General features: G+C 40.3%; 4 protein-coding genes across 5 annotated transcripts; 2 read left to right on the forward strand and 2 right to left on the reverse strand.

Moving 5' to 3' along the window:
• Positions 1 to 19448: 19448 nt before the first annotated feature.
• Positions 19449 to 30454, reverse strand: wdr43 (WD repeat domain 43). The gene is made up of 18 exons (XM_028396305.1): positions 30214 to 30454; positions 29338 to 29472; positions 29063 to 29184; positions 25916 to 26036; positions 25671 to 25789; positions 25473 to 25575; positions 25129 to 25193; positions 24795 to 24954; positions 24487 to 24573; positions 24275 to 24400; positions 24047 to 24196; positions 23871 to 23957; positions 23669 to 23700; positions 23440 to 23503; positions 23002 to 23115; positions 22108 to 22177; positions 20472 to 20530; positions 19449 to 20256 (listed from the first exon to the last, which is right to left on the reverse strand). The coding sequence occupies exons 1-18, from the start codon at positions 30418 to 30420 to the stop codon at positions 20113 to 20115; spliced, it is 1965 nt and encodes a 654-aa protein (XP_028252106.1). The 5' UTR covers positions 30421 to 30454; the 3' UTR covers positions 19449 to 20112.
• A 2428-nt stretch (positions 30455 to 32882) lies between these two features.
• Positions 32883 to 35470, forward strand: trmt61b (tRNA methyltransferase 61B). 2 transcript variants are annotated; one of them, XM_028395635.1, is made up of 8 exons: positions 32883 to 32994; positions 33078 to 33885; positions 34014 to 34116; positions 34340 to 34530; positions 34669 to 34760; positions 34911 to 35110; positions 35206 to 35295; positions 35369 to 35470. In XM_028395635.1, the coding sequence occupies exons 2-8, from the start codon at positions 33130 to 33132 to the stop codon at positions 35401 to 35403; spliced, it is 1467 nt and encodes a 488-aa protein (XP_028251436.1). In that variant the 5' UTR covers positions 32883 to 32994; positions 33078 to 33129; the 3' UTR covers positions 35404 to 35470. The 2 variants fall into 2 exon arrangements, with proteins under 2 accessions (XP_028251436.1, XP_028251437.1); XM_028395636.1 differs by having other exon boundaries at positions 35209 to 35295.
• A 437-nt stretch (positions 35471 to 35907) lies between these two features.
• On the reverse strand, positions 35908 to 38108 carry spdya (speedy/RINGO cell cycle regulator family member A). The gene is made up of 7 exons (XM_028395963.1): positions 38040 to 38108; positions 37265 to 37514; positions 37118 to 37176; positions 36965 to 37050; positions 36714 to 36885; positions 36189 to 36546; positions 35908 to 36056 (listed from the first exon to the last, which is right to left on the reverse strand). Exons 2-7 carry the CDS (start codon positions 37467 to 37469, stop codon positions 35995 to 35997), a joined length of 942 nt encoding a protein of 313 aa, XP_028251764.1. The 5' UTR covers positions 37470 to 37514; positions 38040 to 38108; the 3' UTR covers positions 35908 to 35994.
• Positions 38109 to 39420: 1312 nt separating this feature from the next.
• pcare1 (photoreceptor cilium actin regulator 1) lies at positions 39421 to 43257 on the forward strand. Its single transcript, XM_028396293.1, has 2 exons — positions 39421 to 42755; positions 43134 to 43257. Exons 1-2 carry the CDS (start codon positions 39421 to 39423, stop codon positions 43255 to 43257), a joined length of 3459 nt encoding a protein of 1152 aa, XP_028252094.1.
• The last annotated feature ends 28832 nt before the right edge of the window (positions 43258 to 72089 follow it).

Below are 72089 nucleotides of genomic sequence, written 5' to 3' on the forward strand. Positions count from 1 at the left end.
GTAGAAGCTTTGATATTCTACAACTATAACTGTCTCCATTTAAGCCTGTTTTAGTGACAAACAATCCTCCTTTTTATTCCATTTGATGAAATGTTCATAAATTACAAAAAACTGAGCTAATGGATTTTGGCCCAGAATCAGAAGGTGCCATCTGCCCTAGAGCCTTGTGTCAGCAGTTTAGCCATATCACACTATCTACTGCATCTCTGTGATCAAAACATGGCTGCAGCTCAAACGTTCTCCCAGAATGATGGCTGGGGACAGAAACAGTGGGTGGAGAGAGATGCAATCGCAGCTTAGTGAACGCTTTGATGTGAGCCAAGGCGTCCTTCGATTACTGCAGCTCCCGTCCTTTGTGGTCAGAACTGTTTTGTCCATTTGGGGGATGCACCCTGCAGAAACCAGCTGCTGAAGAGAAATATGGCTCTCTTATGTGGAACAATAACATTAGAAATCTTTCTAATGACGGCAGTCATGATATGATGGTGAAGAGGGAGGAGTCCGAGTGCTGAATGTGCACCATAAAACTCGCAGCTGTCGGTTTCTGTGTGCTCTCTCTGAGATGTTGTAGGAGGTCTACTGCCAGTATCATTACTCAAAGTGGGTGTTGCTTATGAGAATACATTAAAAAGGGGTTAACATCTAAAGCTGGATTTACACCACCTGGCTAACAGAAATGCAACGCAAGTGTAGTGACAGCCGTCGTGAAAAGCTTCCATTTTGGTCAATGAGAGTGTTTACAACAGAAGCGTAGCAGAAGGGCAGCTACGCACTGCTCCGTGAGAGTTACACACTGGTTCTATTTTGTGTCAGGCCCAAGAAACCATATCGAGCAGACAGGAAGTCAGAACACCAGAGAGTTTCTGGAAGATTTTTAAACTAAAAGGCTGTGAGACTGAACTCTCACTGATTTAACATCGCAACCAGCAGAGAAACACAGCCACAGCCATGTACGAGGAGAAATTCATTGCAGAAAAACAGCATTTTACATGATATATAACATGCTTTTTATTCGGACAACATCAAAAAGTCAGGGAGAGAAGCAGCTACAGTTTTCAGTGGAAGGTGAGAAGCTGCCCTGTGTGTTGGTGGAGTAAACGGAGTAAACAGATGGAGTAAACGGAGGTTTCAGTAACGTGCTATGTAACCCAGCCTGATACATGTAGAGAGGACATTAACCATTAACAGGCAGATTACTACACGAGTTTGTGAATCTTGCAGGAGCTTGTAACACGCACGAATTTACTACGCTTCAGAAACTCTCGGGTAACTGATGCCATGCTGGAGATGCAATAAAAATACTTACGTACGCGTCTGTTACACAGCCGGTGTAAATCTGGGGTAAGACCTTGCAAACCTGGAAACAATAAGAAAGTACAAGGATTTATACATCTTCTAAAGATGAAAAATGTCAAGCAATGTTACAAGAAATCAAATTTGCATCCTTTCATTGCTGCTCAGGTGACTCAGGTTATTAGACATGAGGTTTTTCAGCAACAAATTAACCACACCAAAAGACTTTCAGAGACAGTAAACTTTGTGGAAACCATCCAAAGCATGAGGCAGGCAGAATAAAAGTGAGCACACCATCAGAAGATCAATACATCAAGACTCCGATTCTGTCAAAAGAAGGCTGCCTAGGACAAGTAGTGCCTCTTATCGACTTCTCGGGAGAGGAAACAAGGTCAAACACTTAAGGTGGGCTTCGATGAACCTGCCATTTATTACATCAACAGCAGCTAGTAGAACATATCCAAGGTGCTGATTTGCGACAGTATCAGAGGTTGTGTATGTGAAGTAGAGGGTGAGAGAGGGTAGAGAGAGTGATAGGAAGTGTATTAGGCACATGCCTTGAACCAAACTCTCTGGTGCACCCTCAGGTTTGCATCATGATGGAGGAGAAAACACACTGTGGCTGGAAGACCAAAGAACACTAAGAGTGCTGGCTGTCATGGAAACGGCCGCAGTGTATATATCTGCTGCCCACATGTCATGCGTCGTTGGAAGGACTCTAATTCTTTCTTTACTAAAGCAGATATTATCATTTCTAGAGAGAGAACCATGTTGCATTAAAAATCAAATGAATTGAATACAAAACAAACATGGTATTATAACTGTCACCCTGAAATTTATCTTGTCACCTCATCACAGGCAACCGCTGACAGGCATGAAGGCACTGAAAAGAAATCATGTTACAGACAGACTTCATATTTACCACCAGCAGTGACAGCAAGCGCCCCAGGAAGTATTCGTCCGCGGCACGATTAATGTTAGTCGTCTGGAAAAATAACAACAACACAGAGCATGCTATTACATTTTCGTTCAGAGCTAACACACAATGCTGACAGAGATGGTACTGTTTTTCGCCCGCAGCTACCAGCAGACTCGACTGAACATAAACAACACTTCTGAATCAGTGAGTTACTGCTGTGTGTGTTCTCCAGCTTTCACCAACCCCAACCAAGGCAATTACGACACAATCGCAGGGCGTGTGAGTGTGCGTGTGTGTGTGTTGAGGGGTTGGGGTGGGGTGGTGGTTGGAGGGGTTTGCACTCCCTGGGGGGAAAAAACCTTAAATCGTTGCGGTTAATCCTGTCAGAGGCATTTAGGATAAGCACATTATATTTCATTTCAATACGTGAAAAGAGATGCCACACTGCCTTCACATCTTCATATCTGCTTCAGCTCATGTTCAATTCAATTCAATTCAACTTTATTAATCCCCATGGAGGAAATTGATTTAAAGGGAAGAACAGTGCCTCAGACAACAAGATAAGGGACATAAAAACAGAGTCATGGTGGAGGAGAGGGAGGGAGAGGCACACATTTAAAAAAAAAACAAAAAAACTTGTGAAGTCTATTGAGTGCCGTCTTCTTTGTGGGGTCTCTGTTTTCAAGGACATTAAAAAGCTTTTTCCTGTCCAGCTACATTAAAAGAAAAAAAATGGTGTTTGAATTTTATTGAAGCATATGTCCAGGTGACAATATTAAATTAGGATGAAATGGTGAATTCAGGGTAACAAACAAACCTGCTGTTAAACAAGATATTTTGCTTTCCAGCAAGTCATTGCAGACAGTTCTGTCTTCTGAAAGACAATCATTTATTTTTCTTTCCTGCCCTGCAATCAGAGTTCTTACGGAAAGATTGGCTTCGGTCTTTGGAAGGAAACATATTACTTTTTCTTCACTGCTTTTCATGTCACATCTTTGTATGACTCAGCAACAGACATGAGAAAAAAGGCAGTGAGCACAGTTGTAGTAGTCAAATGTGCATTTGCTCTACATAATGCTTTAAAATAACACATAATTTCAATAATGAAAAGAAAAGTGCGATGACAGACTCTAATGAAGTTTAGAGTTTGCCTTAAGCTTTATGCATTCTCCGGAATACAGTGTCATTCACTGAAGAAGCCACTTGATTTAAACTCTTGGACAGAACATGCTGTGGATTTATGAGAGCATTCACAGACATAGTGTCATTAATGTAGCAATGTAAACATGCTGTCTTGGTCAACTGGCTAATATTTCTGAATTTCAGGAACACTTAAAGGGGTTCATTCACCAAAATATCAAAAACAATAACAAACAAACAAAAAAAAAACATATTAATCTCATCATATCTGTTTTCAGTGCTTTCAGTTGCACAAACAACATTTCACTGATTGCCATTATTCTGGGGGAATATGCAAGGAGATTGAGTTTCCAAAATAAAAGGGAGTACAAGGAACCAAAAACAGTCCGAAATCACCCGCTGACTCCCTTCTCACTACATGGAGAGGTTTGTTCCAGGGGACAATAAAGTGAGCTCATCTAGAAAATGAAATTTCAGAGACTACTCACATAATTGTTTTTTTTGCTACGTTAAGTGGTTCCTTGCTGTCACATAATTAAAAAGTGCTGCATTGCCAGCAGCTAAATAAATATGGTACATATAGCAAATGCAGTGACCATCGGTTGTATACTGCTTTTCACAATGCATTTTGGAATACTTTAAAGTGTCTACAAATTCTCATACACTCAACACACTTTATAGTGTCCTATGTTGCAAGTAGGGGGTTCGTTTGTTTCCTGTCTAGCTGTGTCCAAACTAACACATGAGGACAGACATTTCAAAATACAAGAAATACAAGAAGCTAAATGCTACACAAAAAAGAAATCCCAAAGCAAAACAGAGAACAAACCTTTTCTAAAACCAGGGATCAAGACGATCACTAACTGACTTTTACTCCAAACAACAGCCTGCATTTGACCCCAGGCTGTTAAAAATCCCCCCCAACACCATTAATATTAATGAGTATTTAGACATCTTGCCAGTCCACATGCACTTTGCTTTGAATATAATATCTGATGTGTTTGGCAAGAGGTTGATGTGGATACATGTAAAAAGAACATGTTGTCAAACTATCGACCTAAATGTGATAATACTGCACAGAAGGCATATGTCCACTTTGGCTAATTTTACAGAGTGGCTATGAGAAAGCACGGCTGAGCTGTCTTTTTATTTCCTCTCATCAGGATTACGAAGAGCTTTAGAGAAAAAAAACACTGTGTAATTGTGTGTCTGTGTGGTTCAACACAGGACTGCTGTTTATACCTGCATACTCTAATGATTGTTGTTACGTCCCTGCCACAGAGTTTTAACATCCAAATTAGCTGCTTTTCTATATAGGTCACTGAGCTCCTGGGAGCTTTGCTCAACCAGCACTACAAGCATCATGACATTTTCTCACCCACGAGGGAGCTCAATGGAGGAAAAAAAAAAGAAAAAAAGAAGAAGATTCATCTCAATTCATTTGAACCACAGTGTCGGACTACAAGGCAGCATTAGAATTTGCATCAAGGACCATCAAGAGATCAATGATTCATCTCAGTTTTATTACCACAGCGCATAACTCGTGACCCAGGGGTTTCATTAGGTATACTTTCACATCCTGTGCATAGATGTTCCACAAATAGTTCGGCATGAAAGGGTGTCAAGGGTGACTAGGAGTTTGCTACAGACCGTGCACACTACACTGTCGCTAATTTACTGTACTTAGAAAGGAAATTGTTGTTGTTGGATAACCATTAACATCACAACTGGAGTCTACTAATGTATAGGCCTGTCAGAGTTACAGTAGAATGAAGTCAAGCATATAGCAGGCTAATTATGTAAGGTATTGGGGACTAAGAATAGAAAGCACGGGTGTGTGTGTGTGTATGTGTCACTGCATGCATGTCTTTGCCAATACAGCCTTTTGAAGCCTCCACTACTCATGAAGACTACTCAATAATTCCAACTGAAACCACCAATTTTTAATTGCGAGTAAACTGCTAATGACTGCTTTGCTTGGCCACTAATTATCCAAATCATTGCAATTTGCTTACAAACCTGAAAGCAGATGATGAGATGTCCTGGTGAGTTCTGGTAGTAAATCTTTGGCTCAAAACCAGAGCTGGTATTTATTTTTACTTCCTTTTATGTTTGCTTTTACGTCTCAGCAAAGAAACATGCACTGGGAGGTATATATAGATGGTGTTTATGCTGGGGCCTTGATATGATTATTAGATTTGTTTTTTTCGTTATTTAACAAGCGGATTACTCATCTGGACTACATGCAACATAACTTGAGTGGTTCCTTTCCTGGCCAGCAAATAGTGAGCCAGCCACAGTCTTCCCACTGTGCCATATCAGAGATGTGAATGCTTAATTTGAGTAACTTGTGGTTGACACCTGGCATTCAGCATTTTATGCTTCATGGCCACCACTTCATTTGGAATGAGGGTGAGATTTAAGTAGTGGATGTAAGGCCAGGATGAACACTCTCTCAGGCTTCCATCGAAGTTCAGCTAGTGGTAATAGTCATAATAGTAATTGTCTGGTTTCCAGCTTTGTAGCTGGTTAATGCTTATCTCCTGTTGTACTTTATGTTCAAAAAGGAGCTGAGACCATACAGCAATTCATTTTCTTAACCTGCTTTGTCCTGTACTACAGGGTCACGGGACACTGGAGCCTATCCCAGCTGTCAATGAGAGAAACATGGGGAACATCCTGGACGGGTTGCCAAAAAATAAAATATAACTGTCCTATAACCACAGGAGTATTTCTTGTTTTACTTCCAAAAAATGGCCAATGGCTTCTTTTATATATTACAACCCAGTCAAGACCCACCTGAGCTAAAGCTGATGAATGAACTTTGGCTTGCTTCATGCCATCTTTTCTCAGCAGCATACATGCCTCACAAGCTGAAGTACAGCAAACAAATGGCATGAAGTGTTGTGGTAGTATTTTACTTGCTTATTAACTGGCTTGACTAAATGACTACTTATTGAAGTGGCAGACTGTAGAAGTGACACACGACCTCTGTCGGGAGCCTCTGTATGCCACTCCAGCGGCTGTGTGATATTTAGCCACAGTCCTGCGGAGATCTCTGACCTATGCGCTCCCTCTGGATAGCTGCTGTCTCTCCTTTTATGTGACTTCATCAATCCTTGTTGTTAAGTCCCGAGTTGTGGCCAGTTCCATAATGAAGAAAAGGTCTTTGTCTGCCCGGCTGGGCCCGTGTGATGATCTGTTGATCTTCATCATCGAGGGCATTTGTTGACCCTGACAGGTACTTCTGAATGTGCTCAGCACAAGATAGACCCATACACCTGGGATTAAATAGGCCAACCTGACCCTCCCTGGCACCGCTGAGCTGTGACTCACCCGTTTTTTTTTATTGTTTTCCCTCTGTTGCCAACTCAAGGATTTTATATTTAAACTCTGTGTCTATTCTGGTGAAACAAAATTGCTACCTGAAGTTTATGGCAATGTGGGAACACTATCATAGATATCGCACAAGCTGACACAATTCATGACAGATCCAGGTTCAATGTAACAACTGTAAAGGCCTTTTTAACTATGTGTCACCTGGATATATATATAAAAGCTGCAGCTGTGTCCCATTTCAGGCAAAGACTGGGTTTGTAGGCTCAACCTGCACATAGATTATCAGTCTGATCATTTAGAATGATGATCTATGCTTAAAATACACACACTTTCCTCACTGCCTTCTGCAAGTATCCTAATGGAAGAGTGAAATTTGGTGCTGGAACTGATTTTGAGATAAAAACATGGCAGGGTTTGAGCATTTATTTTATACAAGATGGCAGTTTATTGTTGTATCTCCTATTCTCAGATGTGCAAAAGTAAGATGAAAGATGAATGTCACAAGAAATTCTTTTCCAGGCAGCTGCCTTCCATTGATCTGACAGATGGGAGTTGGCTCTTCAGTATCTTTTTCAGCAGGTAAATTGTTCAGTATTGAAACCCGATCAGATCGGATCAGAGAGTGTTTGCCTCCAATAAAGGTTTAGGATGGTGTTGTTGTTTTGTTGTAGGAGGACGGTCCACCCAGGTAAGAGTGAAGGAATGACATACTGTAGCTCTCAATAGCTACGCCTTGCACTCTATAAAGACATTCAGAGGCTGTGACGGCCAAAGCAGGATTTCCTATTTCTCAGCAACTTCAACCCGCAATTGATATCTAAAAAAAATGTAATGCTTGGCCTCTAAGGTTCTGTTTGCAGCCAACCATGACCATGGGCACAATAAATCTTGGGATAGCTTGGCAGGAAAAACAGACCACATTTGCATCATGCAGTCGCCCTTTAAATGTAGCATTCAAAGGATTGAGACACAACAAATGTTATCAATAAAGATGACTGTGTCCCTACCAGAAGCAGCCATATATGACCAGTCCAGCACTGTTTTTATGTGTTACTGATCAACAGTTTGGAACATGGGCATTTCCTGTCTTACTTGACACTTTTGGGCTTTAAATGTAGCTTTTGCATTTGACAGTTTATTCATTTCCTGTCCTGGAGTTCTTCTTGGTGTTTGTTTTACGGCTCATATCACAACTAAAAACCACAGAAGAAAAGGTAGACACTGAATGTGAATGAAGGTATACATTTTGGATAAAAAAAAGAAGAAATCTGCAGTATTTGATGATTTCTTGCCAGGAGTCTCTTTGTACAGGCAGTCGTCATGGTTTTCACTATTGATACCACGGTAATGGAACTTAACAACCACGCAAAACTGTTCATTTTAAACTGAATTTCACAGCCCCAAGGTCAGTAAAGGTGCACAAAAACTACTCTGTGTTCAATTTGCAGCACATACAGTACCCAACTCTGCTTTTGGGAAAGTAGCAGCGGTGACTGCACCTGCCACTGACTGATGAGAGAGAGGTGGTCTCAGTGTGCCTGGCACTGCAGGTTTGCTTGGGTGGATTCAAATGCATCATGCATATTCAGAATCACCTGTTTGCATTGCAGAAATAAAGACGCAGGCATGTGAGATAATCAGCCATGCCACATTAAAGAACAAAACATTAAGTATAACCAGCGATCAAATTAGCAAGCATTTAACTCATGCAGAACCATAAATATATTGATATATTCGTGCATCTTGCAGCATCAGCATGGAGTTTTGTCGCCATGTTAGCGCCAATCAGTTGAAATACCTCAACAACTACTGGATGGATTGCAATAAATCTGATTGATTGTGAACTTTGGCAATCCTCACTAAAGTATTTTATTTAACGCTAAGTGCACCATATTTCAGGGGGCAATGTTGTACGTTGTTAAATTTGCAGTAATATGTTGTAGATTGGTCGGAGCAACCAAAACAGTGTTTTCTTACTAAACAAACAGCAGCGATCAAATTTGTACTTATGTAACTAGCTTAGCTGTCAACACTGATGCTTTGTGATAAATTAATGAATCATATTTCCATTCTTTAGATTAAAAATGATTATATTTAATTTAATTTAATTTAATATTTAGATTATTATTAGCACAGATATTCTGAGCTTTGAGATGTATAGTTGGGCCAGACAAACACGGTTATTACAATGTGTTCATATCATCGCTTTATATAGTGATATTTATGTAAATAGTATGTTTGATTTTTATTTGTGTGTAATGCTGAGCACTCCCACTCCTCATGTGTCAATCAAAATACATGGCATGGGGCCATAAACGGCTCTTATTAGGGCTTGGGATATTTTCCTGAGAGTGTTCACATTCACGGCAGGTTTAAATTTTTTGCTATAGATTTTGAGCATTGAAGCGCATAGAAGAGCCCAGTCATGTTCATGTGGTATTAATAAATGTGGGATCCCTGGTCTTCTATAACTACAAAGACAACCGTTTAACCTGCAGGACATATCGTCAATCTATCCAAGTCACCTCCTGGGATACATTTATTGATTCTGAACTTCTAGGCATGATTACTGATATTAAATGAAGCTCACTGGAGTGTAAAGGCTCAACTGTTATGTACTAAATATACACAGTCTGCCTCCTAGTCACTGTCAGTTTAGGTTTTGTCTCCTGACACAGCTGTCTACATCACACAGTCCAGAGAGATGCATTTTAAAATGTTTAAAAAATAATGACTGCGCAACATTAAAAACATGATGCTGCATGTCGGATTCCAGGAGGATTTTCTCTTCTCTTCACATTTTGTTCCAACGCACAAATGCAGAGCAGAAGATGTGGTTACTCACCCCGCTTAACCTCCCTGGGAGCTGATCTGCCTATCAGCTCCTTCATGTTTGCTGTTCACTTGCTGTTGTTGTGATCCAGAAGGTCCTAGGCAGTAAAGGAAGGGATGAGCAGTGAGAGGCTTATTCCAGCACCCGCTGCTCTACAAGGGGGCTTGTCAAACTTAGTTTACAGGCTTGGTGCTGAGGTCTAGCCTAAAGCCAATAAAGCAGCCTCGAAACCTTCATGAATTTATAATTTACCTCCTGACTCCCAGTGCCTGAACCTGTCTACTTGTTTGGTTAAATGAGAAATTCTTTCATTGTTCAACAGGGCTTTATTTAATAGTCTCACTTGTCAGGTGTTTCACAGAGATGCCTCAGCTTAAATTAAACACGGCAGTGCTGAGCTGTTCTCTGTCGGGCATATTTGACTGAATTCTGACCCAAAGGTCGATGCCATTATGCTGGAAAGCAATTTCAACTTCTCTTTAAATCCAAGTGTCATTACATACTACTCTCTTTGCCTTTACACTCACAAGTATATTTAAATTAGCAGTTGGTTCTTCTAGTAGTTCCTGCCAAAATGTGATTTTATTTTGGACCCAGTCTAGTCTGGAGCAGTGATGCAGCTGGAATGAGTATCAGCATCTCTGGAGGCCATGGTTCTTTCCTGGAAAAGGAAGACAAGCTCTCTGCAGGTGAAGGATCAGTCTCAGTTGGAGGAGTCTCTGCATTTTGTTCATGAGTGATGGGAAAGTGGAGGCTGGCAAATGCTGGATACAGCCTCTGCAGTTATGTTGGGGCTATAACAGGTCATAGTGGTGAAAATAGAGCCGATTCTGGAGGCGAGGCTCTCAGTTTACCAGTCAGTCTATGTCCCCGTCCTCATCTATGGTCACGAAATCTAACTAATGACAGAAAGAATGAGACTGTCAATAGAAGAAGCAGAATCAGGCTGGCAGGGGTGACTCTCTAAGATCAGGTAAGAAGTTTGGAAAACTAGGAGAAGCTCATAATAATACATTTGGCTCAGAGGTGTTACCAAGCACAGCCATCCGGGTGTAGACCACAAGGCCAACTGATGTGCTGGAGGGACTACATTCATATGCTGACCTAGGAGCTTGGGATCCCCAAGGAGGAGCTGGCAGACACTGCTGTGGACAGGGAGGTCTGGGTGTCTCTGCTCCCCCTGTTGCCACCATCACCCTGTGTTAGTAAATCAAGAAAACTATCCTGTTTTAAGGAGCATTGCACCACATATAACAATTAGATTTCCACTCACTGAAAACTGTTGTTTTTGATGAAAAGAAAGCTGGTTGAAAACTTTCTTTCAAAAAGATAGTTTGCCAATTTGATGGTTTCGATATAAGAGACAGAAAGTTTTTTTGGCTGCAATAATTATGGTGTGGTACATCAACGTTTGTCTATTTGCATATTTAAAACCCTGCTAGTTCTTTTCTAGAAAACCATCTTCTTTTATTGGGAATGCTGCTCACTAAAAACACAGACTGAGACTAAAATCCCACACCCAATCTCAAGTCCCTGCACTGGCTTTCACTGTGTCATGAATTGGAGTTGAAATTACTGCTGCTCCGTGTGATTTTTGAATGTTCCAACCTGAATAGTATCACTGTTCCATTTTCAAAGGTTACCCATCTCTCTGGAACCCTGTGACTGTCCAAAGTCTGGATTGGGGTCTGGTGCTGCACCATATCATTAGCAACAAACCAAACTTAACATTTACCAGCTTTTTATTTTTGACTGACATCGCCTTAAGTCTTGAAAAACGAAACAAATCAGAGGGCCAATGTCTTTACTTATGCATTTCATTTAATCACTCCATTCATCATCCAGCATCCACCAGCCCATACAGGCAGAGCATGAAACCTGTTCTCCTCAGAAGTAATTTTGTTTTAACTAATGAGCGGAGAGAGAGAGAGAGCCTGGCTCTGTATTGTGCTTTTAAATGCCTTTGATGAATGACTCCTGTCCCAGTGGCTCGTGCTGTCATTAGCTTGACACCAGATAGAAGTGAAGTCCTAAAAGAAAATGGAAAATTGATTTACCTCAATTTTCATCTGGAGCAAACAGTTCATCCCCGTAATCCCACGCGACAATGCACAGAGCGATTAGAAAACTGCCAGCGTGTACTTCCTGCTGCGCTCATGTGGAAATGCACCATTCTAATCAGCAGTTATGCCATCGTTTCATCGTGCTGCACCACTATTAATGTGATATAAAAGACAGTCACCAGAGCTGGAGTCTAATTTGGACGGCGATTCAATGGGAGTTATTTGGAGAGCTAGTTCTACTCTAATTGTGTTATTCTGGAACATATGCTCTGGGGCTCAGTGAAAGTAACATTTGGATATTAATGAAAAAGCAGAATATTTGATTTCCTGAGCATGGACAAATGGCTGCATTTATCATTTATGATGACTCGTGTAAATAGAATAAAGACAGGCAATGTCAGGCTCAGCTGATGTTCATGTCTAGACCACTGGGGCAACTTTTGCAGGACTTGATGCATTTATCTGCTCAGTGTGACTCTTAGTGCCTCATTTCCTGATAGACGCTGCCTGTGAGGCAAAACTCAGGGCAAAAAAGTCACAATGTTGCTTATTAAAAGAATACACACTACTATTAATCACACATCTCAAAGATACTGACACAAAAAGCAAATCTAGAAAATATGAGTTAACCGGTTAAATGTCAAACAGGCAAAACAGCTGCACTTACTATTGCTAAACTCGCACATAACTTTTTGCCATATTCTGACCCATTGGATGCAGGCGTTGATAGTGGTTTACATCTGATACGGACATCATAGCCACGACAAAAGACCAAGGCATCCACTTTGTTTTCTTTTTATTGCACATCAGCTGTATTCGCCATCTGCTTCTTCTTCTATGTTTTGACTTTATGGATTCTGGTTATCTCAGCCTGAGGCGAGATGCCATTTCAATGCAGACAGCTTATCAAGACGAGTGACAAGTGTTGAGGTGTGAAGCTGCAATCTACAGCGATTTAGCGTTTTACTATCTTGTGAGCTTTTTAACTTTTAATGTCTCGGGCCTGGCTGCCTACAGATGGTGAAAAACTGTTTTTAGTAGTCTCCTCTTTAGAAAGAACATCTCGTTGCAAAGTCAATCATTGAAATCAAGCCATGTAATTCACATTTGATGGCTTGAAAAGTTTACAGCGAAAAACTTTCCACCATCAAGAGGAAGTAGCTGAACCATTAGCGAAGCCCCCAACGTTCCCTTTTGCTCTGTTTCACATTTTTTAACAAGCAGAGACCCGTGCTCATGCTTTATATATGCAGCCTGTGCCACATGTCAAAGAAACAGAAGTACATTACAGCCATAGGAACTTTATGATGACAGATTCGTAATGGAGCCTCAACAGGTGTTCAGCTGGGAGGTGACTTAATTTGCCCTCTACATTCTCTGACATCTCATCGTGCACTCACAAAGCTCTTTTTTCAGGCTGTTTTTCTGCAGTAGCCATTATGCCAAATGCCTGTCTATCAGGCTACAATGTTCCTACACCCTGCTGCCTTCAGCCACCAGTTATATTTGAGCTACATTAAGGCTTTTAGATTCAGTTGACCTTACCTGCAACTAATAAGCAAAAAATGCCAACTTTAACAATATGTAATGAACTACAGGTTATTGATTAAGACAGATATCTATAGTCAGGGTGGTTGTTGGGCCTAATATAAGCAGTTCCGGTAAAATTAAAAGGGTCTGGTCCACTCTAGCAACCAAGTGAAATTATAAAGTAACTGTACTATCAAACTTAAAAATCTGAAACATAAAACCCTTGGTTGTTTCAGTAGATTGTTGATGTAAGGCTCACAGCAGTTTAGGAAGAGCAGCAATGATCAGGAATTCAGTCAAATTGTCTTCTTTCAGTTGCCTAATAATTCTGCACACTCACATTTTGAGGCCTAGTCAAAAAATTCACTCAATAACTGCATGCAGTGCATATTATATACGCATACTCACACTAATGCAATTCACTGAGTCTCTGTGTGATTTATTTACACTCCCCCCTCGCCTGTCTTCTGTCTCTGTTCTCCTGGGGGAGAGTGAAGAGAACATCAAGCGGACCAGGCAGAGAGATGCTACATCACAGAGGATCGCACAGATCTTCAGCCAGCCTGCAGCTTCTGTCATACGCTTCAATAAAAATCACCAGGCCAATTTCGTGTCATATTTTCTAAGGTTGTTATGTCGGCCTACGTTATTGACCATCATTATTTAAAATTCAGATGAAAGCTTGAGCTTATCCCTGATGTCAGTGGGCAACAGTTCAACATAGTATCTCATGTTTAACACAGAGCAACAAACAACCAGTCATGCTCATACTCACACCTATGGCCAACTTAGAGTCTCCAGTTAACCTAGCATGCACATCTGTGGTATCTGGGAGGAAGCTGGAGAAGACCTGCACCTGCACAAACCCCCACCACAAAACATCTTGTTGTGAGGCGACCACTGTATTGTGCTACCCTCATGTTAGGAATGTGTCTTTGAAAATGTGTATCAGGAAAAGTGATTGGATATACTTTGATGTAGTCCACTTTAGCGTACACAATCAATGTCTGTCTTCCCACCTGACTTTGGACACCAAGCTAACAGCACAAACTGGGGAAATAGTTGCTATTTAGCCAGCTTACCAATTAGCCTTCAGTAAACATCAAGACAGATGCAAAGAATGCAGTAGTCGGTGACACATACATTTGTGAGTAGATAGTGGGACATGCTGTATACCAAGCACAGAGGCACATTTCTTTAATACTTTAGCTTTACCTTTGTATAGTGGGGAAAAGTGTAGGCATGTGTCCACCTTTATAAGACAACACTGCCACCCCTAGGTTAATCTGAAAACTACATTATATTAATCACAGATGCTTACATTTAAGGGGTTAATGTTTCAAAAGAGGGACCATGGGAAACCAGGTATTAGCAGGGACCTATTGTGTTTTTTCTTTACACAGTGGGCATGTAGGTCATGATTAGAGAACCTAAAATGCAAAGTACTGCTCTATCAGATTTCAATCCACACCACCTTATTGGCCTGTGCCTGGTTACAGTTGCTAAGGTATGATTGGACAATATGTGTTCTTGGCAGAAGCTTAGCAAACAGTGAACTGGTCTGTCCTTTAAATATGTCAACCTGAAAATACCACAGGGCTAAAAATAGCCTGTGTTATGGAATTAGTCTGTTAAGAAAAAAACTGAAATAAAATGTAAAAGTCAAGTCATATCAGTGCTCATTTTAGACCCTATTAGTATTTTTCCTGGCTAAGTGATGGACATAAAATCTGTTATTTCCTACAAACTGTATTACCTTTGTCTGCCTAGCTGTGTGGAATTCACTGAGACATAATTGGGCCATGTAAAACACAAAGTCTAAAGTGACCCTGTGACCTTTAATCTGTCAAAACAGGTATATGTCCTCATGCATTATTCATACATATTCATCACTGACACTGGTGAAATTCTATGCACATTCATGATTCCCATGAGACACCGTGAGCTATTCTTTAGCGCCACCATTAGTCCAAATTTAAAGCACCATTGTTTAAATATTGTCCTCTGTCCAGCATAATGTTTGTGATAGTAACAGCTGAGGGAATAATTAGGCCTTGGCTGAGGTCTTTGTTCTACTGAACGCTTTCCTGCTGAGCTTTTAAATTTTCATCATGGTTTAGCGGTTTATGCAAAAAAAAAAAATGGAATGAGTAAAAGTGGTTTCAATCAGCATTACCGCAAGGCACTGATGATCACCATCAGATTCAGCATGCAGTGATAACCACTGTCATTGTCTCCAGGCAATGAGCAGGACCAATGGACAGCTACAGCAAGAGCTGGCAAGGTCACTGAGCCTCACACACACACACACACACACTGAGAGACACACTCATACAGCGACATGCACATCAAAAGAGTGTCATGTTGCTGGAGCTGTCCTCGGGCAGCTCGAGGAGACAATCTTTTCATTCTGGTCACTCTGTAACTTGACCTTCTGCGTTGTGGCAGCTGGTCTTATTTGGAAGAAATGGCCATGGGTATTGTGGTGTGCCTGTCACATAATGTTGCACATAACTCAAATTAATTGCAAAACATTATTTATTTAAACTGTGCAGAGTTCCAATCCCAGGGAAATTTTGCACATTAAAGCTGAACAATATTGACATCTAGTGGTTTAACTTTAATTAATCTACTGTCAAGTGCAATTTAGACAAGCAATATGCAGTATAATATATCTGGCTCACGGGGATAATATATCTATCCAAGCTCAAATTGCAATTTTAAATTTATTTACTTTCTTGAAGTAACTGTATCAAATTTAGGCAGAAACACACATTTACACAGCTGCTGGTTTTTGATTATGTATATGTCAGCCAGCATGTACAACACATGGACCCAGTCTTATGATAAAATGGTCAATAATCAGACTAATAAATGGCTTCCTACGACATTTGCATATAATCACTCCATTCAGAGTTACTGAATTTTAGAGACAGAGTAAGCAGCTATAATACATATATTGACCATGTGTGGAAAAACACAAACCTAGCATCGCTAATTACCAGCTGCTAATACACTTTGCTAACGTGTTTAGCTAAACCATCTAGCTGAACGTGTCATTTGGCTTCCAAAAAAATATTAGCTATAAAGTTTGTATTTTAATGCATAACGTTTAAAACGATGGTTATTGTATTTACCTTATTCTGACGAGTTGCTGTAATCATTGTCCAGACCGGGGCAGCAGAAGTCCAGAAGTAAAGTTTTCCAGGTCGGACATATTTGCATTTCGTGATTAGGGGGCGGGGCGTAAACTCACTTCGGCTGTCTTCATCGAAATCAACCAATCAGCAACAGAGAAATCAAGCTCGTTTCCGTTTCAGTCAAACTCTCTCACACATACCGTCAAAAAAGTAGAGTTTGATAGTAAATATAAGAGGGTGTGATAGGTAATGTGTGAGACAGTCTGAGAGAGTATGATATAAGAGAAAGTATGAATTAATGCTTGAATAATTCATACTTTGAATATCAGTTATTTCTGGTAATTTATCTGTTATTAGTAAGTAGCGGTTATATGTCAAATGAACTTATCGAGGAATCTAAGAAAAACAAATATCAGCTAACATTTCTGTCTGTTTCTAAGTCATGAAAGGAAGTGGGTTTGGAGTGCAACAGCAATGTAATTCTGTGCCATCAAGGTGCTCCAGGTTGAAATGTTAAGTGCCCAAACTGAACATTTCACTGTAACAAGAAAAACACATCTAAAGCTTCACAGTCGCGAGGAAATGGCAACGTTTTTATTTTTTAAAAGAACCAAACTGTGTGCTGGTTTGAGTGTACAATGAATGTTTCAGACAATATGAAATTAAATAAGGGCAATGATTCCTGCCTCCAGCTCCTAAATAATGAGTGGATGTCAGACTGAAAGTTAACGCTGTTAAGCCTTTTCTGTTTATGACTCTTGATGTTGGTGCGGACTGAATTGCCTGAGAAATATAATAAAATATGTAAGATACTCTTGTCAAAATGTCTTCAAGCGGCAGATGAGATATATTTTTTCAGGTATAGAACAAGGCTGTTTCTCATGTCATGTATAATTCCCTGTGGACCGAGGGTGAAGTGAGTTTGCTGCAGCCACCATCGCTTGTCAAGACACTCAAGAGGCTATTTGTTATTCCTGGTCTGTGAGAGCGACTGACATTTCCCATTGGCAGTTGAAGCACATCTAGCGGTGCCCTCTGCCCCCTTCATCTCCTGTGGTTTGCTCAGCTGAAATGGGACGAAGCTCGCGGGGACTTATAAAAATTCACATGGGGAACTCCTGCAAGGCCACAAACAGGGGTATTTCTGACAGATGTGCTATGGTACTGTGGGACTGTGATCGCCTCCAGTGGATCACCTTATTACATACATTTGCACAGGAAATGGAAGCATGAAGATAATATTTGAAGGCAGCAGGTGAGTTAAAATTTTTCCATACTATTCTATTCTATTGCAGCAGCAGAAGAAAATCTAATATAAAAGTCTGCATCGCTCACAGACGCATGTATGGATTAATGCCTTTCTAGACATTAGTATTGAATAGGGATGTTTTTCCAATGACACGATCAGGTAGAAGCACTGATATCATTGTGTCTTCAGACACATATCAGGATGCTTTCTCTTTGGCAGAATCTCCCCACCCGCACCCACCCAAATAGCAGGCCTATATAGGTAATTGCCATAGTTATCTTCCCCATTTATTATAATTCCTTTGCCTCCTCTGTTGGTTGAGTGTAATTTCTGCCTCTTTGATTCATGTTTTTTAAGGGGTTGGACTCCTGGCCACCAACAGTTTGTTTGTTGTTTGTTGTTTGGTGTATGTTTTCCCACAGCCTGTAGCACAGAGAAAAAACACAGACTGCTTTTTGTTGTTTTTTTTGTTCATGCTTTAAAATGTTGCCGCTCTGTTAGAAAGTTTGAACTATTGTAGTTGTGAATTATGCATGCCATTCATAATTAATGCACACTCATAAATGCATTATTCAATGTGCAGAAAGCCTGGTGTTCATTCAGACAATTAAAGCTTTAGTGGAACAATGACATTTTATATAACAGTTCATGAATGGTTAACCACCAATATGGGTGGCTCTGGGTAACCAGCCATCGCTGATTATTGGAGAAAAAAAAAAGGGGGGGGGGGGGGGCGACAAGGTTTTCTCCTCTCTTGACTGAACTCATCTAACTACTGTTCAACCACAACCTCTGTTAATGAGCGAACATCTCCACTCTGAATTATCTGCACTTATGGCTCAGAAGCGGTGTCAATAACTCGACAGAGGCCGTCTCTCTTGGGAGCTTTAATGAACAGACTGGACAGCTCTTCCACATTTTCAAGACCCTGAGGGCAAATTTCAAGGACAAAGACAATGTGGCTTCTCGGCAATAAATCTGAAGATGAATCCCATGGTGGTTTGCGCTGAGATGAAATTATCTCCTTTGCAAGCTTGAACAAAGTCAGTGAAGGGTTTACAAGTGGAATCTTGAAACTGTCAAGAAGGTTATTTCACAAAGGAAGGTTGAAGAAGATAAATCGTGGTTAAACTGAATCTTATCTCTGATAATTCTGGTTTATCGCACTCTGGCAGATTTCTAAGCAACATGGCTATGGTGTCTGTGCGTGATGTTAATGTTGCACTCTATTCCACCATCCTGGGAAAAGCATGTAAACTCAAAGCAGCCACTGGGAACATCCATTTTTGCTAAGTGCATTAAGGATGTCCAAAAGGGACATGTTGCCAGCTGACATGATTGGCCTGCATTTTCTTTTAAGTACATCCATTTGTTTACACGAAGCTGTAGATAGCTTTCTATTTAGTCGGTGTGATGTGCTGGGAAACAAGTTTGATTCCTAAAGAACCAATCAAGTGAACACAATCACAGTCGAGACCTGTTTTGGTGGAACCTATTCACACACATACACACTACAGTGGTTAGTTAACCCATTAAAAACGTTTACAATATAATAGTTAATATTGTAACATCCCTGGGCCATTGGTGCACATCACTGAACAGGAGTGCTTGCTTTTTATGATTTTGGCATGCTGGTGCACTAGATAGAGGTTCAAGGTCATTATCTCAAAGATTTCGAAACATATTTACTATATGAAATTACAGCAAAACCATGACCGACTCCCTGCCTGAACGAACACTTATCCTTTTCTAAAGGTGGAAGCTGTGCCCCCAACAGTCTAGGATCACTTCTCCGATATGCCCACTGTAAACCCTTTCACCCCATTTGAACAAAGTTCACAAATTCTTTCTCAGTTGAAGGCAGTAGACATGCCTAGAAACTTAATGCACAGAAGGAAACTGTTAAAACAAAGAGAAGGCTGATCAAGAAAAACAGCAGAGGACACTTTACAGAAATTCATTTAATCCCAAGGATTTCTGTGTGGTAGCTGTAGAGGGAAGAGCTCATACAAACACTTCACTGTACAAACAGATTTACATTGTGTGGGAATTTTATGTATGGTCTTGGCTGGCAATCCCACCCCCGGTATTCTGTACAACAGCCCGGGGGGTGAGCCCTGCATCCCAACTCTACTCCCGCACTGTGTTCCACGTGGCCTGCAGAGTTCAGTTAGAATAATCCAATCACAGAGAGCGGTATTTACCTACTGTTAAGCTGCACATACAATAAACTCTAGTACTATTTATAATATAAATTTTGGAATGCAGACTGCAGTGTAGGGAAATTGAACACAAATTTGCTTTTCAGTCTTTGTCAACGCAAACACTTCAGGCTATAGCGTTGGGATGCAGGCTGACATAGCAGAAGAACTTGCATCAGTTTTGCAGAATGTTGCTCAGACAGGAAAAAGGTGATGAGCTTGGCATCACAGACCTTTTATCTGAACAGAGTTATAGTGAGGCAGGGGCCTCACGTCACGACATGTGTCCCTTGACTTTGTAAAACCTTATTCTGTTCCAATAATAAAATCAAAAGCATGAAAATAAAATCCAAGATAGATAGCTCTTTTAAGTCCATTTTATGTATGATTGCCATTTCTTTGTTCTCATTCTTCTTCGCTCTCATTTTCATGCTCCATGTCCTCTTCTCCGTTTGCTTTGGATTCTGTCCTGCTGTCGGGATCCTCGTCTTCCTCATCTGCTTGCTCCTCCTTGTCTTCTTCCTCCATCATTTCCTCTTCTTCCCAGTGCTGTGGAGGAAAATGCAAAAAATGATAAGCACCAAACAGAGGGTATATGCACATGTCACATTTCCAGCGGGAGAAGGCACTAACAGGTGAGACAACATTTAAATGTATTAAGTAGAAGCAAAAATTATGAATAGTCTTCAACTAATTGTTGCTTTTAGTAAACCAGCTTTGTGCCACTCTGTGCATGTAACTAAATTTTTGACAGTTTAACTTACATCAGAATCATTGTCAGGAAGACCTTCATCGCCAGAGGCCTCATCTTCATCAGATGACTCTGCAGAGAAGAAGACAAAATAAAAAAATTCAATCAGCTGGTACTGGAACACCGTTTTCATACCATAAACACTGACAGTCCCTCACAACACCGTAGGGAAAAAAATCCTTTCATGCCTCACTTGTTTATACATTTTATACAGAGGGATGGCAGTCATTTGCATTTCAATACCACAGCGGGGCCATTTGCTTATAACAATGCAGACTGTGTAGTATCAATATGATCGGATCCACAGGTCTGCTTCCAGCACACTGACCAGAGAACACTGCATACACTTCATATTATTTTAATAACAGGAATATGTGCACTATGAATTCAAGAGATGATAATGTTGATTTTAAAGGCTGTAAGCGTGCCATCAAAAGATTTTGGCAACAGCACTGGTCATTTTTGTGCCACGCATGCAAATAACTTGATGCAAGCAAATTGACATTTAAAATGACAATACAAAGTGGAAGATGAAGGTGGTCAACCTAAGAGCTCTTTCCAATTACTGTAAAATGTTCAGTTCAATAAGTGCAGTCCCTTTTTTGGGGGGGGGGTTCATGTTGAGGAAAAGGCAGCATTTAAATCACAAAGTCACAACACATACAATTTCCTGGTTGATACCTCCCATGCTCTGACAGACATTTTTGCAGCCACTTTAATTGTTACAGCTTGTGCCAAAGTACAGCTAATTAGTACACTTAGGGAGGACATTAATTGATTAATCAAATCCATTTTAACGGCACAAACCGTCAGCAAACACTAACTATGCAGATAGATTTCAGTCTTTCAGTCAAGACTCCCATGTTGGACCCATAATAAGCTCAGTGGATAGTGTCACCCACACAGGGCCGACACACAGGAACAAACTTCTGCTCATCAGCTTCTTTTATGAACTTTTTTTTGTTCAGTGAATCTTCCGAATCCAAGACCACTGACAGGGGTATTGGAACTCGAGGCGCAGGTTAATTATTTCATGAAAGCCAATTTTCTATGTGGTTCAATAAAGCGTTTTATACAGTACGGTAATGAGAAATGAGAGTGAACAGAGCGGGGCCTTGTTGTTCCGCTCAAAGGGAAGGGATCTGAACGCTGCCGGTCAGGTTGCCAGGCAACAGGAGTCGTGTTTGCGTGCGGTGCATTGCCAAGAGTGGCTGCATGATGGCCAACACTGTCTTCATAAATCTTAGCTGATTCAGTGCAGTTCTCACAGAGAGTCCCAACTGACTACAGGTAAATTGACAAGATAATGAATGCCAGTCAAAATAATGAGAAAACAATAGCTTGGTGTGGCATCGACTTCAACGGAGCATCAACGTGACCTGCTGCACTGTGGCAGGTTTAAAACACTTACTGCAGTCAATCATGCATTTAAACGTACATATGATGAGCAAAGACTGAAATAAGATTATCATTTTTATCCCACAAGCTGCTATTCTGCCTCACTGGTCGAGCTACACATGAAAACTTCAGGTGCCCAAGCAACAATGACACCACCAGGGGAGCAGGTTTTAAAGAAGGAGGACGGCTGGTTAACAGAAGGTTTGTAGGACTGAACACAGAGGGACACTGCAAGAACAACAAACACTTACCCTCTTCATACACCAGCTTGGCTGTGTGGTCAACATCTGAAACCATGTTGCTGCTGTCACTTGTCGCCACCTAGTGGTAAAATGGAAGATGGTATAAGATTTTTCATTCCGTTTTTCTTTTTAAAACTGTCATTTGATATAGTCAAAAGTGGTTAGTTAGTGCTGACATACTCAGCTTTAAATGTCAGACTATAATGGATGCCATCTGACAATTACAGGAGTAAGAACCTGAATAAGCTTTCTTCATAATTTTACAATCCAAATGTTTTGCAGCAATCTGAGTCTTGGTAGTTCTTCACACTGTCTCCTGTCCTGCTGATGGTATGTTTTCCCATAAGCAGAACAAAAACACTGGCATATGTTATTTGTGAAATAAATAAACAAGAATTACTGTCTCAGGCTACCCAAAAACATAATGCACTGCTATCACTGCCAGCATATTGAAGACTCTATAATCATTTAAGTCCAACAGACTTGTTGATGCACCATATTCCTATTGTGTTACACAGCATGTACACTTGCCTGATATACGGTAGTTTGGAAATTACACTACAAGTTGCATCTGTGGCTGAATTTGTTTTGTTGACACAAAGGCAACTTTGACAAAAGAGTTTATTTTCCTTTTCACACAAAGATCGTGGACTTGCATTTTTGGAACTGAATGCAGAGTACCACCATTTATAATTCTTCAAAACTGATCCACAAACCTTGAGCAGCCAAACATTAAATCAGTTGAATTCTTGTGACAGCCAATTACAAAACAGTTCTGTGCAGCCTGTGCCATCAATATACACACAGCAAAAATGGGTTTGATAACCCCACTTTAAAATGCTCCGATGTGCAACGGTTCAGTATTTAAAACTACTGTCCAATACCAAATATGGTGGTACTTACCTGTGTCGTTAGGAGATACAGTTTCCCGTGCAGCTTTGTTAGCTTGTGGAACATCTTTACTCTGCTTTCAATCATGCAATAAAGGACTCCCAGCTGGGTCACTAGGTCTGGCAGCTGTCCCGACACACAAACAAAAACAAATCAGAATTTACACTTCTTTCATATAAAAAGAGGCTTGACTTGACTCCACATTTAAGATTCAACTGAGCAAATGACAACTGTTATCTGAAAATTAAATCAGTCACCAAACATTTGTAGAATTGACAGAAAAGGACTACATTCAGATCAAAGGATCTGACAATCGAAATTGTGCAATCTTTTGGAGGTGGTAATCCTTGTTCTGAACAGCTGGGTGCTAGAATAACAATATACAGTGTTATTCCCTACAGAAGCTAAAATGGCTGTTTTAAAACGTTACACAAATTGAAAGCAACTCACCGACGCCAAGTATGACGTGTGATGCATGAGTACAGCCTTGAGCCACCGCACCATTAGAACTGCCCTGTGGAGAGGAACAAATTTTTGGACTGTGAGGCAAACAGGCCAGAGCAGCTTCACTGTGTACATACATAGGTGTGTTTTATAACAGAAAACAGCACAAATATGATGTTCTGCATCAGTGACTTGTTTCAAACAGGGATAGTTGATCTGTCAAGCTTCCACTTACATGAAAGGGTGTCCTTGGAGCCTCTTTGTGAGCTACAGGAAGGATACAGCATTGATTAAAAAACTGAAGTTAAGCTTAACAGACATGTTTACACAAAGGAACAAAACTCGTACACAGGTTAATGCAGCTTCAGAGAAAAACCACATGAACTTAAAACTGCACCAATGAGTACTATGACCGTATTTTAACAAAAAGTGTTTACCTCTTCCACCAATGGTAGAACAGCAGGGAGGGGTAACCGGGCAACAGTCTTCTTTATTACCATCTCTTTGCGAGTCTGAAAAACTTTCTGTAGGGAAGGAAGACAGAAAAACGTTATTTGGTTTTCTATTTAAGCAAAGGCAAAATCTGAGCCTCAACTGCACAAGGAGAACTAACATTTAGGATATTGGTGTCATTACTCTCCAGACCCTGCACCAGCAGTACTGCAAAATTATCCGTCTGCAATGAGGCCATTCCTTTAGGAGCTGCCTTGTCAGTGGAGACCGTAGACAGATCAATTTCACCAAGTCGCTCCGCTATAGACATCTACAGAGAAAAAGAGTTATGTTTAGGGAAAGGACAAGTGAGTTGGTGTGAGGTGCATGATTACAACACTGAACATACCTCTTTGGTATCGGTGTCCTTTTTCCGCTTCTCTGATCCCTGTGAGGCTACCTTAACTGGGGCATGGTGACCAGGAACTCCTGGGACCAACACTCTGTTGTTGGCATTAACAATTGGGGTTTTCACCTGAAAAGGGGTCATTTTTAAAATCAGTCAAAAAATTATAATTCCAATTTACCTTAACTGTACAGAAACAAAAAAAATTGACTTACTTTAGACACCATGGTTTCCATGGTAAGGGACAAGCTGGTCTGTACATCCCGAGTCAAACACTGATGTCTCTCTGCTGTGTTGATCTCCTGCACAGATGAAAGAATGGATCGTTTTTTTTCCAATATGTGCCCAGTTGTTGTGTTGTGAAAGCAACTGTACAATTCTCTTGGTTTTACAGTAAAAAATATAATAACCCAAGAAATCAGTTGCCTTGAGTGTTATGTGAGAAAATGTAAAAGGTTGTTTGGAGATCTGTACAATAAAAACATGGCCGACCGGTATTCATATCTCTGTCCTTTGTACTCACCACTCTCTCCATTACTGGCTGTAGGTGGTTGCCATAGGCCAGGAGCACAGTTCGAATATCGGTACCAAACGCAGCAGCCAGCAAGGGGATGGGCATTGGGTTTTCCTTTGTGTCTGACATCTGCACCGTACATGAGGGTGACAAGGGCTTCTTACAGGGCCTGGGAAGGGGGGTTCAGATGTTTAGACTAGGCAATGGAAATGTGACATTACTATGTTCTTTGTAACATTTACTATAATTAAAAAAACACATTAAACAATCAGGAATTCATGTAAATACATCATTTAAAGCTACGAGTGTCCTTGTACAGGTATGCAATTTATTAAGAACTTACCCATTTAAAAAGTGCTCAAAAAGATGCAGCTGCCCATCCTTACACACTACTGCCAGCCTCACCGCCTACACAAACCAACGGCAAAATATTTACACAATGAATAAAAGGTGAAAACAAAGCTACAGCTATCACACTGCATAGAGGCATATTTTGACAAGGCTGTTAACAAACGCTCAAAACCAAAGTTCTCTCAAAAACCTGAATGGCATCAAATTTAAATGAACAATATCAGTGTAAATATTTACCCAGGAGTTTGTACAAATTTGAGAGAGACTGCAGTTGATTCAATATTCATAAAGACAGGGCAACACGAAGAATACATTATGACACTTCTGCACTCTAACCTCATCCTTGCTGTTGGATGCAACTAGGTCGATATGTTGGGGTTCATCTGTCAGTGTGAAGGACACCACTGAATTCTTGTCCTTTCCATCTTCTCGTACTTGCCTAGAGTGAGATAGCTTTGCATTAGTACAAAAGACCCAATCAAGACAGCTCTTTTTCATAAAATTAGCATGTTATTACACTTCACTGACACTCACCATACACTGAGCAGCCGATCATGTGCAGCACCTGAAAGGAAATAGAGGCCATTGCTGTCAGGAGGTCGTGTGGTGGCAAAGCGAAGGGTCGTCACAGCTGTGGCGTGGCCTGTGAATTTCTACATAAAGAAACAAAACAGTACATCACAAACATGTTAACAGTCACTTGTTCTAACATGTATCGGATGACTCCTTTCTCTCAGAGTCAAATAAATATTTTATCAGCTGATTGAAAGATGACTCACCCTGTAAACCTCCTTGGTGTCCAAGTTCCACATTTTTATTATCTGTCCAGCTGAAAGTAGCAGTTTCCCATCAGGGCTCACACACAAACTGGTCACTGCTGATCGGTCTGCCTTCCACTTACTGTAGAAATAAAGATACAATGACAACAGAATCCTGTTGGTGATGATCTTAACATGAAAAGACAGAGTAACAGCTGCATTGTGTTCTCTATCACCACATTTTTCCCTTTCCTATCAAAGTGACAAGCTTGGAACACTCTTCAAACCATTCTACAGATCTGCAATAGGCAATACAGAGCATGACTGTACCGCTACACTATTAGTCACAGAACAAATGGTGTTCACGATAAAATGCAGTGACACTTTGTGGCTGAAGATGTAGCCTCCAATGAAACGGCATCATGGAATATTTTTGTGCTTCACATTATGACCTTTCACATCATTAGTGTCTCTCATTCACGTGGGAAAAGCAATGAAGGAACACATTATTTATTTGTTTTTAAATCCCTTCATGGTCTCGCCCCTCAGTACATGTCAGACATGCTCCAGCCCCACTGCCCTGCTCGCTCTCTAAGGTCAGCTGACCAGTCTCTCCTGGTCGTCCCAAAAACACAGAGAAAACGCAGGGGGGACCGTTCCTTCTCTGTCGCAGGTCCGAAACTGTGGAACAAACTGCCTTTGCACCTTAGACAGACGGATTCTTTTATGGTTTTTAAGTCATCACTTAAAACATATCTTTTTACTCTGGCTTTTAACTCTGTTTGAGTTGTTGACTTTTACTTGTTTTATTGTTCTTACCCCTGACTGGTGCTTTTATTGTATGGTTGTATATTCCTATGTTTTATCAACTTATATTTATTTTATTTCATTTTATTCTATTTTATTAGTCAATTATTCTATGCTTGGTAGGCTGTGTACAGCACTTTGGCTGACCCTGTTGTCTTTTAAAAGGTGCTCTATAAATAAAGATGGAGATGGATGAACATTTTATCGTTTTCAAAAAACTAGTAAATTAAACCAGTTTTTCCCTTGTTGCGTCTATTCTAGAAACTACTGCCAGGTATTTTTTAAACATACTAGACAATACTAGCATTTCCCATACAGTGACAAGCACATACTACGTAATTACATAAAGTGAAATGTCTTATTTTATTGGGTAATTATAAAATACAACTGTCAGCCATTTTATTACAGGCATGTTCCACAGCATGTGAATAATAGTCTTATGGGTGAGAAACTGCAGAACAGCAGGGAAAAAGTACAAAGGAGGCAGCAATTCAAATAAATGTCACAGTGTCAGCAGAAAGGCCCTGGGTAAAAAACAAACACAAGGTTTTCTAATGGCAAGACATTGGGAAAACTTTTGCCCAAAATAAACAGCACCTATGCTGACCACTGAATAAAATCAGTATACTCATATTTGGGAAAAAAAACAGTGACACTAGGTATGCACGTTCAATTACTGAGACAATTTACAGCATAGGTTCTCAATGTGCGGCCCGCAGAAAATTTTTTGGCGGCCCACAATGAATTATGTGAATTTGTGTTATGATGTGAATTTTAAATGACCTGAAATGTCCGGAACTCAGCGCGGTAGTAAATTGTTTCACGGGGGACGTTTATAATTGTTGCACCGCTGCTCATGCATGGAGCAGAGCACAGGTATTAGTGGAGTTGTCGGTGAGAATGGACAGGGGAGGTTCTGAAGCAGGAACGTGTGTAAACCTTTTCACGCGGCTCTCAGCGCACATCGCGCACACACAAACAGGTTTTGGAGACTTTTGGAGACGCTAAACAGCAGCAGAAGCAGCGGTTAAAAGAGGTGAACAAACATGTTTGATAGGAGCAGGACGATGTTGCTACTGTTTGGTATTTCACGGCCTTGCCTGTTTCCCCAAATATCTCCGCTTCATACATGTTCACCTGGACTGCTGCTTCTGCAGATGTTTAGCAGCGAAACAGCGGCAAAACCTGTATGTGTGGTGCTGCGTGCGCTCCGTATGAGCAGTTCTGCACACTCGTTTCTCATGAAGTATGAAAAGTCCTGTCCAAACGGATCTTGCTCTTATTTCTGCCACCTCAGGAACACGAACAGATTTCTCTGTCCTCGTGGAGTATTTAACAAGCTTCTGTCACGTCACTCCACCTCCTTCATCTAGTCTGCGTTCACTCAAAGCCACGAGTGAAGCTGAGTATAATTTAACTACCCCCCCCCCCCCAATTATTTATAATTATTTTTAAAACAAAAAAATGAGCGTTCTTTAATCATAATTGTGGAAAAACCCTCAAGTAATCACGATACTACTGGATATTAAATAATAACCCACAGCCCTGCTGTATTACATGTAATACTAATGTGGATTTTTTTTTTGTACAATTCTCATGACCTGGAACAGGGTAACCACTCTGCAGTAATTCTTCTCACAATCAATGCAGTTAACACGTCATGCATGAGGAGAGAAAATACTGTCAAATACTGGAAACCGTTATAATAATATAAAAATACCGTGATCTAGAATTTTGGTCATACCGCCCAGCTCTAATCCCCGGGGATTTTTTGTGCATAACAATGTTTCCCCATATGTGTTTATTGCACATTACTGGATACAGACCAACAAATGTAAACTGAAGAGATGCAACTGGGTCATTAAATTTAATACACGTGTATTTTTTTTTCTTTTTTCATTTTTTTGATTGGCGGCCCTCAGTCCAGTGTCGGGTTCATAAATTGGCCCTCAGCTATCAAAATTTGAGAACCCCTGATTTACAGGATCTGCAATCACACTTAATATTCACAGCGCATGGATAAGAAATTAGTGATGAAATGCTAGTGAGCTCATTTAAAAGAGCAAGTCATACGTTTTTTAACAGCATTTTACAGTAACTTGAACAGGGCACAAAGGGAGAAGTACTTATATATGACCAATTATAGTCATCAAATAGGAGATATGAAAATTGTTTATTACTTTCTGCAGTTGCGATAATTTGAGGAAAATGGTAATAAGATGTTGGATTAATGAAAAGAGAAAAGGAGCTCTGACAGGTGGAGGAAAAGACAGAAACTCTCAGAAAAGTTAGGAAAAGTGGGTTGTAATAATGCTTTCCATTTACAGATACTGTATCTTTAAAGGAAAAGTAGATCCTTACCTTCGTGTCTTGCCTGTCTGCAGGTCCCACTCTACAATGTTTGTATCATCTGAGCCACTGTACAGTAAACTGTCTTCAGGATGCCACTGGACACAATTCACTCCCCCACTATGACCTCCATCCTGGTAGGAAAAAATAATTACAGTCAGTTGTGATGCCTGTTTCAAACAAGCTGATATGAGTAGTCCATAAAGTTATCCTTCTTGGCAGCAAATAATTTACTCTGCAAGACACCAAACTGTTCTTTTTAATAATGTGTTAAGTCTCAAACTCACCAGGGTACAGTGAAGCGCTCCTTTTGCTGTACTGTAGATGAGCACACTGCCAGCCGCTGTGCCCATTGCCAGCAGATCTGCCTTCTCCTCTGTCTGCACTGCCTCCGATTTCCTCTTCTTCCTCTGAGGTCCCTCCTGAAAAAAATGCATTTACTGTGTTCAATAAAACAATAATTGGTATATCTGAAGTCTGTAAATGCCCTGTTAATCTTCTCTTGCACAGTGACAGCTGATAAAGGTGATTACTGTCTTTGATATTCTAAAAGTTAATTTGCAGTATAAGTTTCTATAGTCAAATTGATACATTCCATAGAATTTTGTTACTAACAATTAAAAAAAACAATTATCTTACTTTGGCCTATATCAAGTGCCATTTCATCCACTAAACTGTAACTTATGGACCTCTCCTTCTAAAGGTGTCATGGTGGCACATGCTTCTGAGGCTTCGGTAAGCTTACGGCAGCTTCAATATTTAGTTTCTTTACGGACACAACTATCTAAAAAACATACCAAACAATTGGTCGGATTAATGTGGCTCCTGTAAACATATGTTTAAGTAAAAATGCCATTAATAAGAAAAATAAAGACACTGTCTGTGTTTTCTTGAAAAAAAAAACCATGTGGGACAAACATGTGCGTTCTACGTAGCTACTATAGGCTAGCTAGTTGCTAATGTGGCTAACAAACTCTCTGTTGGAGGGTTTTCAACAACACAGAGCGGTGGCTTTCGAGCTTCACAACACCCTCTTCTTATGTATAGTGTCACTTTTATGGTTTTACGTTGTACACCAGTAAAACAAAATATCACATGCACATTGCCCAGGCCTCATTAGCTGCTGCGCTAACAGCAGGGAATTCCATAGCAGCCCCACGTACCTTGACTGTCCGGCATGGTCCCCAGGCTATGCACGTACAAGTGGCACTCAAATGAGCTGAAGGCACATATTCTTGATGAAGTGTTTTACTGTCTGTGTTCCAAATGCGAAGTCTGCCATCCTGGGCACACAGTGCTAAGTACTGTCGTGATTTAGGCGAAAAAACGCAGGGTAGCTGCAACGAAGACCTACCACCATCGGCCGCCATTTCTGAAGCGCTACTTGCGTCTGCGTGCACCGTGGTTTACACAAACCACGTGTGGCCCACAGCAGACATGCGCGTTAGTGCGTCGGGAGCACGACCCTCCCATTGGCTGCTCCGACACAACGAGCCGCTCTGAGCAGGATATTATATATTGGCATATTGCTGCCTCTCGCAGGTCAAGTTTGGTAATGGTTCGATGTATTCCCATTCATTTCAGAGGAAGAGAACTCCTGTTGCTCTGAAAAAATCCTAAACTGCTTTCACAATCTGTGGCTGGTTTTCAGATGGGTTTAACATGCCTCACAGTGATATTCTGTTAATTCCAGTGTCCAGTAGAGAAGAAAATAATTGCTCTCTCTGTTCTTTATATATCCAGCAGTTCAGCAACACACGTTCAACTGTTTGGAATTCATTACACTCTGCAAAGGCCGTCTTCATGTTTCCCAATCTTTTGAAGATCCCATGCCCTACCACAATGACTTAATCTGAGTCTGGTCATAATTACACGCCTGTCTTCTTCCTTGACCAAGATAACATGGATTTGTGTTTACTTTCTCCTAAGTCTCCCACTTCTTCTGCCACAGCGTTGTGGAATATTCTTTTATAACAGACCCCCACTCACTCACACACATACATACTGATAAATTAGGCTTCATTCTTAAGGCCATTTTGGCTGCTTTATCCACTGCCTCATTACCATCCACTCCCGCATGTGCAGGCATTCAGAAAAACCCCACTGACACTCCAGCCTTCTCAATTCTATTCTATAGTATTAACGTTACTAGTAATTCAATAATAACATTTGGCCGGGCTCCCAGACTACCCTTCTCCAACACTTCTAGCACCGAAGCTGAATCAGAACATATAACAGCTCTTGTTGGCAGGACCTTCTCCACCCATTTTAAAGCCTAGATAACAGCAGTCAGCTACAATATCATACTGTGGTATGTAAAAAGCAAAGCCAGCTGCACCACTCTTTGGGTCCTTAGCTCCATCAGTGTAAATCTGAAGAAACCCATTCCAACTAGTTTCTAGTCTGTGTCTCACCATGCTATTATAACCAGAGTTTTGATCAGTTTTAATGTTTTCCACAATGTTAAAATCAACTTCTGGAGTGGGCAGGAGCCATGGTGGTACAACTGGCCAGAGGATCCGAGGAGCCACCCCCCTCTCCAATCCCAGCCTCTTCATTTCTTTCCTAAAAACAAAGCTCTCTTTTTTTATTCGTGTCGCTCCCCACTCCCAGGTATCATCCATCATTGATTTTGTTGGGTGTTTTCCTTCATAACCTTTCAATTTAACTATATATTGCATTGCAAGTCTGTCCCTCCTCAAGAATAAAGGTGTTTCACCCATCTCAACAAGTAAGGCTGGGATTAGGGTAGTACGGAGAGCCCCACAGCACACTCTCAGGGCTTTTGCCTGGACGCAGATTTAGCTGTAGTTCCAAAACCTAAACAGCCATAGTTAAGTCTTGATCTAATCATTGCTCTGTAAATCATAATTTGGGTGTCTCTGCCAGCTCCCCAAGCGCAGGGACCGCGTAACATTAATAACTTTTCCACACTTATTACACATTTTCAATCTGTTTTTTTCCAGGTAAGTTTTTCATCAAAATACGCACCTAGAAATTTAAACTCTTTAACCCTTTCCAGCACTTGTCCATATATTTTTAACCCCTCACATTTCACTTATTTGTTACTAAACACAACATTTTGATTTATCCACAGACATCTTAAAACCCTACTTCCCGCCCCAAACAACTATCCTGTTTAGAGCTTCCTGGATCTGTCGAGTAATTACTTTAACATTTCTGCCTCTTTTCCAGATTGCACTGTCATCAGAAAATAAAGTCCAAATCCAGACCCAACATCCTTAAATATAGCATTAATCATAATATTGAATACATTTGGAATTATCACACTCCCTTGAGGAGTGCCATTAACAATAACTACACTCTCTGAAAAGCAGCTTTCAACCCTGACTTGTATTTTCCTATCTTGTAAGAAGTTCTTAATCCATACTAGCATGCGTCCCTTTATCCAGCTTCATATTCATGCCACCTTCAGGTCCCCTCGTAATATATAAAGCTATCACACAACAAGTACGTACGAACAGACGGAGACGCATTTACTCTACAATTAACTTGATCGTCGTGCCGCTTTACGATTTAGTTTACAAGAATTTGTAAATTACAGAATTTGTAAGCATTTATTTGTGCATTTTTTTAGGATTTCTCATTGGGCTGTGAATGTTCGCTCTGATCTCCTATGTTTGAGCACGGCAACGATGTATTACTGTTCATGAACGCATCAAAACAAATGAATTCCCTTCCTGTTTGTAGAATATAATGTCAGATTTTTCTTTCTTTGTTATTTGTTTTTAAAAGAGGATTATTTATAACGACATCGTCCTCTTCTGGTCAACTTAAATTACTACCCTTGTCGCTTAATTGTGACGTTATCCACGTGTGCTTGTCGATTGGTTTTCCTCGCTCCAGCATGGCAGCCTCCTTGGCTCTGTAAACAGCCAGAGTTAAAGACACACGAAGACGGTCTAAGTATCAATTGATAAACTGTAAGTACAGTTTTTATATTTACCCCTAAAACGTACGCTAAGTTACTAATTCCTCCAATTTAAACCTTGTTTACATTTTCTAGGTTTTCAGCGTTACCTATCCTCTTCAGCTACATTATGTTATGACCGTAAGCAATGGCTGTGCATATGCCCTTCGGACGTCTTTTTCTGCGCAGACTGGTGACAGTTTACACAACCAATGAAAAACACAATGGACACAAATATATACCGGTTAAACTGACTAAAAGAAGAGACACAAGGACGTTTTCAGCTGCTTGTGTTAAATATAATGAGAATGGAGGGGACAATTCAGACTCAGTAAGTCTGAAACTGACATCCAGCAAGCAAGCATTTCTGTCCAGAAGAAGGCAGCCCCTGTCCCCACTAGAGAGGATCAGCAGGCTGTTGCCCCAGGACACCCTGAGCCCAGAGGTGATGCAGCTGAGAGAGCAAAACCAGTCAGATGATCACATCCATGTGCCTGTCACACTCAGCACACATGGGGAAGATGGACACCAGGTAGCCACTGATGAGGAAGACCCAGAAAGCCACAGTGTCCTTGATGCAGCAGAGGACCTAAACACTTTATCCTTGCAACTTGAGGAAAAGCCAGTATCCCACGTTCTACCTGGGGAGAGCATGCTCGCCTTTGGAGATCTGCTCATTGCAGAGTACCGCAAGAAGCGGGTGGAGTTCAAGAAAATGTTCCAGCTTGAGACAGAGGGTTGTCTGCAGAGCAGCTGGGGGATCATCCCTCATAAAGTCATCGCTGGGCAGCCCGCAGGTCAGTTTCTTAAGACAAGCAGGGGGGTTCCCCTCTTCATACGTCGGGCCAGTTTGGAGGATTATGTGCTGTATATGAAGAGGGGCCCTACAATCGCCTACCCAAAGGTAAGATTAAGATTAAGAAACCTTTATTAGTCCCACAATGGGGAAATTGCAAGGTACTGTAGCCTATTTGTGTGTGCACCACAGTGTAAAGGTCATTACAGATACTGTGTTTCCTTTTTTTTCCTAAGGATGCAAACATTATGTTAATGATGATGGATGTGACAGAGGGAGATTGCGTGTTGGAGTCAGGCTCCGGGTCAGGGGCCCTGTCATTGTTCTTGTCCAGAGCAGGTCTGGACTACACTCAGTCTTACTTGATCAGCATTATCAATGTTATTCTGAGCTGTAAAATAAATCTGTATCTTTATTTGTTACGTTATTACTTTTAAGTAAAAACATTTATCTGATTTATCTGTATCTTATCTAAACATTATCTGATGTCAGGCTCATGTGAGCAGAATTATGTGCAAAAAACAACATATTTTAGCAACTCACAAAATACAATTTTTTGCAGTTGGCTCTAAGGGCACTGTGCTAAGTGTGGAAGTAAGAGAAGATCACTACAGGAGAGCGATGTTGAATTATAAGCGCTGGAGGACGTCATGGAGCGTGCGACGAGGGGAGGAGTGGCCCGACAATGTCCAGTTTCACAACGCTAACCTCTGCACTGCCTCTTCGCTCCTCGCTGGTCAGGGATTTAATGCGGTCAGTAGTTCAAACATGCCAACACAAATGGAAATAGAGATAGTATCTGTCCTAATGACACTGCAACACTACATAAACAGAAGTGCAATGAGATTTTATGGCCTCAGATCATTCATTAATTGACTGTTTCTATTGCAGGTTGCTCTTGACATGGTGAGCCCTCAGCTGGCTTTGCCAACGGTGGTTCCACATCTGCATTCTGGAGCTGTATGTGCTGTGTACCTTGCAAAGTGCGTAGCTCTGCAATTTCACTGTTCAAACCAATTAATTCTGATAATTTTAAACATTTATTAAAATTGATGGACAACATGTCAACTTGTTAAGAATGGATAGACTGATCTCTTCTAGTTCCCTAACAACCTGACTCCTATGTAACACAGTATAACACAGGTTATAGATCTGCTGGAGGGTATTAGATGTTCAGCACTTCCTTTGCTATGCGAACGCATCATAGAAGTTCCAATCCGGGACTGGGTGGTGGCTCCCTCACTGCAGAAAAATGGGCAGTTCAGCACCAGAAAAGCACCAATCCCTGATACAGACTGGAGGCAAGATGAGACATCAGATGAGAATGACAGAGGTGAGTTAAAGGGAGAGGTCCACAAGTTACTCCAGCTGGCTGCTCTGCATTCTAGTATTTCTGAGCATTAATGTGAAATGTTGTCACCATTCCAGAAGACTTGACCACAGAGGAAAACCCTGACCCAGCTTTTGGGAGTATTCCTTACATTGCCCGGCCTTCTTGTGAACAAACCAGTCACACAGGTAACTTCCACTCCCAGTAAACACTTCTGTATAATTAGAATTGTTCCTTAATGTTCGTTAATTCCTTTTTCAGCATTTCTTGTGAAACTAAGGAAGTGTTTGCTGTAGCTGTCCTGCCTGTGAAGAACCCACAACTGATTGTGTTGAAGAATAAATTATAAAAACAAAGTTCAAATACATTTTGGTTTTATTGAAACATCTTTCCTTTACTAGTTAATGTATAAATACCAGATGATAAATTATATTAGTGCATTAAGAGACACTGTTTCTGTACACGGTAGCGTAATGTACACACTAATATGAACAATTATTCATTGCCTGTGTGTAAAGACCAATGTGTTCAAGTTAAGGCAGAGCTGGATCATCAAGTAAAACTAAAACACACCCAGTAGAACTAATGTAAGACAGCTGAGGATATTCATGAGAAGATGAACACATTTACTGGATAAACCATTTCAACATTTGAGGTAACTTAAATGTACATATACTTTAAATAAATAATGTTTTTGTTGGTTAAGCACATCTTTACAGTAACAGTCTTTTGGCACATGAACAAAATTGCAGTAGAGTATGTTAGAAATCAGATCTTTACTTCAGGGTAAAATGCTGGTAAATTCAGGAAGAGAGGCATTAGTATACAGAACTGCCCGGCTGGTATAAAGAGAAAAAAGTTGTAAAACTGCTGAAGGGCGAGATGCTCTACACCTCATTGACCCACTCCATGAAGAGGCCGTGTGTGGACCTACAGGTACAATCTTCTCCTGATAAAGAAAAAAAAGCAACTATAGTTGTGCCAAATCCTGTCAATCCTAAGTGTGAGAGTATAAATAATATGTGTAAAAATATATATATGATACTATGTAGACTGTTGCATAAGAATGAGGGATACCCACTTGGAGGCTGCTCAGGACAGAGACAGAATGAATCACAAGCCTGGCTTTTAGTCTTCCGCGCCTTCTTCTGAGAAGCCACTGTCCTGGGAGGGGTGAACTCCAAGCTTAAAGCAGAGGTGAATGGACATGGATCGGCCTTGTCTGCAGGCTGCTCAGATGACCCTCTGGAGGTAGAAGAAGAGACTGGATTGTGATGTAACCTGCTGCCACGGTGACAGAGAAAACAGGAGACCGGTGAGGCAGAGGGCCCGCGGAGAACAAGTTTGTGATCTTGGCTAGTGTACTGCCGCAGGGCACCACTGTGGTGACTGGACCGCTGTCGCTGCCACACAAAGTGAGAGGACTCAATGGCCATCACCTAGAGGACAGAAACAAAAATGTCACTGTAAAAAAAAAAAAAAAATCACACACAGCTCAGATATAACGTTTGGCATGTAACTATAGCATAAAAATGCACAGTGCAGCGAAAACAAGACAGAGAAACAACTTTTGTCAGTCTCCTTGGGCAATTATATTTGTGTGTACCTCTTCACAGCAGCTCCTGCTGACAGCAGCTCTGTACTCCATGCGAACCCACAGCTTGTCTCGCTCCTTGACGAAGCAGGGTAAGCGCTCCACCCATTTGTTACCCAGAGCCCATGGAAAAATGTTATACTTAATCTCCTCCTCGTCTTCCTCCATGGTATTTGCAAGATATCTAGAGATGGAGAACAAGGTTCAGGATTAAAATATGATCAGCAGTGACTCAAAACTTTCCATCACATTTCTAAACTTACAGTGCAATGAAAAAATTCTCTCTGGTGTATTCAGCAATACTGAAGCAGGCCCTTTTGAAGTACACAAAGGTCATCGCTAGAAGGTACTGATGAAATGAAGGACAAAGATCAGATCAGGGTAGACTTCATGAAACCTTTATGTTTACACTTTACCTTGTCTGTAGTTTTATAGCAACAGTCCATCTTCAGGAAGTCTTGAATCAGCTCATCATCTATAACCAAACAAAACTGTTATACACGTGAGCCCCCCTAATGTCAAAACTGGTGTAAAATATGCTTTGAGTTAGGCCATTTATTCACCAAACATCCTGAAGTACATGGCCATTTCCTGTCTTCTGATGACCGTATGAGGCCTAGTTATTTTTTCACAACACGAGCCTTGCTTTATCTTTCGAACTGGTCTCTCAGCATCTAGACCATTGTTTTTGTCAAGGCACCGATGTCTTCTGATGTGGGACGCATTTTTGCGTTTGACATGTAGAGTGACAGAGGGTGGAGTCTTCATCACGCTCCAGGTTGGACCAGGTGTAGTGAAGAGGCCTCTGGTGTGCTGGAAGTGGAGGAGAGATAATATAGACTAGGCCCTAAGTTTGTTAATCAATCATTGTTTGATTAATCAATTGACAATAACAACAGATCTTTTGAGCCTTTTTCCTCCTATGTCTCACTGGTGACGTTTATGACACTTATGCTTGAATGTGTAATCTTAATTTCCCTCATATTGTTACAAAATTGAGCTAAATGTTGAGTTTAACCTACCTGTCCACTCAAGCTAGCTAACAGGAGGAAGCTAATGTTAGATTAAAACATATTTAATAGTGTGTTTTTCCTGAACTAACGCTGGTTGAGCACACTTCAAATTTAAGGTGGGATTAATAACATTAGCAACTTAAGTTCAAGTCTTAACAAATTTGGGTAGCTAGCTAGAAAACCCACCAACAACTGACCGATTTCCTTTCAATTTAAAGAGGCTTCTGTTAGCTGAGGCAGTGCTAAAAGATCAACTAAATATTGTTAACTAAAAACTGTCAGGTTTGTAAAGATAAAACAGAGATAAAAAGCTGTCGGTACACACCACGAACCAAACCGGCTGTCGACCTCGGACCGAGAACGCGCTTCAGAATCCGCGCCGATATCTCAGCTGTGCACCTGCACACGGGGGCGCGCGAACAAGGGCGCTTTTTATGGGGGAAGAAAGTATCGTTAAATTAAATCAAACGGGATGTACCCAAAGCGCTGTTTAAAAAAACGGCGTCATAATTAAAACGCCTCGCAAAACAATGTCTTAATAGTCGAGAACATCGACTTGTATTTCTTTTTTATTTCTTTAGGCCTATCCATTTTATCGCGTTTTATGATCCTTTTGGCTCGCCATAGTTTTTCTTCTTCGCCCCCTGTAATGACGTTAATGAAGTTAAGTGCAAACTAAAGATTAAAAACTGATATACATTCTGATTACATTACATTAATGACAAAACAGTTAAGCTAAGATAAAAAAAACGTTCATAACAAAAACAGTACGATTTAGAAGTGTAGGTCTATTTAGCCACATTATACAACATTATTTTTACTTGAGGTTTTCTTCCACATTGTTTTCAAAAAACAATTACACTCAACAGAACAGTCTACTTCAGAGAAGCAAAGAGAGTTCAAGTTATTTTAAACCTCCCTCAATCATCCAGTGAACAGAGGATGGAAATAGCAGTTCAAAGGAAGTTTACCAAATCACCAAAAATAACTCATAGGCTTATAGGAAGTGGATACAATTAAACATTTGTTTAAAACAAGTAATGAAAACCTTCCAGGAGCAGCCTATCCATCAACATACAGTGACATAATTTAAATCACTCTATGCTACTGCATATGATAAAATACTTGATCAGGTGTAATGCAGATGAGAATAAAACACAGTCAACTTAAATATAATAAACTATTTGTTGTTCTTGCTTTATGCTATGAAGCTCAATAGACAGATATTGTTTTGCAAGCTATAAAAAGCCACCTGCGGCCAGCCCTCATTACCCAAATGAGCTTACCATCTCACAAGTAGGTGAGTTTTATACGCTTTAACGTGACATATGTGCAGGCTGAGGAGTTCACTGAAAGCCCTGCTAATCCTCTCAGCTGCTTGTCCTTTGTAAAGTACAGAAGGATGCATTTCAGAGCACGCAACAAGGAAAACTGAATAAACATGACCACCAGCCTGCGGATTTATTATGTATATCTGTGACAAGTGGATGCAATTTGTAAAATGGATTTATTGATGTTTTGTTTTGGCAGCCTCATTGCAGAAAGGGATTGTATCCGACTCAACGACCTCAGCCATCTGAAAATGACAGATACAGCAGGTGGCTAAGGACCTTGTCTTGTTTTTTCATCACTCGCTGCACCCTGTTCATGGCTGTGGTGTTCACTACGAAGAATTAAAAATCAGTTTGTATTGGAAATCATCAAAAATGGGCTGCTCACCTTCCAAAGGTAACAATTTTGGCACTCTGGGTAGCATGAGGAAAGGAAGAATGCTACCACCTGCACCTCAAGAGAGCCCCAGAGATTCCCAGGCTGAAGGAGGAGAGAATTATAATTCAACTGAACACACAAATGGGGACACCAAGGAGAAGAAAGCAGCTGGGCAAACCCAGGTATTTCAGAAAGAGACAAACATGACACCACAAAAAAAGAAACCTGTGAATGAGCAAGTAAACACGGAATTAATGAACATGGATAAAGCTGGGAATCAAGGGACGGACAACAATGCAGTGCCACAGAAAAAAGAGAAGAACACTGAAAAGCAGGATTTAGCAGAGAAAAAGCTGGGCAGGAAACCAAAGAAAAATACCAAAGGTGTAAAGAATCTTAAAAAGAAAGACAAGGACAAAGACAAACTACAAGCTGAGCAGAAAGTGGATTTTCCAGAACCACTGGTAAAGGCTCACCAGGCTGCTTATGCTTTTTTGAATCCTAGCATAAACAAATATGATATTCTACTTGGACTTTTAGAACAAGCAACCCAGACTCAAGTTTCTGTGCAGCCAATGGTTGCCTTCATGGCTTTACGGTATGAGGAGATCATCCAGGGACTGGAGGAGATGGCAGAAGAGGGAGACAGGGTTTTAAAAGAAAATGGAGAACATCTCGCTTGGCCCAGTCAAATGAAAAATCTCTCCTCCACTACATCTCTAAAGTCTGGCTCTAGTAATACTGAGCCTCCACCGGATTTGTTGCAGCAGTTGCTTCAGTATACCACGCAGAGAATGCGAAATGTGTGCCAGACTGTCGGTGGACTTGGGGACTCTGCTTTGGAGGAGGCAGTGGAGTACTTTGCCTCAGTCTCAGAGATTTTAGAGGAGAAACTGAAAGTCAAACGTGCAGCAGAGGCTAGGTTACTGCAACTCTTATCTCGTTTTGAAATGGCTTCCCTCCGCAAACCTGGACCAGAAGATTCTGCTCTCTTTAGTGAGGACAGTGGAATTGGTGCAGAGAGTGAATCTCTTGCTGGATCTGAAAGACGTCATAGACGAGAGAGTTGTGAATCCACTGGAACAAACAGAACTACTCCGGTCAGTCCGATGGGGTATACTTCCATGAATGTTATGCAAGGAGGAGTGTTAAAACAAAAGCGCCTAAGTCAGATAAGTGTTTCGCTTTCCTCACTAGATTCTTTATGTACCATAATGGATAATGACCAAAGAGACTCATTGCTAGGATCAGTGTCCTTAGATGATGGAGAGGATGGGGACAATGACGATGAGACGGTGGACAGAGATTTAGGGAATGTGCAAGAAGCGTTTAGAAAACGATCCAATTCTTCACCTCTCGCGCCTGGACAACATCCACGCCGCCTTCCTCCAAAACGGATAGAAAATCCTCAAAATGTGGAAATGACTCTCAAAATGAAAAATGCTATTAGTGGACGGATTCAGTTTGTCTCATCACAGAACAGCGGTGGTGCCAAAACAAAGGTCGTGGGTAGCCCAAAAACCAGCAGACGTGAGTGGACAGATGAGGAGGTGCAATCTCCAAGGAGGCCTCAAACAGCAGCACCTGTTCGGAAGGCAACTGTGAAAAAGACCTCAGTGACTAAAGAGCGACGCTCCCAGTCAGCAGATTCCCTGCGGAGCAAAGGCGAAGATCCTACTCTGCTTGAATTAGAAAGGACGCAAAAAGATTTAAACCAGAGGTTGCAGAGGATAAATAAAAGCAAAACAGGAGGAAACCCAAGGACTGCTTCAATTCGACAAACTCAAGGAACCTCACCGGCACGATCTCCAGCAGTAAATCGTAAACAGCCTTTATTAGAGAAGAACAGTAATACCCTTCCACCCAAAGACAAACCCCGCCTTACAAAGAACAATAATAAAAAACAGGAAGAACCCACTACTGAGGAAGAGGATAAACAAAATGACAAAAAAACCTCCAAGGGTCCTGTAAAGGCCACCCCACCACCCAGCCCTCCAATGTCACCACGACCATCTTCTGGCCTTTACAGAGGCAGGAATTCAGTTAAAAAACTGATTGATACATTCAGTCAAGGAATAGAGGACCATGAAAGCCCTAAAGTTCTGGGGCCTCTCAAAGGTGTGCGGAAGTGTGGTGTTCCAGTGTTACCTGGACTAGGAAATGTAGAAGCCGTGCTTAGTGCTGGGATAACCAGTTGTAGGCCTGATACCACTTCATCTGAGAAAACGTATGATTTAGATCTGGATAGCCTTCCTCCACCTCCACTGGAAGTATTAATGGACAATTCCTTTGAAAGTGCTCAAAGTCTTTCAGGTGGAACAGCAGTAGATGGGAATATAAAAGTAGGAAGATCACCTGTGTTGAAAAGGGCTGGAGTATCACAACGCCTGAGAGCCTCAGTTCAATCGATGGTGACTGTGCTGCCAAGTAAAGGTGGTTTGCCACAAGCTTCAAAGGTTATTCCTCTTGCTAGTGCTGATCAACAAGACAGTGTCAGCCAACCAGGTGATCAAACAGACTCAGGAATGGAAAAGGATTCCTTATACCAGCAAGCCAGAAAGATCATTCACCTAAAAGACTCTTCAGACTCTCAGTCAGAAATGTCATCAGTAGGTTATGCCAAGCAAGTAGAATCAACAGAAGATGGTGGAAACCTTTCAGTGCCTACATCTAACACCACCTATTTTACAGTGCCTCCTTCTTCAGCAGCCTCCAGTCAACCACCTGCCACACATCCTGTGTCAAGAGGGCGAATGCTACCTTCCACACCTTCTACGCCAAACAGCTTACATCGCAGACTTCCTAGTCCCCTCAATTTCAAAAAGCAACCTCCTTCACCATCTTCAACTAACCCCCCTGTCAACAAGGCCCCTCCTACACCACCTAGTCATAGAAGACTCCCCAGCCCACCTGTTGCAAAACAAAGCAATTTGAACTCAAACCCTGCCTCCTCATACCCATTCAAAGCACCATCTCCACCGGCCTCACCAAAAATACAAAGGTGGTCAAGGGAGAACAGCAGTGAAGACTCCTCTAGTGCTCGGACAGTCAGTAATGCACGTTCAGTGTTCTGTCCTATGTCTCCATCCATGTTCGAAGCCCAGCCTTTTTCAACTCCTCAACCCCCCCAAGCATGGACCTCTAGCAGAGTCTCTTTTCTCGCACGTACCTGGGGAGGTCGTGGAAGGTTTCCTGTATCTGTCCAAGGACCTCGACCCTTTATTCGACGTAGCCATTCAGACCGAAGGCCAAGTTTAAGTCTGCCACCTCAATCACAAGGCATTTCAGTGGCTGAGACCTGTGGAAGTGAGCCAGCAATATGTTCACAAGGGTAAGATTTTACCATTCTTAACATTTATCAATGTTGTCGTCCCTACTCTTTGTGATATTTACTTTCATAGGGTATGGTATAGAAAATATTAGTAATGTTTAAATATCATATACATGTATATGATATAAGTATATATATAAGTATATGAATTCTGCTGTCTTCTCTGCTGCTTACTTCTTTCATGCTGTTTTTGCCGAGTAAAAAAGGCACTTGTTCCTAAGTGTTTTCTTTACTCTAAGATAGTTTACTTTACATGATTTGTTCCAGGGTAACTGAGTGCACTTTGTTACTTCAGATGCTACACATAGTAATACACTCGATCCCACCTGGACCACTTCCCTAATTGCTTGTGACACCATTCTCCATTTGTTCCTATAGGCTTGATAATGAACCAACCAGGGAGGATGAATTGTGGGGTAGCCAATCAGACCTTAGAGCTACTTCACGCTCTGCGTCACACCCGGACCTCTGTGTTGTTGGACAGGCCTTGTTCAGGGACTGAAGGGGCTAACGCAGGGCCAGTAGGATTACGGATTAGAAGGGCTTGGCAAGGATTTAAGGTGATGGTGTTTATTCCACTGAGAAGAGAGGAAGCACTAATTTTACTCCGCAACAAACAACAACCCACAACATCTATATTTAAGTGTGGTTCAATTCCTATGTGTTGGAGTTTATTTATATGTGTGTATTGTTGCATTCATATGTGCAGTCTCAGTGGTTAAACACACTCTTAAGTTTCATTGTTTACATTACATAATTTGCTCCTCTGGCTTTAGTGGGACATTATAGATTGACAAGCAAACTAATCACTAATTAGCAGTTAATTTGGCAACAAATATGTATAATGTGCTTGGTTTTAATATTAGCCTTTTATAGACTGTGTCATTAATATTTGAATTACTGGGTTGGTGCCTCAGTGGTTGAAAGTAAATGTATCATTTTTTTAAGACAGAGATATATAATATTTGTAATGACAAACTGGCCACAAACCTTCACATTTGGTTTGTTTAAAAATGTGTGTGACAGTTGTGACAACTTATGTCCAATCTTATTGATTATTCATTAATGAATCATATTAAATTAAAATATTTATCTTCTTCTGTCATTGCATGCTGACTGCAAGCTAAAATCGAAATAATCTCATTTAGCACTGAAAGTATTTTTTATTCAGTTATTTTTATGAATTGTTTTTTACTATTTATTAATAAAAACACACAATGTTTCCATCCATCCCAACTTTGTCTATAATTATTCCTAAGGAATGAATTTCCACAATGCTTCATCAAAACTGCTGTAGCGTACACATATTTCTAAATCTTTTAGATTTACAGGTGAAAACATATTTATTTTACCTTCCAAGGTCTTTCGCTTTCACTTAACTAATACAACTCTCTTCAGCACTAAGCTGGACTAATCTGGTTGGTGGATTACACCCTATCTGTTCTCCTGTTCAGTGTAAGGCCACATGTAGCCTGCAATGCTAAATGTTATCCACCAGAGGAGTGTCTTACCCCAACAATCTGTTGCCCACCAGCCCTCTGCAGTCACATGAGGGCTGGTTAGGACACAAACACACAGATGGAATGCAAATGAAGATCAGCATAGTCTCAATTTGTTTGTTTTTCCCTAGATTAGGAGTTAGCAGTAAATTCTCCAATGTGTCAGACAGTACACTGAATGAAACAGAAGCAGAGGAAGCAGAATTTTCAAATGTAGTAAATATAAGGATGACACAGAGGAATATGATAAATCTGCTAGTCCTCGCCTGAGGGACATGAATACAAAACTGTGGATTATACCCAAGGAATTACACAGGATGAAACAATCTTCATGTTGATTAAAGAATGTTAACATAAGGATAGTGCATGTGCATATTAATAATGGTGTTGGCCATATTCTCACACTCTACCACTTTATATTCTCACAGAAAGTCAGGCTCAGCTTTTAGATTCATATCAATCTGCATAATCTGCAAGATTTAATTTTAATTGCTGTAAACATCCATCAGAATCATGTATAATTTGTGAATATTCATACAAAGAGCATGTTTATTTTCAAAAGCCACATTTCTTTCTGTATTTCCTATCATCAGATGTTTCTTACATAGTTTCCCTGCAGTGTCATGACAGAAGCACCTGAGGGCTTTTTATTTGTTGCTTATTGTAAACAAAACCTAATGCAAGAATTTGCATAATTTAAACCTCTATAAAGTTATTATTTTACAAAATGACTGGGTTTAGTTGTGTGTAAATTACACCAATTTTTTCAACAAAGACACATAAAATTGCAAAAGGATGAGTCAAGTAACTGTTTTTCACACTTTTAAGAGAAGTGTCACTAGTGTCTGTCTCAGCGGTGTATTTACTGATGATTAGCAGCCTATTATTACATGTCAAAGTAAATGTGCAACACTTCTGTTCAAAATAGTTTCCAGGCTTTAAGCAATCAAAGGATCCATTGTATGACACTCCACAAAACCAGTCATTGTTGTGCTCGCTCCTCACTGTATAGAATTAGCACCGGGAGAGGTTGTGTTAGTTAGTTGTTTCAATTATCACTGATTGACCCGCTGAATGGACGTGTGATTTAATTCCTGCACCCTTTTGAAATCAGCAAGTTCAAAGAGTTAGTGTTATAATGAAGTGAAACAGAGACTTCCAGGCCTGCTGCGAAAGACATGAAAGTTCTATCCTCCTCCAGGTCATGCAATGTTGTTCACATGAAGATTGAGGCAATTTTTATGCCAAAGTGTTCAATCATTGGACATTTTTGATGTAAGTGGAGTCATGGGTCACCTGTTAAGATGTATAGAGCAACAACAGAAAGGGCTTTTTTGCAGAAGAGATCCTCACAATGAGTGCAAACACAGCCATGAAACTGAGATGTGTCAGTCACAATGTTACATAAAAGTCAGGAAACCCTTTTTGTTAATTTACTATAAAGCTTCCGTAACGTGGCTTACTGGGCTTGTTGTTGTACTATCCCCTTGATAATACTGGCATAAGTAATTAAGACACATTTAGTGTCTGCGTGGAGACATTTGTCAACATAACCTGTGTTTAACAGTTAATGAATGAATAACTAGTGACACAACACTGCAGAGATCACATTTTATGCTGTCTAATGATACATAATATATGATGATATACAATCACAAAGTAGGGTTTAAGTTTAGCATACAGCCTTGCTGTTTATGTTTCTAATGAATTTTTATTACTAATAACTCTAATAAATATTTACATTTGTAATTCATAATCTTGTTAAATATATACCATTTACAAACCTATAAAAAATGTACATAAATTACAACTGTTGTGAACATTTACCATAAATATTAAACTAATTATACCACACACAGCTATAGGGAATGTCAGGAATGTCAATTTTAATATGACTAAAAAATCTTAGTAGGACGATATATTTCTGCCAAATTTTTTAATGGAATACAGATAGTACTGTATGATACAATAAGAATAATAATGCTATACCCAACCTTTTACATGTAAATGGAAGATTAATCATATACACATTAAAATATACCATGTTATTTAGATTTTATTTGCAGCAACTTGCACATAGAAATACAATTAAAGAAATGATATGTTGTTTTGATTATAAAACCAGACTAAAAGGCTAAAACTAGCACCTAAAAGTTCAACAGTTTTTATCTTCTCGTGGGCAGTGACAGAGAGTGGCTGTTAAACACACTCTGCCAGTACACCTGGTGTTTTATAGATCTGAAAATAAGTGCGTGGGCACCTTCTTTCCGCTGAGAAAAACCAGGTATAGAGGGTACCTTTTCTCTCTGAGGCTGGTATGTAGAAAAGTTAATGATGCAATTACTATCACATCTCCTTCCAATACAGAAAAACATAGAATGTTTCAAGTTAAGCATCAGAGGTTAATGATGAGTTAAAAAAAATCTGTTAATGTTGTTCATTGTTTTGGTGTATTTCTCTGTTAATGAGATGGAGCTAAAGAGATATTTACTGAGTGAGTGCCTCTCATAATTACTCCACATAGTTATTGCATGTTTGCACAGCCTGACAGGAGGGGAAATCAACATTTGTCTTACTATCCAGGTTTTCAGTGGATGTCATTGTTCCAGCGATGATATTTGTTGTCTGGATCTGTCATTGGTTCACACAGAACTGCACCCACACTGGCAATACCAATAGAGGACAGACACATAACTAGACACACACAGGAAAAACACATTAATGTCATAAAGCAGAAAATTAAGTCTAATCATTGTCAAACTAAAGTGTAATGTAAGTAAGTTATGTACAATAAGCAAGCTGTTTGGTGGTTAAGTGCCTTCTGGCTAACATGCTGGAAGACGATCTATGAATGCAAATGGCCAATAGTGTGTGATTTTACAGTTGGTTTATTTGATGCATCACAGCCAACAACCCATAAAACCTAAACAACAAAATCAGCATAACTTCAAAATGTCAAAAACTAAGTAAGTAAAATACCATTAATAATATAACTCATAACTTCCAATGAGGTATGTTACAGAAACAGCCATAATTAATGATTTATTAATTGATTTATTCTCAGCGGATTTCGCTTTTGCCTTAATACACAGCTGGACACAACAACGCAACAAGTCCAGCCACCCATCCATTTTTTTCAACCTGTACTCCAGGGCTGAAACCCCTGTGCGACAGAACATGTTGTCAGCCTATCACGAGGCTAACATAGAGAGACAAACAAGCAGTCACGCTCACACTCACCCCTACAGCCAATTTAGATCCCCCAGTTAACCTTTGGTATGTGGGAGGAAGCCGGAGTGCCTTGAGAAAACCCATGCAGCCGAGGAGAGTACGTGCAAACTGCACACAGAAAGGCCCCATCCAGCTTCCAACCAGAAAGAATCTTCTTGCTGTGAGAAAGGCATGTGTGCCACCCTAAAGGCAACAAGTGTATCTAAAATTTCCATTTTAATATTGTTACAGTCAATCCTCCACTACATCCTCCAAGATAACACCAGCAAACCATACTATCTCTATCTCAAACTCTCTCCGTCTTGCTGTGCTGGCCACAGAATCCATTCATTACACAAAAACCAAGACCAAAGCAAATACATAAGTCCAGTGTCTCTCTTATTGCATTTACACAGCCTGGCTCCTCCGGCTGGCTTACAGTTACAGAACTCTTCGGTCCAGCAGGGTTGAGGAAAAAAACATGACCCACCAGCTGCCATGGATGCTTCTTATCAGGCCCTGTGCGTGCCCAGTGCTGGTCGGGACATGGCAGCTCCCTGATAATACTATCTGATAACCGTCTGTGTCAAATGGCCTTAACCTGAAGGTGAGCTCCAGCTGGGCTACACCAACGCAGATGCATAGATGTAGAAAACATGGTCTAATGGGAAGCATGAGCGTGACAAGCATGCAGAGATTTTTGGCAAGAGACATCTCATCTGCATGCCTGGATCACGGCCTACTACTGTATATCATAGCTCAGATTAGATTAATAATACGCTATTTTATACATGAAATGTATTTATTTATTTTTTGGTTGTTTCCAGAGAGGCCTCTGGAAGACCATCTGGTCGACACACAGTAGAACTGCCATGTATTTGGATCATCCTACTGTACATGTCAGTGTTAAAGTATCTGAGGTATTTTGAGGTTACTTAATTATGATTATACAATACATTAACTTAACTTAATTCAAAAACAGTATGGAAGTAGCATACTTCATCTGATCTGTCTCATCACAAAAAAGGTTGTTATTCACTCTTGTCAGAGGCAGAATTTGAAATAGGCAGATGTAAAATATCTTTTTTGTCTGTCTGCTGAGGACTCTTAGTCTCCTATCCACAAAGTTGTTCATTTTGTCATTTACTGACTGAATACAGATGTTTTTTCTTTCAGACAGACTTTTCCAAAGTAGAAAAGGAGCTTAGGCAGCAGGATAAGAAGAAATACATTAGAAACGACTACTCTCAAAATAGTTTAGACTGGATACTATCATCCAGTCTGTATTTATAGTCAGAAGGAACAGGTTGTTGTGTAGCCACATGAATACAAAATCATTTTGTGAAATGGTTGCCTAAGTCAGGAGCATCAGTGCTAACACACAGAAATGTAATGCACTTAATGAGGTTACATGGAGATGAAACAACATGATGAACCCTGTAATTAAAGTCAGTCTGCAAAGCATGTTTGAGAAGTTTTTTTTTAAAAAGCCTATAAGAAAGCAATACATTATATATTCACATGCCATATGCTAATAGAATCTCAAGAGGTATCTTCATGTTACTTGCACATAGCACTGTCTTTCATCTGCTGCTGTACGTCAGCCATTGTGTTATCTTCATGCCCTCAGGCTCTGGCACTTTTTCCTCTCCTAACAATGTTGCTCACACCGAGTCTCTGGATGTTAATTTTTGCTGATTGCTTGCTTGGAAACATTTGAACTGGATACCCCATGTGTTGATATTTATGTAAATTAATGTAATTAATTCATTAGACTTCTGCAAGTGTCAGGTATCAAAGAAGGATGAGAGCTTTAGAGACAAATGAAACAGATTACTGAGGGTTTATCTGACTTTTTAAAGAGAATAGATGCAAATTGAAATGTTTTATTCTGTAGCTGGCTTTAGAGTAGTTCAGTTCACACAGATTAAGTTTTGCGTTTAAATACTGGCCATCAGCAGACTTTTAGGTGTTTAGGTACTGGTCTTACTCTTCAATAATGACTTCACACTAGTCATAATTCCCACATAGGTGTGATGCTTCCATCCTGCAGGACCTCTGTTGATGGACCTCTAGTGAAACACACATGACAAATGTTAGTCACATGACTCCTTATTGGGAGTTGGGGGGGGGGGGGGGGTGGCTAGACATGTTCTGAAAAAAAGCTGTTAAGCCAGCTTCCTCAATTCAAACTCTTAGACAAAGACATTAAACCTACTCCCTAAATGCATGTTTGCAAGATGTGAGATGTTATCTGTGGAAGCCTGTACGGATTTATAACTTCAAATGAAATGGCTTCAGCAGTATGGCTGTTGCATTGTGCATCACACTAGCCTTGAAGCATGCCCAATTCCTTCATGTGTAGGTGTCCCTTTCATAGAGATTATGTGATAAAGGTTCCAAAACAATAAATGTGCAAAAAATATGACATGATGTTTCTTAGAATTAATTGATAAATTAAATAAATTCTCAATTTAAACAATCTTAGTTGAACTATGCGGTTTCTTCAATAATTGTGTGAAGCTTGCCAACCTTTCAGTTATGACCTACTTCCAGTATATGGTCTGTGTCATAACAACAAACCTTTTTTATTAAATGCAATTAAACATATTATGCTGTAATAAAAACACACATTAGCAGCCTGATTGTTATCTACTGCATTTGTATAGGTTACATAAAACATCTCATGTAATTAAACTGCATTGAATGTTCATCATCTCCTCCTTGTTTGCGAACCAGTCATGTGCAAGAATTGCTTGCTGTGCTCTGATATGTGCTGCATAAGCACGCTGATTTAAGCCTTGGGAAACACATACAAGAGAAAGCAAGGCTATGCACATTCAGCAGAGGCAAGTGTAAACGCACACACACACACTACACACTACATTGTGCCTAAAAAAATTATATTGTTATTGAATATGTGACCTGTTTTTTTTAACACAGGTTTGTTGTTACAGTTCCCAATGAAAACCTGCTATGCACTGAGTTGCTGTTGAATTTCACAGATCATTTGCATATAGATAGCACAATCAAAGATCTGCACCGATGTGAGAGTTTTGAATTTTTAGATTGCTTAAGTGTGGAAGTGATGATTGGATGAAAACTGATGATTAACAGGAACACGTTCAATCAGTTGCCTGTGTGATAATGAGCAATAATGAAAATAAATACCAGAGACAGGAAAGGGAAGGACAAACAGGTCAGTGTCATCGCATTCAGGCTGAACAAAGAACCAACTTATAGGGAACTGATCCTGAAGCTTAAAGATGCCCTAACATCCTTTAAGACAAATTGTGTTTATGTTGTATAGGCTGAGTATTAGCCTATGAGCGTGTGCATACATGCTTGGGCTTTGTTCATTGCATGAAGGCTGGAGTCCCTGCACAGTGCAGGCATGCGCTGCATCTTAATAATACCATTAACATTCACGGTCTGTAAACTCTGCTGGACTGAGAATACAAGCAAACTAAGAGCTGGTAAATTCAGTTCAAACTCAGTTTTACTTTCATGTGTCTGTCACAATCTTTGTAGCTACTGTTATATTGTTAATGGAAAGGAAGGAGAGACTCTGCTTTGGACTACAGAGAAGGATTATCTTTATGTCTTGGCATCATCATGCAGGAAAACAAGTGTAGGACTTCTCCTGTGCACCAGGTGGCAGTGTTAGCAAAGGCATTCCTGGTATGGTGCATTACACTTATTTAAGGTTGGTAATTATTTCCAAGAAACTATTATTTCCTTTTTTGTTTGTGTTTTGCTGTAATTATTGGGGTATTCCATGCAGACATGCTATACACAAACTACATTCATTCTGGAAATGTAACAGCCTCCTGTGTTCACACACTATGAAGATGAGAAACCCATCTGTGGGTGGAGAGGAGAAGATGAGCATTTCTTGAACCTGGAGAATCATTACAGCCTTTAGTGAAGAGCACAAATTGAGTTTGCGATCAGCTACAAATGTAGTTGATGGTAACTCTGCGGCTTCTCCGGCACAGTTTTGCGGGAGCCTTTGTGAAAGGTCAGGCAAGCAGCTGTGACATTGTTCTATACTCACCAAATGTCACGATGTCCCAGGGGTTGATGAGACCAACAGGAAACCTTATCTGGTGGGATACCGCCACTTACTGGTGGAGGGCCGAGCGAGGGTCACTGGTGGTGGAGCACAAGATAACAGGTGTTGGAGTGGTAAGAACTAAATGTGACCTCAAGTTTAATTTAAACTATAATTGCATAGGAAAAACTAAACTCCAATGTGCTGCAGCTTTGGACATATTGGTGGACACCCTTTGATTGGGTAATTGCTATGTCAGCACCTGACAAACATTTGCACATTTTCTAGTAAATACATGCAACAAAGCAGCAACATTCATTCACATACAGTATATGCTACAGTGCATGTGGAACAGAAGATTAGAAAAAGACATATTTATCCTTGACTAGCTTGTGGTGAAATAGGGATACTGAAACTACATCTCAATACAAAACTGGGGCCAGTTTTATCAAACTAAAATATTCCTATTGTCCATATTCATACAATTTGGGTATTGCACAGTCAGATAAATGCTAAAACGATTTTTTACACAGCTATAGAGTCTAAAGTCTGATTAGATTTTGTTCAGACATTATCTTTTTGTAAAGGGTTATTCCAGAAGAACTGCTGCAGTTTAAAAAAAAATCTTTGGTTTGAATAGGGAGTTTTAATGGACTCTGGTGTACATCCATATTACATTAGTGAATTCCACATATCCTACCACCCTGCTGTTTCCTTTTTCAGCTCTTCATCCTTGCAGTAGCTCTTGACCCTTTGTGCTTCTCTTGCTTCCTCTCTCATGTAGTGCCCCTATTAAAACAATGTTCTGGTACATGACTTCACCTCTCCCTGCTCTGTGCATTCCCACAGCTCATTGGTAATGTGAGTATTACTCACAGTACAAATGAGTATTACTCACAGTAGTACTCAGGTTTGTATTGGAGCTGTGTCTGCATGACAGCATAGGTAAAGCAGAAACAGAAATGTCTACACAGGAAATTAGAAAGTAATAATTCTCTGGTGATGCACTAACAGATCTTCATTTATTTTGTCTTCTTCAATAAGCCTGTCTTCAGTCTGAAGCAATTTCTCAAACTGTAGCTGCAACGATCTCCTCTACCCTCTGGGCATTTAATTAACACAAAGCATTTGGGAGGTGCACGGCATTTCATTGTCATGTGTCCCCTCTGTGTGATATTAATGGAGATGGCTGCAAGGCAAGCACAGCTTTGAGTCGCTTTAACTGCTTTCTGTAAATTCTGAAGGTAAACACAGTCTTAAACAATAGTCTCCATCAGTCCCTGGATGAACCCAACCTATCCTAGAACATCTCACACTATTTTTAATGATGCAGTATTTTACTTATACCCTGAAACTTGCCTGTTCTATTTCTGTTCTTCCTCGTAATCTGGCTCAATACATCTCCTTGGAAAAACGGCATATTTTGTCCATAATGCATCCGCCAGATATGACACATGGTGGCATTTATGCAACATATGATATTATGTAACGTTTACATTAATGGAACATATTATTGTATTGACATGGGACTGATTCAGCCGCAAACGTCCAAGGAGGTAGATTAAAGATGATGGGGGTACATGTAACGTGGCAGACTTTCACTCAGGAGTCCCCAAGACATCACAAACTGTTTTGTTTTCACCTGGAGTTAACTTTTCATTTTTCAATCACGGCTGGATTTAGCATTAAAAACTTTGTTATGTTAGGTATTAAAACAGGGCAAGGGGTTAGGTAAATAACCTCAACACAGACAGCTTCAGGGAGGACAGGGTGTCTGGCTGTTTAGCTGGTAATGGCTTTGCTATATTTTACAGTTAATTGTTAATATTGTCATAATACCAGCTGGTATTTGACAGACAGCGTACAAGCGAATGTATCGGAGGATTGCCATTTAAATGTAGCTGGCTGCTGTGGATACAAACAAGGGAGATGGAAGCAGCTGTTAAATATAATAAAGGCATATTTGCACTCGTATTAATTTTCAACGTGTTTGTCACTACAATTATCTTTTCTTGCTAGTAATCCGACCTGTTACAATGAAAATACGAGTGTGAAAATCAACATACATTGAGGTTTCAGAAGGTCATATTTGATGTCAAATTCCTCTTCAAAATACACCAATCCTCCTCAATATGAGAAAAAAACTATTTATTTTACTTATAATCTCAGTATGTGTGAATATAAAATGCACCATCTCTTTTCATGCACCAAAACATTTTGCTTCTATCCCAGAGTTATTCATATGCCCCCACCGCCTTCAAACATAGCCACTGACTTGACAGAAACTTTTAATGAGAATTGACTTACTGTTCTGTACCTCGAAGCATCGGTGCTTCCATATTGCACCTTGACCACCCTCCATGGAATAGTTTTTCTTCTCTCTATTTTTCATCAATCATTTTGGCAACATTGCCATTTCCCTGCAGCGTGATACTTGCTGGGAAAATGGCCTTTTTCATGGTTCTACATATTCAAGAATAAAACCTGGAACAGCTCACTCCTGTTAGCTAGAAAATATAGTTGAACAACATCCATTAGCAGATGGATACTGATGAGTATTTTTACCATACAGCTAATTAATCAAATTGCGATATTTAAGCAACTTAAAATATTGAGTTACCGCTGTGCGATAATAGTATTATCATTGTGTGCATCACAATGCATTGATACTGAAATTACATGAATGGAATTAACACATTTCTTCACCTTCCAAAAACAGATGTTTCCTATGTTAAAATGGTCCTCCATTGAACACAGTTCTGCTCATTAGCATGCGCTTCCCGTGCCCTGTGATCCACCTGTAATCACTCGGTTTGAGACAGTCTCTCTTGATACTATCTCCTTTCTACAAATTAGTACTTGCCACTAAAACCAACATCCTGGCTATACTACGTTCTCAGTTCCAAGCTCATTATGGGGTTCCTTTTCAACAGTTAGTGACCTCAGCCCATTAATGGAGCAAAGATTAAAACCCTGCTCATCCTTGTTTCCCAAATCCTTAACAACCACAGGCTCATTTCAAATCTCCTTCATCCTTAAAGACCTGGAAGATACTCACTTAATGGTTGATCTATCCGGGCAAGAAGACGGTCTTCCATATGCACAGAGTGTGTGTGGCACATGTTCTATTCCGTTGATGGCTAAAGGTGACAATTAATTCTGCAGTTACATAATGGAGTTGTTTCAAACTTTAGGTAATGTTTCATTGTCTCATTTCTGAGTTGCAAAAGAATTGAAAAGCAGCCATGGAAGTCATGGACTCTTACCATTTTCCTCGACATGTCCTCAGCTCTACAACTGCTGCCACAAAAGCAGGAATAACAGAGGGTGGCATAGCCTTCCCCCTGGCACAGCTCTGTGGAATAAACAAACTCTAAGTTTTGAAGCTCTATTTGACTCCAAGCTTTAACTCAGATGTGTTTGGTAAATAAATTGACACCCACTGATCTGCTGTTCTGTCAACTGCCTGCCTGGAAGACATCAGTGTTCGCTGTTTGCTGTCCATTGAGATATTACTTGTGTTGGTGCAGAAGTTGACTCTGAGAATGTGGTGAAAAGAAGACTTCACCTCTGCTGGGGAAAAAGAACAACAGATGTCAATACAAATTTTTTAATCTACGTTTTAACCTGAAATGCACTCTGACAAAAGCATCGCACTCGTGATCCAAACTGAATACTTACTGGCACCTCCGGTAGAGACCGCAGGTGATTCAGCATCACTTGATCTGTCACCAAGAAGCTTAATATTCTGCAATGCCATGCTAATCTGCTGATTAAAATATCACACAGCTGCCCAGGCTTCAGCCTGATGCATTTCATTGTGCTCTTTTAGGTGCATCGGCAGCATATCACTGAAGAGTCAGCCTAAGATGTCAGATAATCCCACAGCAGAGATGGACTGTATTAGTTACAGATAACATGCTTCATTTCTCAGTTTGGCACTATGTGCCAGTGGCTGAGAGAAAAGGACTGGCAAGCTGTGATGGTAGGAGCTGCCAAAATGACTCCCCAAGTGACCTTACAATGTGAGACAGACAACTGCTGCCAAACACAGTGGTGGGGTCCTGTAAAGGAGGAACAGAAGCAGCAATAGAGGCATCGAAGTGAAGAATAACAAGTTATAATGCAAATGCTTAATTTATTCAGTCTTTATGGTGTTAGCATTAGTTAAATGTCACAGCAGGCCAATAGCTGTAATGTATCCATAGGCTTAGAATAGGGTAGGGACAGCGGGGACATGTCCCTGCCAACAATTGTGATCAAAACAATCCTTACATGTGACTTCAAAGAGAGAGCTGTGCACATTTATGCACATCTGCCGCAACAATGGGGACTTCATTAATAAGTTAATTAGTTTTTTCAACAGGATGATTTTGGACTTGCAGAGTGTCATAACTTTAAAATTCTAAATGGTGAGTTAAAACAGACCAAAATGTATTGTGCTAACACTTTTCCCTACATGGTGCCTACACTGTGGTGTCCTATCCCAAACCTTGATATCAGGAGTAGTTTCTCTACCCAGATTCTTGCTATGAGGCAACAGTGATAACCACCAACACACATACAGAAAAATGGTCAACATGCATGAACATACTAGAACAAAGATTCACTACGAAAAAAACATGAAAAACATCAAATTCAGGCAGCACTGAAAACAAGGCTTTGCTCACTCAGGGAGCAGTGAGCTTTTGCCCTTTACATTACCTTCTTCTATGTGCAAGATATACAATACCAGCCTGCAGTGTTTGAAAATGGCTTTGGCTTTTCACTGACAAGCTCCTGCAGCAGGGCAAACTACCATTGGAAGGCCTCATAACAGTGGTGTTTTTAAAAACAGCACAGTAGATGATGAGGATGCAGGTATTATAGCAGAGCTTCACTCAGCTTTCCGCACTGCCAAAGCTGTCTCAGCTGTCAAGTGAGTGTGTCCCTCCCTCTACACCTATAGTTTACACCCGCAGCCCATGGCCAGCAGCTGACTAATGAACAGGATGCAGGACAGAAGCACAAGAAAACTTTTTTGCAGCTTGACGACTTATAGGAACACTGCAACAGCATCATAAATTCTAATGCCTGTCACCATCACTGAGGTCCAGGGAAGAAGTGGTTGTGTTTAAATAAAGGCTAAATATATCAGTGCAGCCAGTTCGGCATGAGATTCCTGCTATTCTGACCAGCAGCTGGGAATTACATTCCATACTGAGCATTTCCACACCTTATATTGCAAAACCAATTCTTTGAATGTGAGTGGAGCAGAGCAGAGCAGAGAGAAAGTAAAGGTGTTAGCATCCTTCCACAGACTTGAACTTAATGACTGTAACAACGATCCACCTACACAGGATAGGTCAGCCTTTCACCACTGCAGCCACCACACCATATTCTGCCCTTCTACATAAAGGTTACCACAGTGGTTTTAACAAGAATTCCTTGTCCAAGCACAAGGATTCCTATGTGCCTGGACTGTTTGTTTGTGCACAAATGGCAATTTCAACTAGAAAAGACTTAAGCATACAAAATTGGAATGCAAATTTATATACAAAAAAAAAGACAATGAAGCAGTAAATGTTTTGGCGCTGACTCAGACTGTGAATGTGTGACCGAGGCTGTGCAGATCCTGGCAGGCGCTCTGCAGGTAGGTGCTCCTGCTCCAGTGAGGAGTCTTGAGCCCCCTGATGGAAGGTGGAGTTGGAGGGTGCCTGCGAGACAAGCAAAACAGACAATGAGGAAGAGCATAGATTTTTGAATGGGAGGTGACGTAACAAGATGGCAGATTGGATTAGAACGATAGTAAACTTACAATAAAAATGGATCTTAAACCTTGAAATCTTGAATCTTTGACACTTTAAACACATAGTCCTATCAGGTGCCACTGATCTAAGAAGCATCTCCTTACCTCAGCTAACTTACACAGGAACTCAGATTCACAGATGCCCTTACATATTCTCGTTTTATTTTTAGTGCAATACAGTCACATTGCTGATTCACTGTGGGCTGACTTTTCTCTCTATGTTATTGTACTGTGTTTTAGTATGCATGTAAGTCACTACCTCTGTGTTGTCAAGGTTTTGCAAGCATGCCATTTTTGCTCTGCTTATCCCTTGCCTTGCTTGTAGTAAATCAATAATCCACTCCTATTGTTAGTACAAGTGACCAGATAAATACACTCTTTCTATGTGACTGCCTGTTTGTCTGGTTCGGTGTGTTTATCAGTGTACAAAAAGAAAGCAACAAAGAAGAACATCCCAGATGTATTTCGTTACCTGGACCCTATGTTCAATGGTCCATGCTTTATCTGCATATTTGAATATATACACATCTAATGTTTTTAAAACTACAACTCTGTGTAACATCAGACGTCTAAGTTGACAACTTGATGTTACTTTCATCCATTCCCAAAAGTCAACAAATGACCAAATGCAAAGCTGCTTTTTATATCCAACAAAAAAAATCATATAATCTAAAACTGCACAGAAAGTGTCTCAGCCAACAAAACTTTGCTTCTTTTCCTCTTTGATATGCTCTTTCTGGCCCGCTGCACTGTGGAAGGGGTTTAGCATTGAAGTGGCTGGTCTCCAACTGATTAGCTTTAGCTGTGGATGATTGACAGTTGCCGGAAGAAGCTTGCTGACTGGGGGCACTTGCTACAGTACATGGGGTGCTATGGTGGGAAAGTTTTCAGTTTTTACAACTTGGAATATTGATTACAAATCACAGAGGAATGGATTTGTTATGGAACGTCAGGTGCACTCAGACGTAGGGAATCAACATTAAGCTATTTTACTATGCTGGGAGATATGAACTATTACTTTCTGTCTGTAAAACACTCTGCACGTTTAAATTGCAGACTGACTGTTCAAACATATGTCAACATTGACAATATGGTGGGCATTTTTATGCTAAATGGATGTAAACCAGTGCAGCCGGTAACCGGAAGAGAAGCAGAGTATTAGTCATGTAGCATCACTTTGTTACCTGCATTTACACTAAAAACATCTTAGATAAGAGGCAGATATACTATAAATCTTAAATGACTGGAAATATTAAAATATAAAATACGCTAAAATGTAGCTGTAGTAAAGCTCAACGATAAGTACTTGAAGGCACTTGATATGTAATGTAAATGTTGTTATATAAATGAAGTTTGCTAGTTGTCTACTGAAGGCCACAAAACTCAAGGTTAGAATAGAAGTAAGAGCACTAATGTTAGTGATGAAATCTCATCTGTATGTGTTATGTGTAGGTGCTTTTAATCCACTAGTGCTACACTCTAGGCTCAGTCAGTTCAGAAGTCTTCTGCACACCTCTCCTTTGGTTCTCCTTCTGTAAATGTATGCGTATTTCCTTCTGAGGATGTGTAATTATCTTATACTAAAAGCAATAACGTTGGAATGCTCGGTGTGGGTGAAATATTGGTATATATGAAGACAATGATGCAAATGAGGGGTGTTATTGGTACTGAAGCTCCAAGCACCTTTAAATGTGAAACAGGAGCAGACTAAGCAAAGTAATAGATGAAGAAACCTCTCTCTGAACTCCTGCTAGGCGCAATCACACTTGGAATCACAGTCACCCCGTAAAGCCTTACTTCTAGCGATGTAGGAACTTAATTGCCACCTGGATTTAGAGGACTGTCGCTTGGCGTGGACCTCTAAAGAAAGCTAGAAGCATCCAAATCATTGGCAGACAAGCTGGGGATTAAGAAGCCCTGCAGGGTCACAAGATAAGCCAGAGGGGTTGTGAGATGAGTAATGCAAGAGGAAAGATCATATTTCTGCTACGCTAAATTATCAGGTATCAGTTATAGCTGTTTTTCCTGGTAAAGTACTGAATCATTTCAAGCCCTCAGGTCTGTTCTAATTAATCAAATGAAACATTTCTAAAAGGGTGAATCATCGCTTGCCAATGATGTCATACTCAACCTGTCATGTGAGGTTGCGAGTTGTTTTTCAGAAACTTAAAATGGTGGAATTGCATGTCGAGCAACTCATTTCAGCACAGGAGGTTAGCTCAGTTAAAGAGCAGCCTGGATCATACATGCACAGATGTAGAGAGAAAACACTGGTGCTTGCTGTTGCTGAAGTGTTAACTGTGCTTGTTGTGAAAGTTTGCAACAAGTGTTTTTTCCCTGCTTAAAAAACAGTGAGGATCTCAACAGCAGTGTTTTAGAGAAGTCATTGTCACTTGTTAAATAAGTTGCTGTTACAGCGGTCTACAATTAGACATAATAGAAAATCTCATGGCTAGAGGCAAATGACTTCAAATCAAATCTGGTGTTTCACCAAAAACGGTAGAAAGTGTAACAACTTCCAAGAGCAGGTAAGAAGAATAACAGACATACCTCTGACTCACCTACAGCGGCTTCATTATTTTTGAATATTTTTAGAAATAACTAAGCTCACAGTCTCATCTTACTTCTGTTAGCTAGCAGCTTAGGGCCCTGACTTAAAGACAGAATGCAAAATCTGTGTGAGACTGTCTTTGAGGTATTTCAGGAAAGGGACGTCTGAAACTCCGACTGATGTTGCAGCATCCGCTTTTATTCCTGTGCCATCCAAACACAGCTCACTTCACACTGCTTTGCCACACAAAAAGATGTGATCCTAGAAAAATAAAATAAAAATCAGATCCTGGTCCAAAAAAGGGGAAAGCAGTTGTTTCTTTAAAAGTCATTTGAATGCTGTGAAGCTCATGGCTCATTCTCTGATCATGTGGGAGGAATACACTCCCACCTCACAGATACTGCAGCACAGTTTTGTCGGTTTTGTTTCCTCAAGTAATGTCAAATACCCATTGCCAGTAAATATTTCTATCATGGTAAATGGATGATGGAATATGTGTCAGGGCCCAGCGGTGTGTTTTGGCTCATTGTGTTGTTCAAAAGCAACTGATGGCCTCACTACGCTCAGAAAAGCTGTAGGAGCTACTTACATTCTGAAGTCTGCAAACACAAGGGAAGGTGGTGGTAATAACTCAACTCCTGGCTTTGACTGATTTTTGTACATTTCTCCAATTAGAGTGGTCAGACGCTTTGTTGGACCATTGTTCGTCCTATGGACTGTAAAGATGGATGACATTGCTCTATAGCTCTAATAGTGTACTTTACTTACACCTTTACTTTTATTTCAGACACAAAATTATTTGGTTAGGTTAATTTTGGCATTCACTGTAGCACTCACTAGCATCTAATTCTCTTTCCTTGTCTTTCTTGGTTCAGGCAGCTGTCACTCAATAGCGGTTTCTTTTCACCAGTTGAACCATGAAGGCCTGATTTACTCAGTCTCCTCTGAGCAGTCGATGTTGATAAGCTTCTTTTGCATGAACCTTGAAAAGCATTGATGTGAGCTCTATTCTGAGGTGTTGTTAATTGTTTTGTCTGTGACCTTCATTGAGGAAGTGGCTCATGGAAGGTTTCTGCATGAAATTGCTCACTCTGCTGGTATTGACTTTCACACTTTCTGGTGTCTTCTGGTGTCTTAAAAATCAGTGGCCACTCTGTGTTGGAGTCAGTTACAGAATACACAACAGTCCATGGTGTAAATTCTCTGCTGGAGAGGAACATGACTTCTTTCCTGTCAGGTAGCATCTGGCTAGCCATACTGCTTCAGGCCAAACCAGCCAATGCTTCTGCCCTCCTTTGTTGCTTTTCCTAAGCCGTGCACTCTGCCTCATAAAAATGTGCTTAGACTTTGACTGCATGTAGTAAAAAATGAAATAATTCCCAAAGACCTCTGAGAGCACAAATACTAAGGAAGCCACTCACGCTGCCCACAATACCCCTCTCAGTTGGCTAAGTAATAGCAATGTCCTCTTCTCTCCTCTCTACATCAATTTCCTTGCAGTTCCTATCATTTCAGACCAGGATAGAGAGTAAACTGGATTTCACATAATCTCTTACTCTACTGAAATAAATTAGGTCTCTTTGAAACTCTACAAAGATCTTTGAGAAGCTCTAAACCTTATTCAAATTCTGCTGTTACTGTTTGCTGCCCCATGCAGCACAGAGCATCAGCTTGTCAGTTGGAGTTTACCACTTAAAAACACTGACGACTGTAAATATAGAACGCTGGGATCTCTGCCAGTGCTCAGCAGGGATTTCAGCTTATTGCTGTGTTTTTACAAGCCCCAAGCTATGTAGGCGCTGCATACAAGAGTAGGTATATGGTCCTTATGAAGTCTGTGAGAGTTTGGTCAGTTAGACTGAAATATTGATGGCTGATATTTTTCGCTTAACTGACGGCAGTTTATGTAACGTTGTGCTTTTGGTATTTTACTTTATCATGCTGTGAGGGCTTCACAGTTGGAAATTTAAATAATAATAAAAAAAAACATTAAAAGGTTATTTCTACTTTCCAGGACTTGGATGGATGGCATGGACTTTATTTGACATTCCACCAAAAGGATGCTCTCCGATTGACTTGATTGTTTTGTTCATGAGTAAATGAGTCGTTTTGTAGATAATACATTGCTTGATCCTTTTGTCCATGTTGTAACTGAAAAACACCTCCTCAAGAATAAACAGCACATTCTGTTAATAATAAGCTTCCCTACAAAAGTACACATGGTTACGAAATAGCCAGAACAGCACACGTGGGCGCATAGCTGACATCATTTAGCCACAGGACAGATATATTGACAAAAGTCTGCATTTGCACAATATAGGGGTGGTTGGTTCTACTTGTGGTTGTGGTTGGGCATCCAATACTAGTTCATGGTCTGATAAAGACATTTACAAGGCAAACTGGCAAGCATTGTGATCATATTTGCTAGTGACGATGGGCTGTAAATGATTGTTGGCTAACTATTGACCAATCATAGTGGAACACTTTAAAATGCAGAAATGTAAACTTAGATCAAAGCAATGTACATAGAGTTTTATATATATATAGGCTTCAATAGATTACAAGTCAGGTAAGCTTATTGCTGAATGTTGCAGTGTTATTTTACCAATAGTTTCTGAAGAAGTGCTGCCCTCCCAGCAACCCTTTGCTTCACCACTGTGCTCTATTGCAAACAGAATATGTGTAATCATATTTTGTATGACAACTACAGAAGCAAAGCCTTTCTATACTCCTTCATAACCCAAAAGTACTGCAAAGTTCAAAGTCACATTGCCGTTACCACTTTCTGTAACTGCTGGATAAGTGGAAAGTCCCAGGGAAGGAGCAGAAAGAGATGTTTTGAGAGGGATTAGAGTGAGGCACACTCAGACTGATGTGCGATATTGATTAAAAATAAGAATTCATAACTAAAACGGATGAGGGGTACTCAGGCTACTATTCTCACTGAAGAGGACAAGGTCACTCAGCCATTATGTTGCAAAGTAGAGACATTAAGTAGCCTGTACAGTGAAAGAGGATCTAGTAGTGACAGGACCCGTGCAGGCTGCTTCACCAGCTATGCTCAAGCATAATTTTATATACAAAATAGTGTGGGAGTTATTTTATCACTTGGTGTAGGAACAGTAGTCATTTTGGACCACATTGGCTTCTGTACTGCTAAATTTATGTGGGCCTGCTTTAAGTGTTGATTACAGATCATTTACGCCTTTGCTTTCCTCCACCTCCATTAGTGATTCCATGCTCAAAAAGTGCAAGTTCCACCTAAGACGGGCATTTTGCTACCTGATCCAGGGATTCCAGTGGTGTGTTTTTTGTAATATAAAGCAGGTAGGTATGATGCAACAGAAAAAAGTGACAGATTGAGTGTGAAACTGTTGTGTTGACTTTCACCTAAACTTTTGATCAGATCCACTTAGAGAAGAAGGTGGCCTGGTGAGGAGTAGTGATGGAGCTAAAGCATAAGCTAGAGATGTGAGGCATCAAATCCGTTCAGAGCCTTGTACACCAGCATCAAAGTTTAGAATTGAGCAGCCACAGGCCATCATGGGGAGAGGGGGTTAGGAGGAGAGGGAGATAAGATAATCCGTTGAGAAAGAGGGGGAGGTGGCCCGCAAAAGGTCTCTATGAGCCGTAGGTGAGTATTTCAGGGGGCAATTGCACTTTAGATTGAAGATGACTAAAGCTAGAGGTGCAGGGCCAAAGTGTCTGATGATGAGATTTTGGCTGCACTTTAACCTTTTAACAAATGGTGGCCTGCGGAAGTGTTGGTCATTATAAACTAAAGCTGTGCAAGACACACATGTTCAAACCCACTAAACAAAAAGTTTCCAAAGATGTCAGATGGTGACTTATAGAAGAGGACATGTATTTTTTTGAATAGTTAAATAACAAAAAAAATCAGGAGAAAGGGGGTGACTGGCCATAAATAGATTATATCTCCTATTTTAAAGATTAAATGAAGACAGAGAACAAGGTGGCACTGTGGGGTGAGGATAAAAGGGAGAGGAGAAGCTGGAAGTCTCCACAGTGTCAGGATATTTAATTTTTTATAGCATTTATGGCAGCAATGTGATTTAAAGTCACAGAAGCCCAGTTGTTCATATGTCAATCGAATAATTTACTTACCCACAGAGGTGACAGTACAGAACATCATCAATCTGTAGGACCATTACATAGGAAGCACCATTCAGCCGTCACCTAGTGTAAGTGTTCCAAAGCAGAGTGTTTGAATGCGGGTTTGTCACAGAGGACTTCACAGATGTTTTATTGAATTAGACCCATGACAGTTCCACTATAGGCTCAGCAGTGATTTCTGGCACTCCAGAAAGACAGTGACAGCACAGACTAAAACAGAGCTGACACAGAGACTGCTGTGATATTGACAAAGCTGATCAAAGAGAGCTTATTTTAGAGAGAAAGGAGAAGAATGATAAGATGCTGCAGGTATGCTGGATAGAGACAGGGGTTGAAAATGGATTACAGGAGTGAGGTGAGCAGATCAGCAGCAGTTATTTAAATAAGGTGAAAGGAGACGGGCTAAAGATGGACAGCTCTGCATATGTTTATTTTTAGCTGCCTTATGCTTAGTTTTGTTCACTGGCTAGTTGCTGTGCATTGACTGTTTCAGAGTTTTTCCTCACTGGCTTAAAACGAGGCCCATAAGTGCAATGAGTGCAAAAATATGTTCGTAAAACCCAAAAAGAAATGGAAAAGTGCCTCCGACCAGCACCTGAATGCACATAAAACTAAGAAATGCCAGGCTCAAATCCTGCAAAAAGACACAGTATTAACAATTTACAATTATTTTACAATTTATTTCAGAGTTGCATCTATCTTGTAGTGAAGTTCCTTTGTTGAAAATATTACAAAAAATGTTGCCTGTGGTATATATGAAGTAGCAAAAGCTTTTGCAGTAGAGCAAAAGCAGCTTTGAATGTCATCAACCTTCAAATCAAAGTGAGGGACAAAGACCTTACGAGACAGAAAAGAGGTAAGGTGCAGAAGATAGAAAAAGTATTGATAGCAGGAGAGAAAACAGGACAGACTGAAAAGAAGAGGGGTCAGCTGAATAGCTGGGCTTGTGTCACTTTCTTTCAACTGTTTTCAGACTCCCAGGGCAGGTGTAGGAACAGATGGAAAGGTCTAGATGAACAGAGGGAGGATGCGGGGGGAGGGAGAGACCAAATGTTATGCCCTGTGGTGATGGCATGAAGGTAGACAGTCAAGAAGGGTTATTAGCAAGGGGATAGGGGAAGGAAATCAGCTGCTAGCAAAGAAACCGAGAGGCTAACAGCTGTAAAGAAAGAAGCTGCACTTCACACCGACATGCTCTGTCAGGAGACGTCACTGCTTTAGTGCAAAACACATCAATTATTTTGTTTATTTTAGGGTTTTATAATAGCTCTGTTATCACAGAGACATGACATAAATTGCTTTTGCTCCCAAACAAAATAATGTACTCATTTGTTTTTGATTGCTCGCATCCCAGAGATGAAAAATCACTCTTTGTCATTTTCTTCTTAAATTGTTTGGGGAATTGCTTCATTTGTGCAAAGAATTTTATTTGCTAAAGCTTTTTATCCTCCCCTTTTCTTTGGATAATATGAATTATGAGTCAGCGAAACAAAGTAACATGATGCTGTTAGATAAAATTCATTTAACAATGATGAAGAGCCATATTTATTTAAGAAGTGATTAACTCCTATGAATTGCAAAGCTTCTTGAATAGATGTTCATTTTTGTGTGGAAAATTCCTTGTAGACAAAAAGTCTCTGACAACTTATAATCAAGCATGAAAGCATGAAACAGGAACGGGATGGAAAGTTGTCTCAAAGACAAACTCTCAAACTCCCTGTCTGCAAATGGAGAATTTTGTTTGTGAAAACCTAATAACATACAAATACAAAAGAAAAACAATGTGGTTGTATAGCTGAACACTGACATTTGACATCCCAGTAACATGAACTTGGGTATGTAAAGTTGATATACATGTAAGCCTACTGTACATTTTAGAGCTGAAGTCTCTGTTCATTCAGCATCTCCAAACCTGGGAACATTAATCTGCTACCTTTATTTCTGCTGAAGTGCTTTCATGTGACAGAAAGTTTTAATAAAAACACTGGGGGGTATTTCAAGGCTTTAGGACTGAATCAGCAGCGTGACAAGATAAAGAAATCCCACTACAAAAGAGCTGAATTATGTACATGCTCAGATTTTAAACGGCACTCGTCATAATGTCTTGAGTCCCACCACAGCACACCCATGACAGATTCATACGAGTTGCAACAAGCCCCTGGGTGGTGTGTTAGGGGGTTGAGGAAACGCCAGAGCTTACAGGGAGCGGTTGAGTCAGCAGAGGGAAAGGAAATGGGGCGACACGCTCGTTTTCCACCAACCATTAGTGCACAGATAGATTGCGGAGTTGAGGCAGGGGTTTGTGGGTGATATCGGATGATATGTGAAGGGCATTTGACCCTTTGCTTCTCAAGGATCTATTCTTTTCACAACCTGCAGGCTGAAAAGAAGAAAGTATACATCATAATGTTGCTCTTGGCCCTGTGGGAATTACAGGCTCTTGAAATACTGGCTCAAGGCCTGGAACTGTGCGTAATTTGGGATGTCTTGTGCCCCTGCTCAGGTGTTCTTTGGTCTGAGGGTACTGTAGCATCATGGAATACAAATGACAGTTGTCATTCCTTTAACAACAGAGCCCACATATAAACACACAGACATATGCACACCATGGCTGTACTGTCCTAGCTGGCCCTGGACTGCTCTGCTCCTCTACACCCCCTCACACACACACACACACACACACACTGGGATTAACTAACACTTCTTCTGCCTTGGGGGCTTGTCACCCAAAGAAATCACTGGAGGGGAATCTTGAGCTCACTTCCTAATTTACTCTCCTACTTTTTCATAGCTGACACAAGCTGTCTGTAGTAAATGGCCAGGGAAGGTCTTCAGGAACAAGCAGGATAAATAAGCCTCTTCTCCACCTTCTTTTTTTAATGTCACATAGGCGTGCATACGTGAGTAAACAAAATCTGCTTCCTGGCTTCCTGTCACATGTGCATATGTCACTCTTTGTCACTAGTATCAATGGGTGCATGCCTGGGGGTTGTTGAACAGCTGCAGGTAATTATAATTATATGTGACCAGACACAGCATAATATTATTTTTGTGTGGGTCTTAATTACCCAACTGAAATTAGCATTAACACTCACAATACTAAGGTATATAGATAACAAGTCTGGATGGGAGAAGATTGTGTTGTTGTTGCACTTTTTCTTAATAAACCTCACACTGCACACACACACACACACAGTACTCCTAAACTCAAAAGAAATAGCAAAACGATGGCAGCTGTTTACTAAATTAACAAAAGCCATTCAGCCAAGCATTACAATGTACTTACATAAATTGCATGAATTAACTGGCAACAGACATTCCTGAGCAAAATACATCACATATATGTATTTATATGTAATGACACATATAAGAAATAAAGGAGAAAACCTACTTACCTGCTCCAATGTGGGCCTACACCACCAAGATACACAGCCACCAACAAAACTCCCCTCTATAATTGGTAGAAGCATACAAAGCATTTAGGGATATGTAACAGAGCTCATGTGGAAGTACACTTTTTTTTTCAGTACTACAAATTTACAGCACTTGGCGCTACTTCTTCTTTTTCGGTTTATGACAGTCTAGACACTTTTACGGCGTAGTGCTGCCCTCTACTGTTTCCATGAAATTATTGTCCAGTTCAGTTATTTATTCTGCTATATAATACAGTGAAGTGTAAATATTGCTTCAGCTACTTCATATCCTTCCAGCCTATAGCACTATATACGACGCTTCAGTTGTTATAACCGGGATATTGCTCTTCCTTTCAAAAATCTCTCACTTCCTGGTGCTGTCGCGCTCTGTGTACCTCAATTCTCGCCCCCTGTACCTGACTTCTCGCGAGGGTATGCACCCCGCTGTTCTTAAAGAGACAGTACATGCTCACCTGGCTGCATAGAGGTGGCAGGAAACAAACACTTAACCGAACATTCTGTCACAACCATTGACAGTAAAAACTATGGACAGAGCTTCTGTGACGTCACCCGTTTGTTTCTGAAGAGCCGTTTTGAGGCTCGGTGGGAGGTTCCGGGACGTGATGACCGCCGCCATGTTGGCAGCATCAAGTCCGCCAAAACTCTCAAATACGGACAAAGAGGGGGAGCACAAGCGGGGTTTAGGGGGGCGGGCGATCGTGGGAGCAGGAAACTCACGCTGTGATACGGCAACTGTCTGTCACTCAAGCGGCAACGCCCATAATTATGCGTAATTTTAAGTCGGAATACAATTGAAACGAGTGGGTTGTAAAAAAATTCACCCCCCCTACAATTGACACTAGAAGAGAACCTATCATCTGAGACCAGAGTGGTTTTTTGTACCAGGCCGTAATCATGTTAATTTCTGCTGTGAAGTCGGCCATTTTAACATGGGAGTCTATGGGAAATTACTCGCTTTTGGAGCCAGCCCCCAGCTGTTGCAGCGTGAATTACAAGTTTTGACACTTCCTCATGGGCTTCCACTTTGAGCCCCGAAGGTTGCCGCTTGGTCACAACATGTGAAGAATTAGGTTTAGTGCATCGACCCATATGTTCATGTTACATTTATGGATTGGTATTTGTGACAATGACTCCCAGCAATTTTAATTATCTTTTTTCACCTTATTATTAAATGAGCGTTCTTTTGACTATAAAGAAAGTTTTGGATTTGTTGTTTTTCTGCAATATGTATTATGAGGTGGCCATTAATATGCCTGCAGACAGCTGCTGGATTTATCAACACAGACTGACTACTGTGGTGAGAACAAAGAGAAATACAAATTAAAAGATGCATAATCAAGTTTACCAGAGTTCAGTCAGGGTGTGCAACAAGCTGTTAGTCAAGTGGCATCCTGATTTTTCAACGTCACAGATTTTATTATTTATTATTTTTTCATTTATTTTGTAGTGGTGGTGACATCAGGTTATGTGCCTAATATAGGCTCACAGCCCTTTTCTTGTGAAGATGAATACATGCAGGTCTATCACCAACATTTAGTATTCACGGTAAACAGCAGAGAACATTAGCCTTGCACTCTGTTGCTTTCCAGACATGTGAAACAGCCCAGCAGCAGATCTTATTTTCTGACACTTGCTTGTTTGCAAGTGGGATGAGCTGTGGCTGCACTCATTTACATTTTTAGTCTTAGTAAATACCACCAAATGGGAAAATTTGCACAAATGACTGCAATTAGAAACAAGCTTAGTAAGCATCTCTCTTTATCTCGTTAAAGCAAAATGGACTTCCTTCAGTCTCAACTCTAGTCAACCTCATAAGCAAATGGAACATTTTAATACACCTATAATACACTCCTTTCATTGCTTAACCAGTTTGAAATAAGGAAAAATACTAAATGTGTGTAGTAACTCTTCTGTGGGCAGTCTTATCTTAATTAGCTGTTGTAGCAAGCAAGCTGAGAAAAAATGGTCACTGTGTAACATGACAGTTCATGACATTAATTTAATGACAGTGCAGTGCAGTCAAGATAGTGATGGCCAGATAATGTAAAGTTCAAGTAGAGGATCAGAAAAGTCAAACAAAAAGGAAACATTTACTGATGTCACATCAAATAATCAGACAAAATAACAGCTTCTGAAGTTTTTCATCCTCAGAGGCAGTGTAATGATAGTCTAAAGGCTGTTGCTATAGAGATGAAGGAGCACCACAAGGCTAAAGGTCATAAGTGTTCAACATTCATCCAAAAAAAAAAAAAAAAAAAACAATCAGTACTTATCTAATGACTGCAATCGACAACAGTCATTTGTTTGGGAGGGTCATGACTGCAGATCAACAAGAGATGAGAGAAAAAACAAAACCTTCTAAATGTTGAAAGGGAAATGATGCCGCCTCTTGCTACCAGACTGCTGTGAGAGTGACACAGTATGTAATGTAATTTCCTTTAATTTGGTCCACATGATTAGCCCTAAAATAAACATTTTACAGGCAATTGGATGTTGATGCTGAGAACTTGCATTTGATTAAGTTATTTATTCTGAAACAAGTTACACATCCTTTGCTGAACTGAAACAAATCAACAATAATAGCAGCAAACATTTAAGAGGAAACCTTTGGAGACCGGAGTTTAGATCCCAGATGAAGAGGAGATAAGCAGCTTTCACTGGAGACTGAAGACTGAAGGCCACTGAGATCATTATTTTTTTCCAGGGACAGCAAGTTTTTACCACAAAAGCCATTTTCAATGTAAAAGTGATGAAAAACTGGTAATTACAATTATGCCATCCACAGAGAGACTTAGCTAATCAGACTGCAAAGTGCCCTGAGTGGACTCCTCCAGTCCATCAACAACAGGAGCTTAATGAGCCAGAGGTTCCACTGAAGAAGCACATCTGCCGGCTTGTTCTGGATGGGCTAATGGCCGGGTAGAGAGGAGCTGCGACTGTAGTTTTAGTTAAACACATTTCTCATGAGCAGCTGCGGCACAGGCAGAAATTGGGTTGAGTTAAAAATGACAGATGGTTCCAAACATGCACAAACACAAGCGAATCTATCAACATGGAAGTCCTGGATATTTTTTGTTGTCATTTTGTTTGTTGGAAAGTGTGATTGTACACATCTAGAATACCTTTACCATCACACCTATGCTACCATTTAGGAAATAGTCCTTTTTTTGCACATTTAATTCAGTTCATGGCTGTTTGTGTTTCTAATCTGAGTGCACACTTTTTAATTAAAATTCTATCCTATATTCCTTTATTTTGCAATTAATAGTTTTGCTCTAAGACTTGATGTGAAAAGAAATTTGTCAGGGCTGAACAAAAAAGCTTAACCACAATGTTATAAATAAATACAAACAGGAAACTAATGAATAAAGTTAAAAACTAGTCCTAAATAGGTCCTAAACTAGGGCTTATAAAGCTAATATTACACACAAGGAAATGTATATAATAAGATTTCTATTATTATTACTATGTCAACTTAGATTATTCTGTGTGAAATCCCAGTATTCATGCCAGTTGTCTGTGTCCTGACTTTGTGTTGTCACCCATAATTTGCATGGCCAACACTTTTTATTTTTTGCAGGATCCCCATGATAGAACAGAGCAATTTTATAGTAAAGTAGTTCTAATTCAAATAAATGCTATTTAATTATTTTCAACACAGATCATTGTTCTGAGAATGGAACTGAGCAAGAATACTTTCTAATTTAAATTAAAGGTTAGAGGTGCATGAATTTGTGCAAAAGATGAATGAAACAATTTAATAGCTAAGAAGGCTTAAGGCCTGTGAATACAGAATATTGCTGCGTATCAATGGATAGGTGCTCTTCCTGGTTAAAAAGTCATGGGTGTCAGAGAGGTTGCCAGGGTTTACACTATGAATCTCTCCACCAAATATCACATGCAAACCATGTGAACGTCGCTGTGGATTAACTGCCATCTCTTAAAGCTGTATTTGTGTGTCCAAAACTCCAAAGTCCTTCAAGCAGTGCAAGAGAAGAAACCATGAAGCTGAAAGGATGACACCAGTCGTTTAAATTTCTGCCAATGAATGAAACAAAATAGGCAGCTGTTATGTGTTATGTGTACCTTTATTCAATACAGTTCCCACCTCTGTAATTGATCTTATGCTTTTCTTTTAACGTTGGTTCTCTTACCACAGTAGGCAGATCAATAATCACATGACCTGTAATGTATTTAATAAACAACTTGCACTAAGGAACAAAGCCACATGCTGCAGGTCAGCTGGAATGTATTTAACTGGTGCAAAGATGAAATATTTCTTTAGGTCAGGGTTATGTATTGATTTAATAGTGCCGCCTGCATTGAACATATACCTGAAGAAAATATGTGTGTTCTTGCTTTAGCTATAAAAGGCATGAAGAATGTAATGCTGTATACCATAATGGTGAAAATAGGCTGTGAATCCAAGACAAGAGCACTAACCTGTTGCAGGGTATCACTGACAAACAGTACAGCATGTTGACAGCTGTATCTCCATTGTGCTGTGTGCTAAGACTTGTCTCCCTTTGGAAGAAAACACTGACACTTTAGGGATGACAGCGAAGCCAAAGTGCCTACAAAGAGTAAATAAAAAAAAACTTCCTTTAAGTTAATTATAAAAATATCCAGAAGGCACACATTTTTAAGAAGACCTTGTAAACTAC

Source organism: Parambassis ranga, chromosome 22, assembly GCF_900634625.1.
Source record: "Parambassis ranga chromosome 22, fParRan2.1, whole genome shotgun sequence".
NCBI lineage: Eukaryota > Metazoa > Chordata > Actinopteri > Ambassidae > Parambassis > Parambassis ranga.

Bases quoted from the DNA above. Each gene is read 5' to 3' on its own strand.
- wdr43 (XM_028396305.1), bottom strand. From the start codon at position 30,420: ATGGCGGCCGATGGTGGTAGGTCTTCGTTGCAGCTACCCTGCGTTTTT. The intron at 25,790-25,915 runs GTGAGTCATCTT...TTCTTTATGTAG, and splicing joins ACACCAAGGAGGTTTACAGG to AAATTCACAGGCCACGCCAC. The intron at 25,194-25,472 runs GTTAGAGTGCAG...TGGTTTGTGTAG, and splicing joins CATCCAACAGCAAGGATGAG to GCGGTGAGGCTGGCAGTAGT.
- pcare1 (XM_028396293.1), top strand. From the start codon at position 39,421: ATGGGCTGCTCACCTTCCAAAGGTAACAATTTTGGCACTCTGGGTAGC. The intron at 42,756-43,133 runs GTAAGATTTTAC...TTGTTCCTATAG, and splicing joins CCAGCAATATGTTCACAAGG to GCTTGATAATGAACCAACCA.
- trmt61b (XM_028395635.1), top strand. From the start codon at position 33,130: ATGGCTGTGCATATGCCCTTCGGACGTCTTTTTCTGCGCAGACTGGTG. The intron at 34,761-34,910 runs GTGCGTAGCTCT...TATGTAACACAG, and splicing joins TGTGCTGTGTACCTTGCAAA to TATAACACAGGTTATAGATC. The intron at 35,296-35,368 runs GTAACTTCCACT...TTCCTTTTTCAG, and splicing joins TGAACAAACCAGTCACACAG to CATTTCTTGTGAAACTAAGG.
- spdya (XM_028395963.1), bottom strand. From the start codon at position 37,469: ATGAAGACTCCACCCTCTGTCACTCTACATGTCAAACGCAAAAATGCG. The intron at 37,051-37,117 runs GTAAAGTGTAAA...TCATTTCATCAG, and splicing joins GCTATAAAACTACAGACAAG to TACCTTCTAGCGATGACCTT. The intron at 36,886-36,964 runs GTAAGTTTAGAA...CTCCATCTCTAG, and splicing joins GAGAATTTTTTCATTGCACT to ATATCTTGCAAATACCATGG.